The sequence below is a fragment of the Prunus dulcis genome, chromosome 1, assembly GCF_902201215.1.
Source record: "Prunus dulcis chromosome 1, ALMONDv2, whole genome shotgun sequence".
Taxonomy (NCBI): domain Eukaryota; kingdom Viridiplantae; phylum Streptophyta; class Magnoliopsida; order Rosales; family Rosaceae; genus Prunus; species Prunus dulcis.
Window position 1 is genome coordinate 16,559,888 of NC_047650.1, and position 71,701 is coordinate 16,631,588.

The 71,701-nt window shown below is 35.2% G+C and overlaps 5 protein-coding genes and 2 long non-coding RNA genes across 7 annotated transcripts; 2 read left to right on the forward strand and 5 right to left on the reverse strand.

Annotated features, from left to right (window-relative positions):
- Positions 1-1,244: 1,244 nt before the first annotated feature.
- On the reverse strand, positions 1,245-3,660 carry LOC117614434 (protein FAM136A-like). Its single transcript, XM_034343247.1, has 3 exons — positions 3,464-3,660; positions 2,818-2,955; positions 1,245-1,649 (listed from the first exon to the last, which is right to left on the reverse strand). Exons 1-3 carry the CDS (start codon positions 3,590-3,592, stop codon positions 1,455-1,457), a joined length of 462 nt encoding a protein of 153 aa, XP_034199138.1. The 5' UTR covers positions 3,593-3,660; the 3' UTR covers positions 1,245-1,454.
- A 2,967-nt stretch (positions 3,661-6,627) lies between these two features.
- Positions 6,628-14,159, forward strand: LOC117632368 (uncharacterized protein At3g49140). Its single transcript, XM_034365828.1, is given in 13 exon segments — positions 6,628-6,764; positions 7,411-7,534; positions 8,137-8,327; positions 8,330-8,367; positions 8,549-8,651; positions 8,750-8,814; positions 9,442-9,558; positions 10,204-10,299; positions 10,949-11,102; positions 11,443-11,552; positions 11,825-11,974; positions 13,223-13,318; positions 13,704-14,159. Coding segments are annotated over 13 exon segments (1,392 nt in total). The 5' UTR covers positions 6,628-6,730; the 3' UTR covers positions 13,818-14,159.
- Positions 14,160-15,182: 1,023 nt separating this feature from the next.
- Positions 15,183-17,964, reverse strand: LOC117632378. Its single transcript, XR_004586466.1, has 2 exons — positions 17,886-17,964; positions 15,183-15,924 (listed from the first exon to the last, which is right to left on the reverse strand). It is a non-coding gene; the product is annotated as an uncharacterized LOC117632378 (long non-coding RNA).
- A 1,033-nt stretch (positions 17,965-18,997) lies between these two features.
- LOC117614671 (solute carrier family 35 member F1-like) lies at positions 18,998-25,000 on the reverse strand. Its single transcript, XM_034343555.1, has 11 exons — positions 24,494-25,000; positions 24,050-24,144; positions 23,191-23,248; positions 22,418-22,612; positions 22,181-22,257; positions 21,894-21,976; positions 21,523-21,574; positions 20,447-20,515; positions 20,130-20,216; positions 19,942-20,003; positions 18,998-19,512 (listed from the first exon to the last, which is right to left on the reverse strand). The coding sequence occupies exons 1-11, from the start codon at positions 24,609-24,611 to the stop codon at positions 19,284-19,286; spliced, it is 1,125 nt and encodes a 374-aa protein (XP_034199446.1). The 5' UTR covers positions 24,612-25,000; the 3' UTR covers positions 18,998-19,283.
- A 7,955-nt stretch (positions 25,001-32,955) lies between these two features.
- On the forward strand, positions 32,956-34,378 carry LOC117615848. The gene is made up of 3 exons (XR_004584071.1): positions 32,956-33,665; positions 33,744-33,822; positions 34,278-34,378. It is a non-coding gene; the product is annotated as an uncharacterized LOC117615848 (long non-coding RNA).
- Positions 34,379-42,488: 8,110 nt separating this feature from the next.
- On the reverse strand, positions 42,489-46,981 carry LOC117616628 (COP9 signalosome complex subunit 8-like). The gene is made up of 5 exons (XM_034346040.1): positions 46,831-46,981; positions 46,654-46,733; positions 46,163-46,344; positions 43,770-43,877; positions 42,489-42,896 (listed from the first exon to the last, which is right to left on the reverse strand). The coding sequence occupies exons 1-5, from the start codon at positions 46,954-46,956 to the stop codon at positions 42,757-42,759; spliced, it is 636 nt and encodes a 211-aa protein (XP_034201931.1). The 5' UTR covers positions 46,957-46,981; the 3' UTR covers positions 42,489-42,756.
- Positions 46,982-58,375: 11,394 nt separating this feature from the next.
- On the reverse strand, positions 58,376-59,225 carry LOC117615305. The gene is made up of 3 exons (XM_034344374.1): positions 59,035-59,225; positions 58,856-58,943; positions 58,376-58,777 (listed from the first exon to the last, which is right to left on the reverse strand). Exons 1-3 carry the CDS (start codon positions 59,106-59,108, stop codon positions 58,376-58,378), a joined length of 564 nt encoding a protein of 187 aa, XP_034200265.1. The 5' UTR covers positions 59,109-59,225.
- Between the last annotated feature and the right edge of the window lie 12,476 nt (positions 59,226-71,701).

Here is a 71,701-nt window from a genome sequence, read left to right on the forward strand (position 1 = left end):
AGGTTTGAGCTGAAATTACTTGGATCCATATTTCTTTTCAACTCCAACACGTATTTCTTCCCTTGGACCTAATCTTATGCACAAAACTCATCAAAAACCCAAATGGTTCTTAAGAGCAACTCCACCATTGCGCTCAGGCTGGGGCAAGGGGAGGCCCAAGATGAAAAATGGCGTTCCAGCGGGCCACTTTTGCCCGGGCTGGGTGTGGGGGCCACAAGCCTGGGCTGGCTCTCAAGCACAACTAGCCTTTGCACAAGCCTGGGTTTGCTAACGTCAGCAACCAACAAAATTTTAAAAAAAATCTTTTTATTTTATTTTTAAAGTACTAAAATTTTCAGATTTTTTTAAAATAAATACTTAGTCATATTTTTCACTTCCCACACCAAAACTCTATACAAATCCTCTCATCATATCTCATGTGAATAGTGGTTGTCATGGTAATGAGTGGAAACACCACAAGCCTTTTGCAAAGGCTGCCATTATTAACGTGAATAGTAATAGCCTTTTGCCATGACAAATAGGTGGAAGTGCTCTAACGGGCTCATTTTCTACTCTTGGTCCCAACAATAACATTGTTGCCTCTCTTGCCGTCATTGCTATTTGGCCTGCTTCTTGGTAATTCGAGAGTAAAATAGTAAAATTGGGGCATTACAAGATGAGTCTAATCCTCCACTGGCCCAGAAGTTTTTCTTTAAGCTTAGTGACCAGGAAGATGATATGTTCTTGAGAGTGTTTTTTTTTTTTTTTTAAGGAACTTAATTGTATTGTCTTGCTTATTTGTATGGTTTATTGTTTGCAAGAACCCTCCTCTGGGGCAATGTTCTTCATGTATATTTTGTATTTGCCTCTATAGTGTTTGGATCTGAATGAATCTGTTTATTTCTCTAATATATATATATACCACATGATGTATCGGATACACAATTGTCCATGTGTTACAATGAACGAATTCAACAAACCACGTCAGCATACCACGTGGATACATAATTTTTTTTGGTTTAGGCCCCTTGTAAATAAAGAAATATAAAACAGAGCATGCCATGTCCAGCTGGGAAATTGAACCACTAACGAATACTGTAGTTAGTGGGTGATCATATTATAGTACTTTACGGGAATTTCAATTGCTAGATTCTCATTTATGTTATAATGGTGACCTAGTCTTGCTTGCTTAGGAGAGTGCCAGCTTACTCTTGTTGCATAAATCAGCATGCAGGAAAACTAAATCAGTAATCTAGAGGTGCAAATGCGCTCTACCAAACCAATTTTGAGATGAACCAAATTTCTAGTTATTTGCACTTCCATTTATGCACACCGCATTTCATGATCGACAAGACGGGTCTCAGGGGTTGCCTCCCCATAACAAAAGATAAATTGCGAAAAAGTACATGACTGTTTCTTTGCCTTCAGGCATCAAAAAATTTGATATCCATTATCAATTCTCACGGGCTGATAGGTTAATTATTACTCACTGAACTGTTGATCGACAAGGAAGCCTTCAATGTTTCGGCAAGATGTGGCAGTGTCTTTATGCTCTCTTGGGTTGCCTCTTCAACACATGACTCCAAATTGTTCAGCGTATTTGTGGCCTTTTGTTGCTTAGCTACATCATGCTTGTCTTGACAGACCATCAGTGCCCTACTCAACCTCTCCTGCATCCAACATAAGAATTTTCATGAGCAAGAAGTAGCTTGCTAGAATGACAATCTGCAAACATACTTCAGTGTGCATAATTGTATCTGGTTTACGCGTCACCAAGTCTTAAGATTAAAAAAAATATATGAAGCACAAATATTCAGGAAAATAAAGTGAACACAAATATAGAAAGAAAACACTGCTTATGAGAGGATGTGAGATCATCATCATAATCACCTCTGAACTTTGAAATTAAAATTGATAATATTACATATGCTATGTAACAGATTATGTTCACCATACACTCAGCAGCAGTATTAAGGGTCACAAAACTAAGGGCATGATTGATAACTCAGTTCAGAGCTGAAAATGAAAAACTTCTGTAATTGATGAGGGCATTGACAACATTAAAATATTGCACTGAACTTTTTCATTGCACTTTCAATTAATTTGATGACACTAAGAAATTCAGCACTAAACTAAAAAATAACGAAAGAGTTCAATGACTGCACCATGCTGATTGATAAATATCAAAGCATGCCTTTGAAAACACTGCTTATCACTCTGAAGAGTTAGTTATAGGGGAGGAAAAGTAGCTCTTTAGCCAATAATTAGATTAAGGATCCTCCTACTGTTTGTATAAAGATTCTCACAATCCTGAAGTTGATTCATTGAAATACTTTCTTTACGATTTTCACCCATAAAGTTGAGCAAACTCTATGCTTTATAACTTTTACTTTTCTTACACATTTTGTTTGATTTCCTAATTAGCTTTGAGACACAGGTGAATGTAAGTAGCATTTGCAACCTAGTAGTCGATATTTAAAGGTTTTATAAAGAAAGAAATACAGTACACTGTTACTGGGACATCATTTCATAAAGTTTGTTTCTGCTTTTGCTTATATCAAGAGGATTGAGAAACAATAAGAGCATATAGATGGGGTTGCATAAATAAAAAACAAACAAGATAATATCTCATTGAATCAGAAATCAAATCATAATGGAACATACACACACACACACACACATAAATATACTCCTCTCCTTCAAATTCATTTATCTGTCAAGTATCATCCTAAGATCTTAGACAGAGACCTCCTATAGCATGCATTACTTCAAAACATAATAAGCTAGAAAATGGAAGGAGTTTCACCACTGAGAGATGCAGGAAAAAAATGTACTTACTTGAAACCTGGCCATCTCACCCTCAACTCTCTGTTGAGCAGTCACAACAGGAACACTGCAATTTTCGACACAATTGCTTATCTCTTGTTGACTTCTTCTCCTATCAAAACACTCATATGCACATTTGAAGTAGGCTCGCTGCAAAAATTCATCAACTAAAATGTGAGTGGAAAAATATTACCAGTGATCACAGAGGCAATGTATCACCAAGTTCGCATCCCAAGTCTTAGCAGAAAATCAGGAAACCATATTAATGCTTAGTATATTATAAACTAAGAATCAAATATTGGGTTTCTTTGATTCAGCTTTTTGATATTTGGATACAACAAAGACTGATAAAATCTAATAAAATTAAAAGAAGAAGAAAAAAAGGAAGCCCCAGACCGCAAATTTGAATGATTTTCAGTTTCCTCTAGCATCAGTAATCAAATTGCAAACTGAATCTATCAATTCTCCTACTACGTTTTCTCAGCAACCAAACGCAGCTCAATAACAAAACCATAACCATCTTTTTGGTGTTACCAGACAGCTAATAATGGAGTAGTAACGTCGAATCCATAACATACAAAGGACACTTTTATAATAAAATCCATCGAAAAACCAATAATAAAAAAATAACGATTACGTGCTCATCAAATATATATACCTGAAGGGTGAAATTGACATGGTCTTGGACGGGAGAGAGATGGGTTTGGGCAGCAAGATTTACTTGGTTTAGCTTTTGTTTTATTCTCTCTGATACCAATTGTTCTTCCATTGCTGCTATGTGATTCATCTTCTCTCTGAATTCGGGGCTTTGGTTGTGTGCTATGAGAGCGTTGTATTTAGGGTTTTGGGTTTTGGGTGGTTATATATGAATGTAAACAAAATTGGAGGGTTGTATATATTAATATTTTTTGGTGTCTGTAGTTTGACACCTCAAACACTTTTGACCCATCAATTTTGTCATTGTAATTTTGTATTTGTAGTAATTCAAGGATATATTAGTATTCTTGTCAATTTTTTTAACGATACAAGGGGCAATTCCGTAAACTCAAAATTTTTGAGTGTAAAAGCTTGTTTGAAATTCTCCCCAGTCCATATTAGGGCTCGAAATTCAACCACTAATCCCAATTTTTGAAGAATCTTAAATCTAAATGACCAATTTCAAACCCTAATATGAAATTAGGGGAGTTTCAGACAAGCTTCTATGCTCAAGGATTTTGGGTTGATGAAATTACTCATTGCACTGTGAAAGAAATTAACATGAATACTAACTTGTCTTAGAATTGCTACAAATACGAAACTACAATGTCAAAATTGACGGAATTGAAACTATAGGGTCAAAAGTAGTTGAAGTGCCAAACTACAGGGACCAAAAGTGACTTTTAGCCTTTTTATTTTTATTTTTTTTAATTTTATACTATGTAAAAACATAAGCGCATCTCTAGTTGAGCCGGTAAATCCACGGTGGAGAGCTAAATAGAATCCCTGAAACTATAGTCAAATCCTACATTGCCCCTAAAAGACAAAATGGCCCACATTGCTCCTTGACCAAGTTTTCCCATACCGTCATCTTCATCCATAATTCCATCAATTTTAATAATGTGGTATGGTTAATATAGTAATTTATAATAATTTCACAATAAAATTAATAATAATAAAATTTACAACATAAAATCAATTATACAACAAAATAAAATAACATAAAATTGATCTCAGGTCTGTAGATCTCCAAGTGGTGAGAAATCTTATCCTTCTCTTTCGTCGATTTAGTCTCGCTTTAATTTGTTGCTCTAATTGCTTGTGAGACTTGATCATGTGGTCAAGTTCATCCTTGCACCTCTATGCCCTAGACAACTCCACCAAACGAAGTTCAGCCATCAGCAAAACATTTTCATAAATTAGTAAACAAGTCAAACAATATTAAAACAAGTCAAACAATATTAAAACAAGCCTAGGTCTTTTGATCCGCTGGGTAATGGATGACCTTTGCCCTGGACATGGTCGAGAGGCGTGCTTCCATGGGTTTGTGAGTGGACCTGACATGTCTAATAGCTCAGATTCGTATGGAGAGGAACCTATGTTATCCTTTGACTCACCCGTCTTTCAACGTAACTCTTTTAAATACAATCCGATAAATCTTCATCAAATTGAAGAGAGTAACCTTAAGGATCATTAATTTAACAAAAAAAGCTTAAAAATAAAAGGTGATAATTTTGCGAATCTCTGGGATTATTTGAAATAAAAAAGCCTTTTTAAATTGTAGCTGAGATCCTTTGTTTTTAAAAAAAATATGCTATGGGTTTTCCTAGAACAAAAGAATAAATAATCCAAGTGTGTGCCAGATGGTGTTTTGGGTTCAATCACCACTCCACTAAGCTCACATTAGGGGTGGGTATCTCATCTGAAAAATTCGTGTATCATTGGTTAAATTATTATTATTTTATTTTTAATTCTTCTGATATGATCTGTACCGAAACGTTTAGTTCAAAGATTGAGTAAAAATACCCCTAATCCGATGAAAATCCATACCAAACCGATATTTATAATTAATTTATTATTTAAATACTAATATGTGTGTCAACTTATTAGTGGATGGATATGAAGGTTTTGTGTTTACAATACATAATATGGGTTTCCTTGTTTATGTGTTTATCTATGCTTTATTTAGAAAATTCATACTCGCATGGGTTTCTGTGATATGGAAATGATATTGAACATAATTACTCCAAATAATTGTTATAGACCATCATACTTTTTCTGTTTTAGATTTTGTTTAATTCGTTTAGTTTATGTTGTTGGTTTGAACCTAGGTGCATATGTCGTGAGCTAAATTATGAATGTGACTCTCATAATGACACTTGTGACTCTCATAATGACACTTTTTCCTTATAGTATCATTTAAATACTACATGTAAGACATCTCAATTTAAACTAATTTTATGTTATTTTGTAACATTATTTGTTATTTTTTTATGTATTTTTTTTTATTTTATGTGTCTTAGGTTATTTGATTTCATACTTGAATAAATTAGACTTTTTTTTAATAAATATTTTACATGGAGAATTGAAATATTTGTTCAGAAACTTATGTTTCCACATAATTAGTATGTTTTTTTGTTAAACGGTGCTATTTTCCTACCGAACCAACCCAAATAGAATATTTGGTCTCTCTTACTCTTTGTTAGGATGAGGGAAAATAACTCAGAATTTGGCTAAAAGTTGGGAATTTAAGAAGAGAAATTGACAATTCCTTTGTTTGGCAACTTAAGCGTGGAATTTATTAAATGACGCGAGGAAAAAACCGTGGAAATTAGGGCATCAAATTCCCGAGTTTAATTTCCACTAATATAGATGTTATTTTACAATTTCCATGATGCTATTTACAAAATTCCGTCATTTACAAAATTCGACATACATAAATCCAAACACTGAAATCTTCAATTGCCAGAAATTGAAATGATGGAAATCTAAATTTCGTCATTTTACAATTCTATGTAATTTTCAATTACTTCATCCAAACGGAGGATAAAGGTCCTAATATTCAGTTTACGAAAAGAGAAATTAGCTTATCAAAAACTCCAGTACGATTAATGGAAGAGCCCTCTACTATCCTGAATCGATTCATACCAGGCCTAGCTCACATGTATTTGATACCCGTGGCATTTTATGTAATTCATGAAGTTTTTAATGTCAAAATTTACGCGTCTTTTGCCTAATTTTGAAATATGGACCGGTTTGTCTCCCTTTGAATATGCTGGAATATATGATAAACTCCCCTTTATGTTTTCAAAAGAAAAAACCTATTGAGATGAGAGGCTAGCTTAGCAGAAACATGTGGAGGGCCTAATCACACTGTAAAGCACCCCAATGTACAACGACATCGATACTCATCATACGACATCCTCCATCACTCAGCTCTCCGTCTCTAATGGCAATTGCAGCTGCTACTTCTCTTCCCTTCGGTAAATCACGATCATATGACTTTCTTTCCATTTGGGTTTCTGTTTTTATTTTAATTTAGTGGGATCACGCTTTACTGGGAGCTGAGAGTCGATGAAACGGCAATATGGGAAATACCCAGTTTGATTTGCATGCCTTGGCAGAAACCCATTTGGATTTTTGTCACAATTTTCTTAGAAAAAGCTTGGCTTGAGTGGTTGTATCAGCTTTCTATTGAAGGATCATAGTTGTTGAAGAAATACCCACATGCAAAAAAATGATTGATTGCAAGTGCTAGTTACTGGGACTGAGAATTGATGAGAATATGAGTTGATTCTTGGTTTGGTTATCATATTTCACCCTTACTGTGAGCATATACAAGCAAAAACAAAAAGATAAAAGAAAAGAAGGATAATTGTAATATTCAGATTTTAATGAAGAATAAGTTTATATTATTGAAATTTCGATTTCTTGCTGATTTCCTCTAGTTTTCCTTTAAATTTCTTGGCAATTAGTTTTAATCTTATGTTGGACTATTGATTTATTTAATTTTTGTCTTTTAGCCTCTTGGGTTTTTGTTTCCATTAGCTCCTCCTGCTTGGAAGCTTCAATTTTGCCGCGCTCGTGACATTTTTTTTCTTTTGAAAATTTTTAAAATGGATTTTTCAGGTTCTTCTCATTGCCATTCGTGCCATTCAGAAAGGGTTTGTTGTTCTACAACAAATGGGATCTCAAACAGTTGGATGAAACCTCCTTCTGATGGTCGAAGAGCCCTTGATCTTCCAGGCGTAAGGTGTACTTTAGTTTAAAATTGATTGATCTTATCAATATATATGGTGGCATTATTATTTCTACAAAATATGTGGAATATTTGGGTTTAGTCTGTGCTGAGTATGATATGCCTTTAATAGGATAACTATTAGCGGTTGCCTGAGTAAGGGAGGGAAAGAAAAGAATACCTTCCTTCAGATGAAAATAGTTCTGCTTGAATGAACGTGAGTAACCTTTTGCACCGACTAAAAAATATGAGTGTATTTTGCTTAGAACTTTGGGTGCAGATACAATTCTTATTGGGGTGAATGTAGAGTTTCTCAGCTTTCTTTTCTTCTCCTTTCCTACATGTGATCACTGCACTCAGGTATGATGTTTACAGACTAGACATGAGGAATTTAATGTTCTACATAAAAATTATAGGAATTTTTATTTTCGTCGAAAAAAATTTATGGAATTATGAGTAAGATGTGTGGGCGGTAACTTGACTTGGGATTTTTTTTTCTTTTCCAACCATTACCTTCACTTTTCACCTTTTTTTAGCTATTAATTTTAGATTGAATTCAAAGTTTATTTTACAAAATTTATGTTCTGTTAAGTCAAAAGTTTATTTTTCTATTATAGTTTTAATTGCAGGAATCCTTTACTTGGATCAACCCAATTCCACTGGCTGTCTATTGGACATGACCTTTGCCTTTCCAAAGTTTTGGTTGCTGCAGATTACTCAGATTCTGTTCCTGATTCCTCTAGTTATATTACTAACCAAGGTTATCATCCTCTTGAAGAAGTGAAAGTCTGCAAAATGGTCCGGGACACCAACTTACTTCTGCTGAAATAGCACGAACAACAGTTGAGGTGTCTGTTTTTGATACAGCTGTTCTATTAATTTTAAAATTTGAGTACCAAAAAAGTCAGTCAGTTGGCATATGGATGATGACCTGCAAGTATCTTTTTGTGGGACTAATTAGCTAGCATCCACAATTGATGTACTTGGTGTTATTACCATGCATGGTTAAAAGTTTCCTTTATGCCTTAGGCGAACTGCAGTGCTTTGCTGGTGTTCCCGGGGAAGATACACTGTGAACCACATGAACAAATTTCCTGGGCTGATTTTGAATATGTTATCGACGACTATGGAGGTCTTTTGATGTTTATCCTGAAGTGTATAAGTCAATGTTTTTATGTATACTTTATTCTTGATTCTGATTCCATCTTGTTAATCTAATTATTTCTGTAGATTTATATTTTGAAATTTTTGATGATGCAAACTTGTTAGAGGATCCTGCAGCAAGTAACCCTGTGGTGAGGATTTGGTTGCTTTAATACTTTTTCTTTCCATTCATTTTAATTCCAGATGTTTAAGTTTAGAAGCAATGCCCTCAATTACATTTGAAAGGGGAAAAAGGATTAAGTGATTTTGTGAACTTTTCATGGGTGCCCATTTTTGGTGTCATATCCTCCAACCTCTCTCTGTCTCTCTCTCTTGCTCTTTCTTGCTTTCTGTTGTGGTACTTGTTAATAAGTTTCCAACAATTTAATATTTACTCTCTCTCTCTCTCTGTGTAGCTCATTTGCTCGTTTCGGTTTTCAAATAACATAGTTTGCATGCAATCAGAGTAATTTTTTTTAATTTTCTATTGACTGCCATAGGCATTTGCATGAAAATGAGCTAATCCTATGACATTATGAGTTTGGATTTCAATATTTATATTTTAATGTGTTCATGGATGTATTTAGCACTTTAGACTGCAGCAAAGCGGTACCGTAGTGTGGGAACATTTGTATGTTGACATCTATATCAGCTTAGACAGTTAAGACTTTAGTGTAATTGATATTGTTTACTTATTTTTTCATTTTATCTCCTTTTTCTTTTATTATGCTTTTGTGCTAATTGTTAAATTGATTTCTAATATGAGTGTTTGCCCTCAGAATGCTTTGTTTGGGATGGATATCCCTACATATGATGATGGAAGAATAGCTGGTGAGTTCAACATTCTAGGTGGTGGAAATAGTGATGAAAGCCCTTTTGATGATGATTATCTCGAGGTCAGTAAAAGCAATCTTGTTTTCTAGAAGAATATGACAGTCTCTCTTTTATTTGAGATTGGATTTGGAGGTTCAACAAACATAGATGGAATAACAGTGATTAGGTTAAAGAAAAGATATTAAATTTTATTACTTTGTTGGTCTGCAGACCAGAAATAGGCAAAGATGGTAAAAAATATGAAAAATATGCAAAAGAAATTCCTAGCCTCATCTTGATGCTTTTGAGAGGCCTTGGGCTCGAAATTATTAGCAAGGAAATCCTTTCCCGCTAGGAGAAAATAAACGCTAAGTAAACTTTTAAATACTTTAGAGTTTCTATTTCACAATCAATTCGATGTTTATATAGATAAGAGGGAAGCGGGTAGACATTGTATCCTGCCAAAGACCATATAAATTTTAATAAGACTGGATGGGTAACCTTTCCCCACTTATAAACCACATATTTCGTTTGATGACTTAGAAGTTTTATTTTCTGGATTACTATCTCTTGGTCACATATTCTGACATTGAACATTATAGATTTCTTCTCTTTTCTTTTTCCTATTTAATGTCCTCTCCCGTCCCACCATCTTTCATCCTAGACTTTTCTCATTACCTTCGTAATTATCCATGTTCAAGTTGACGTGCCTCTTTTGGTTAAAATAGGTTGTAGAATCTGAAGTTTCTGATGTTCTAGACTGGGGGTTGCCAGATACTTCTAGCTCGATTCATCCTATTTATTTCGCGAAGTGCTTGACAAAGGTGATTATTTGATGTATGTAACTTTTATTTTTGAAACGTTTTTTTAATCATGAGTGTGAGTACCCAGCTATCTCTGAGGGAGGGGTTAGAATAAATTTATATTGCATGATATTGATCACTGCTTTTAATAGCCAGTTGTATGTAATTAACTCAATCATCTTTTACAGTGTGGAGGCATTACCTCAAACTCAGCCTTCACCTTTAATCTTAAGTTGGAGGTGCCACTAGGCCCAAAGGGCATTGGCATACTGTTCTAAAGTTATTAATGTTGGTAATGCTATGTATCTCGGGTGGTCACTTGTGTATAAATTTAGGAAGCGGTTTTCTGATAATAAAATTAGTAATTTCTATATCTTGCTTTAAGATCCATATGCTGTAGCTCATTTATTTTTTTATTTTTTTAAAGAATGACTGCATAAATGTTACTGTGGTGGGGGAAGCTTTTTCAGAAGCTGGGCCAAGTTGGCTATTTGGAACTAAAGTTAAAAATTTTGATGTTGGAAACATATGTCCATATATGGTATAGGGTTTTCTGATCAAAAGCAAAAATATAGGATATAGGAATGGGAACAAAAATTCTAATATGTGGATCTTTTAGATATTAATCTTATATTATGGAAAGATTTATTTTAGGCATGTTCTGTTGCAGGTCATCAACATCGAATACCATAAAAAAATGGATCATCCATTAAATGGCGTCTCTATTTTAGGATGCCTCAGACCTGCTTTTGCTGATGAAGAATTCTATGTAAGAAGACTATTTCATTATGAAGATAGCGATGGATACAACTCGGACTGGAAAGGTATTTTGTGTTCCATCCTGGGATGCTTAACTAATTGAGATTGAAAAACTGGATCATGCTGGCAAGCAACTTGGTTGGTGGTAATGTTACCCCCCTTTTTTAACCGTGCAAGTTTGTATGTTCCTTTCGATTTCTGACATATATTGGATATGTATGCTCATTAATTTCTATATTATTAGTCAAGTCTATTTTCATTTATAATAGTCAATCAGTCAGCTGTTGAAATCCAATGAGGGGAAGATCTTGTTACTGTCCTAACCTAGTTATTTTTGTAATTGACATTGCTGGTTATATGCATATTGGCTATTTCTAGTTGACCTAAAATTAACATTTTGTTTAGATGGAAAAAGTTTGAGCCTTAGTTCCAAAAGTGATCGAAGCAAGACCTGCTCTACTCTCTACAGGTTGGAGATAATGAGAATAGAGTTGTTCTCTGTATATGGTGTTCAGGCATGTTCTTTCTACTGCCATCTATTTAACTTTTACCCTTTTTTTTTCCTTAAGTGCTTTTAAATGGAACAGTTGTGTTAAGAGTATTGCCTATATTAAAGTCTTTAAAAGTAAAGATCCAGAAAATGTTTCTTATGTTTTATGCAGGCAATTCTGCACAAATACATGCCTTTTCCTTACAAAATTTCTACTTCAATTTTTTTTAATAAGAAATAAAATGTCGCAATTCTTTAATTTTTATATAATCTTTTCTTTTTTTCTGATATTTGCAGTCTACAATTAGTTTGGAAGATTTTCAAGATGCAGAACCTGATGTTCTTGTAAACGCCACCTCGGAAATTGTAGATCGCTTCAATGAAAGAGGTATTAGGTGTGATGTTGCTCTTAAAGCTTTATGCAAAAGGAAAGGACTTCATGTTGAGGTAACTAATTGATTATTTATTTTGTATGCTTAAAGTTATATGCAGCTCCTTTATCTCCATACTCATTTCTAAAGTTTAGGATGTCTCTCTTTTGTGTTGTGAAGTCATGTGTCTTACTGTGTACGGTTTAAGTATGTAGGGAATTAAGTCCTTATATCATAAGCCTACAACATCATGAGTTTGGACTTTGATGAATCTTTTGGATCAAGTATACCATAATAGGTCAGCTGAGTTGCCTAAGAGTGATAGGAATGAGTTAACTGGCTGGAAACAGTTTTTGCTTGCTAGCAAGCAGATATGTGACATGTCGAAGGCAGTACCTCTTTCGTAGCCTGTGGCTTGAAAAGAATCCTTGAGCATTTGACAGCATAGAACTTTCTTTGAGCTCAGTGCCGATATTTTTTAATAATCCGAAGCACATATATTTAATAGAAGCCGAGGTCCAGCTGAAGAGAATGTAGCAGTGGTTGATGTTGAAGTTCTCTCTTTGGTTATGGATCTTGCAACTGCTCCCGGTGAAGCAGAATCTATAACCTTGGTCGTTAATCTGACCGATACTCAGAAAATTATGGCTGAGACCATTCATAGTGGACGTCATGTCAGATAGTTCATTTCCTCAGGATTTTGACTTTGCTTCCATTGTCCTCGTCATGTAGGGAAGTAAACTGAGATGTCAGTTGACATATGCTAGGATGACTAATGACGTATAATCCATCTTTACCAGACTGGATCTACCTTACGCGAAGGCGAATGAAAAGTGGATGCTTCCGTTCTTCTATTATTCCTTCAACAATCTATCTTCTTGCCATAAATTTCTTTGTTCAAGGCTCTAGTAAGGGATTCTAAGTCTTTTGGCCTCTAAACTAATGCGTCTGAGTTTTCCTTCTGAATTGCAGTAGCTGCAAGCAGCCACAACGGTAGACATTTTGTCTATTGCTGTTATTTTACAGGCGAACCAGAGGATGATCTAAGAATTCCTTGACAACATAACATGTCATAAGGCCATATATCTGTTAAGAAGACGTTACCCTATATAAATAGTTATTCTCTAATACAGTATTTATAATAGGAATGAACGATCGAATTGTCCTATTAGTGTAGTGAAATTCGATTCACCTGCATTTGAAATATTAAGTCTTTTTTCTTTCTTTCTAGTTCTGTTGATTTATCATGTATATATATCAGCCCTCTAAAGAAATTAAAAGAATTGAATTGAATTGAGCTGGTCTTGTAATATCTCTCTCATAGGGAGCTCATTTGATTGGGGTTGACAGTCTTGGAATGGATGTTAGAGTCTTCTCAGGGTTGGAAGTACAAACTCATCGTTTTCCCTTCAAAGTCCGGGTAAGCAGTTTAAAAAGCATTTATTTTCTGTGAATTTAAAAAGCATGCCAAGTTGGGCTATTTTTCTAAATATGGACTAATGCAGTAGACTTTAACAGTTGTGATTTCATACATCCACTTGATCATAGCTGTGTGGGATGAGAGAATGCTGTTTTGTCCTTACTTTGTGTGCGATGTTTTGTCACTACTTTCCTGACCCTTTTTATTATTCTCGAGGGAGGCATGCGCATTCATATACATTATCTGAATTTTTTTTTTTAAAGAGATACAGACAGAAGTCCATAGAATTAGTCGTGTGCATCAAGCAGTGGGTTGTAGTCCTGGTTGATGTCGAAACTAGCCAACTTAGGTTTACAGATAACTAAAGAATTTTGTGTACATGTAGGCTACATCTGAAGTTGCAGCTGAAAAACAGATTCAGCAACTTTTGTTCCCACGTTCTCGCCGTAAAAAGTTGAAAAGTCAGGGGCATAATTTTAGGGGCGTCGAGTTATACTAATTCTCTCACTGTGCTACTGGGAAGGAATATTTTCAGAATAAACATCAGGCTTGAATGAGGGGGCATTTACTTATTTGTACGTTAGCCTTGATCCTGTACAGATGATCATTTTTCATTTTTCGTTGTTGTTTTAAACAGTTTTGGAAAGAAACAATAAGCTTGCAAGCTTGATAGGAGAGAATCTTCTTTCTGCTAGAATGTGTTTGGTGATAGAAAATAAGAACATGATAATCTGTAGCTCCTTTGACCTGGAAATGTACTTCTAATTTCACAATTTTAGTGATGCTGTATTAACAAGCTGCCTTGTATTGTTTCGTTTTGAGAAAAGAAATTGTTTGCTTATTTGTTTGTTTTAGGGAAAATTGCACAAATACCGCCAATGAAAATAATTGGCAATTTGACACCCATACTTTACTTTGGGTGTTAATGTGCCCCTCTGTCAACTTCTGTTAACTGGTTAATGCTATTGTAAATATACGAACCGAAATTCATTTTTGTGTCATGTTTCACTGGTTTTGCACGTTTTTCCCTTTACAACATAATATAAACTATCCCTCTCTTTCAAAGAAGCAGCTAGAAGAGCAGGTTTTAATCTTGATTGTGGATCCATATAAAACAATATGCAAAGCTTTAAACTTTGTTTGATTTTGATCAGATTGGGGGTGTTGATTTTCGATATGATGAAGAATGAGGGCAGTATAGGTTCGTATTTGGGATTTCACTCTCTAATTGGCCCAAGCGACTTCTATAATCATTTTGAAATAGAGAGGTGGATCGGGAGGGAATGAAATAGATCTGGATCTAGAATCAAGGGGGAGAACGATATAGATAGAAAAAGAGAAGGGAAACGGAGAGAAGAGGCTTGCCGAAGACGAGGAGGAGAGGGGTTGCGTTGCACCGGGGGTGGGACCAGGGAGGTGGGATGTGATTTGTACCACTTTGCAAAACCCAAGCGAAGGTCATATAGCAGTGTAGCTCGGAAATCCAAGTGTCGTATCCACAGAGAGCGGTGGAAAGAGAATAACAGAAGAACAATTAAGATAGAGAAGTAGATTTAAATAGGATTTGATTTAAAGAAAATTTCGTTGATTAAAACACTAAGGCATTGGGGTTCCACTTTTAACATAAGCATGCAACTCTTATTAATTTGATCCACAAAATATTTTCAATTGTAGTTGTCCAAAATAATTAAAGCTCTTTTTAATTTCCTTTAGAAGTATTCTAAGCATAACTTGTACCATTGGCAACAAACTATCAAAAATTAATCTTCATCGAAATTCTATTAATCTTTAGTAATTCTCTTCTCCTTTAAAAGCATGAAAGTTTTTACTACACAATGGGAAAAACATGATTGGACCCATGAAATAGAATATCAAACATTCATCAATTAATTAAAAAGAAAAACTACAAATTCCATTTGAACAAAACTACAAATTCACATACTTCGCTTGGGTTTTGGATCAGACTAATAAAAATTACACACTCATATTAAAAGCTTTCTCCCTAGCCTTACCTAGGGAGTTAGTTTCCCATAAAATAAAACTAAAGAAATTAAAACTAGAAGAGTTGGAGGAAGGAGAGAGAGCTCAAGAGAAGATTGTGAGCTTGGTGTGTTTTGAAGCTTGAAGACTTCTCTATTTATAGGGCTAAGAAGGAGAAACATCATGATGGATTCCAACACCATCATTCCTATTTTAATGTAATACCTAACTCCCACTTCATCTTGCCTATGTTAGTGTGGTTGGAATCAATTCCATTGTTGAATTGTTTTCTCTTTTTCTTCCTTTACTTGTGGCTTTCATCCTCTTTTTAGATAATATGCATTGAATTTGAGCTTCTTTTGAGTGGATGACACCTTACAAGCATGTGAATTCAATTTCTTCTTGTTTGCTTCCATCCCATACTTCTTTTCCTTTCTTCTTTTGGCATGGGTGTGGCACTTCATGCATTCTTTTCAATTCTTTTGTTCTTGTGCTAGTTGCACTTCTTCCTTCATCATCATTGCTTCATGGATATGTTGAAGTTCTTTAATTGGCCAATAACATATTATCTTTGGGTGGCACACTTCTTGGCATGCAAATTGAGTTGGCTTTCACAACACACAAGCCTACATAGGAAGTGATTTTATTAACTTTGATCAATGAAGTGTGCATGCAATGTGAAAACAAACTCAATTTGCATGCCAAGAAGTGTGCCACCCAAAGATAATATGGTAGTGGCCAATTAAAGAACTTCAACATATCCATGAAGCAATGATGATGAAGGAAGAAGTGCAACTTGCACAAGAAGAAAAGAATTGAAAAGAATGCATGAAGTGCCACACCCATGCCAAAAGAAGAAAGGAAAAGAAGTATGGGATGGAAGCAAACAAGAAAAATTGAATTCACATGCTTGTAAGGTGTCATCCACTCCAAAGAAGCTCAAATTCAATGCATATTATCTAAAAATAGGATGAAAGCCACAAGAAAAAGAGAAAACAATTCAACAATGGAATTGATTTCAACCACACTAACATAGGCAAGATGAAGTGGTAGTTAGGTATTGCATTAAAATAGGAATGATGGTGTTGGAATCCATCATGATGTTTCTCCGTCTTAGCCCTATGTCTTCAAGCTTCAAAACATACACGAAGCTCACAATCTTCTCTTGAGCTCTCTCTCCTTCCTCCAATTCTTCTAGTTTTATTTTATGGGAAACTAACTCCCTAGCTAAGGCTAGGGAGAAAGCTTTTAATATGAGTGTAATTTTTATTTCGTCTGATCCAAAACCCAAGCGAAGGTGTTGTATAGCAGTGTAGCTTGGAAGTCCAAGTGTCATATCTACAGAGAGCGGTGTAAAGAGAATAACAGAGTTGAAACAGAACAACTAAGATAGAGAAGTAGATTTAAATAGGATTTGATTTAAAGAAAATTTAATTCACTTTTAACATAAGCATGCAACTCTTATTAATTTGATCCACAAAATATTTTCCATTGTAGTTGTTCAAAATAATTAAAGCTCTTTTTAATTTCCTTTAGAAGTATTCTAAGCATAACTTGTACCATTGACAACAAACTATCAAAAAATAATCTTCAACGAAATTCTATTAATCTTTAATAATTCTTTTCTCTTTTAAAAGCATGAAAGTTTTATTACACAATGGGAAAAACATGATTGAACCCGTGAAATAGAATATCAAACATTCATCAATTAATTAAAAAGAAAAACTACAAATTCCATTTGAACAAAACTACAAATTCATATTAAAGCTTAGGCTTATTATCACAAAACGTCCCTAAAGTTTACGAAACTATCAGATTGCATCCTTAATGTTTTTTTTTGTCATTCGTGGTCCTCAAAGTTAGCATGTATGATCACAAATGGTCCCTGCCGTTAGGTACCGTCAAAAATTCCGTTAGTTTGCTGACGTGGCATATATGTATATCACAAAACATCCTTAAGGTTCACACACCTATCACAAATGGTCCTTACGAAATTTTTTTAATTTAAAATTCATAAATTTTTTTTTTCTTTTTAAAATTTATGAATTATAATTATTTTAAAATATATATTAAATTTTAAATACATGTGACACTATATTATTGTAGATGTGGGCTCCATATATATGCCATCAACAAACTAATGAAGTTTTTAAAAAATAATTTAAAATTCATAAAATTTAAAAATGAAAAAAAAAAAAACTAAAGGTTTAGGGTTCATAAATGGTCCTCAAGATTAAAATCCTTCTATAAATTGTTTTTTCATTTATAAATAATTTTAAAAAGAAAACCAAAATTTTATGAATTTTAAATTTTTTTTTAAAAAAATTCGTAAGGACCATTTGTGATAAGTGTGTAAACCTCAGGGATGTTTTGTGATATATATGTATCCCACGATAGCAAACTAACAGAGTTTTTGACAGACCCTAACGTCAGGGACCATTTGTGATTGCACATACTAACTTTGAGGACCATAAGTGACACAAAAAAACATTAAGGATGCAATCTGATAGTTTCGTAAACCTCAGGGATGTTTTGTGATAATAAGCCTAAAGCTTAAGTTTGGATCAGACTAATAAAAATTACATACTCATATTAAAAGCTTTCTTCGTAGCCTTAGCTAGGGAGTTAGTTTCCCATAAAATAAAACTAAAAAAATTAAAATTGGAGGAAGGAGAGAGAGCTCAAGATAAAATTGTGAGCTTGGTGTATGTTTTGAAGCTTGAAGACTTCTCTATTTATAGGGCTAAGAAGGAGAAACATCATGATGGATTCCAACACCATCATTCCTATTTTAATGCAATACCTAACTCCCACTTCATCTTGCCTATGTTAGTGTAGTTGGAATCAATTCCGTTGTTGAATTGTTTTCTCTTTTTCTTCCTTTCCTTGTGGCTTTCATCCTCTTTTTAGATAATATGCATTGAATTTGAGCTTCTTTGGAGTGGATGACTTCTTACAAGTATGTGAATTCAATTTCTTCTTGTTTGCTTCCATCCCATACTTCTTTTCCTTTTTTCTTTTGGCATGGGTGTGGTACTTCATGCATTCTTTTCAATTCTTTTCTTTTTGTGCTAGTTGCACTTTTTCCTTCATCATCATTGCTTCATGAATATGTTGAAGTTCTTTAATTGGCCACTAGCATATTATCTTTGGGTGGAACACTTCTTGGCACGCAAATTGAGTTAGTTTTCACAACACACAAGCCTACATAGGAAGTCATTGATCAAAGTTAATAAAATGACATTAAACCAATTTGACCAAGTGAAAATATAAATGCATAAGATTATTTAATTACTCATTGTAATTGCTTTGAAAGATAAATGTTAAGGGAAATAAACATGTATTATTGTAATATTATCAGGGTGGTTGACGGAATTGGGTGGGCGTGAGTTCTGATGGCTGTTAGGTATTTTTCTTTTTCTTCAATTGTTAGTTTTTGCATACAGGAGAATTGAACTCAGAACTCAGATGGAATGGGCTTGCACAAATAAGCTTTTGAGGCTGCTCCATTTTAATTTCAATGATCTAAACTGTCTAATTAAATTCTAGATCATCTTTCAGAAAATTAGGTAAACTGTAAACTATTAAGACATTTAGTTATGATGAAATAAATAGACAATTTTTCAAGGAACACTTAAATGACTACCTTCTAATCAAATAGTTCAAACATTTTTGGATTTGCGTGATTTTTTGCAAAGATTAAGACATGAAAATTGACACTCATATTATTAAAATGCAAAACCAACCTACCTACCTACCTACCAAATAATAATTATATTCCCAAAACCTTAAAAATAACAACATTCTGCGGGAAAAATAAATTGTGCATTTACAATTTTCATGCCTCAAACAGCCATCATTCAAATTTTTGTTCAAATAACAATGCCATGAAGCCAACATTACTTCCTTTACCGCAGTGAACATCATCTTCTCTAGTCAGGAACGTAGATAAAGGCCATCGAATTTTCAACAAGCAAATTCTTAATCATGATTTCCTCCCTTGAACATCTTTTCCTATGCTCTTGTTGTCAGAGACTTCTCCTTCTGTACTGCTAGCAGGAACAATCTCATGCTTGCTGCTATCCCCTGTTTTTGAGCTCCCGGTCACTGTTGTTCCTCGACTTACTGAAGCAGCTTCCTCGTCAAAATGTTTACTTCGCTCTGCACCTTCATCCGCAACATCAGCACACTGTTGATCCTCTTCTTTGTCACCCCTGTACCCAATGTAAAGGACCATGCATAATGAAGCAAACATTAGCGTCTGCTAGCATAAGAGGGAGATTAAAAAAAAAATACTCATGTTCAACAAAAACTATGAATCACAGCACCAAACAAGTGGCAAGCAGCAATCTTTTTTTTATTTTTTTATTTTCAAGCTGAGGTCTAGTGTAATTACTAGGCTTCTACCTAAGTTAGTCAACATAAATCCCATAATACAACATCCTTTCACAAATCTCATTCCGCCTAGTTACTTCCTAGATCAATTATGCAAGCAGTTGTAATTATGTCAAGTGTGAGGTTGTTTGTGCAAGTCGACATGCTCGAAAGTACAAAAACAAGCTTTGAGCTATTCGCATTTAGGAGGTTCATTCACAAGCCACGAGAAAGAAAAAGAAACTCCAAAGAGAATAAAAGCTACGTACCCTGAATAAATAATAAGCCCAACACAAACACCAGCGAAGGCCACAAAGTACATCCAATCAACCTGAGACGATTCTTGGCTTAGAAAGGCAATTGCACATTTTATATAAAGAACTTACAGATGACTGAATTTTTCATGATGGATTTTCATGATGAAAAATAATGATGCCAATACAATTAGCTTACAGACCTTCTCATGGTAAGCAAAAATGCGAATTAAGACTGCCCACATGTCTGAGGTCAGCAAGGAGAGGTTTAACATTGTGGACCCATTAGTCTGCAAGGACAAACAAAATTCAGTACATAAAGTTCTATAACAATAGTACATAACAGAATATTCATTTTCTTTGCAATGAATTATCATTATTTTTTCTTCTAAAAAACTTATAAATGAATTTTCGTAAGACTCGAAAAGCAAATACAGATTAATGTTCACATACACCAAGCTTCTGACAACTCATCCCTGTTAGAAATAGGGGCACACATCAACTGTTAGAAACCTCGTACCTTTAGTAAGACTGGGACAAATGAGTAAAACAGGAACATGGCCACTGAAAATCCAACAAAAGGAAGTGCCTGGCATTAACATGGACAAAATAATGTCAAAAGGCAAGCATAACTATCTGTAAGTCGTCATCATCAATGTTCAAATTTCTTATTTATACAAAAAATTTGTTCTTTATTATTTTAAAAAAAAAAAAAACCACTGCTTTATGTAATCCAAGGTGAAGGAAACTATTAGTATTTGTCCTCTGGAATAAATTCCGTCATACATGGTTTCATTAATCTAGTATTAGAGTATATTTAGACTGGATTGTAGAGATATGATATCAGAACCTATCATATGTGTTATTGGTAGTCTGAGCAACCCACAAATCCCTCAACAAGCCCAGGAACAGCCCACACCAAATTCTAAGGTTTGACCAATGGGTTCTACTCTGCTAGGTCAGATCAGTGCAATCTAACCAGTGGAGGGAAATGCAGAATGCCTATCGGCTATCGAGAAACAGCTTGTGACAATTCGAGATGACTGTACTGGTCCAGATCAGCTGATTGACCCCTACTTCATGGTTGGGGCCATGTGCCTCCTCATAAAAAAGTGAATGTACATCGCAGAGTTGTGTAGACGACAGCAGTGTACTCCTGGTCCCCATACCGACAATGGCCTCCCACATGGTCAACTCTATATAAATCAGTTTGCCTATCATATATACTCTGCAAAAACTACTCCGTACACCAGCTAGACTAACTTAGCCATCAGTGCCAATTTGGCAGGCACCACACTGGTATCCCCTCCGGTAACCTTCTCCCCTTATGTTCTTGCAGGTAGTCCATAGTGTTCCTGTTGACGAAGACCTTCAACCAAGTGAAGTTCTTCCATCAACAATGAGTTTCTCAGGATCTATCACATTAAGTGAGAGAGAGACAACTTCAATTGAAAATTGTCTCTGTCAAAGGGATAGACATTGAACCATTTGTAGAAAATCAACCACAGAGATTAGCAACCTACAATTTGTAGAAAAGCAACCAGAGAGAGAGAGAGAGAGAGAGAGAGAGAGAGAGAGAGAGAGAGAAAGACATACTGCCCCGGCTGACCAGTGAATGGATTTGAGCTCATTGCGCTCCAGTATGCTTCTATAGAAATCATTAAGGGCTACAACTTGAAAACAGAATCGCATATATAAAACACTCAATACCACTTTGCAATTGATAACTTATTTGTATTATGACATTCAAAGCACAATTTACGGAAATCAAGGTGTAAAGTAATTCATTAAAAGCTGCAAATATAAATGATCAAATAAAACCCGACATAAGCAATTTCTCCAGCCACAGAATCACCTTGAAAACAATCAACATAATCAACTAAAAAAAATCCCAGATGTCCACAAGTTCACCAAGAAGTCATAGTTCTTGTAAATATTAGATGCCTAGGTCCAAAACCAAAGGATACATTTGGATAGCACTGACAATGGCACCAAAAAAGCCCAGCATGGCCATGAGTTCAACTCTGTCGGCATTCTTTACTAGAAACTCCTGCATAAGAAATGGGAATCAAGAATTAACTATGCAAAAGCGAAGTAGCATCTGTATGAAGACTTTCCCCATGTTAACCCTTTGCTTAGTAGATATCACATCATGATCTATGATAATGGAAATAGGCACAAGCTTCAACCTCATTGTCATATTAAGAAATTTTTTGTCATTCCTGGAAACCAGAAAGATTGTATGTTTACTTACCTCACTGACATTACTAACAGCATAGAGCGTAGAACCAGCAATTACTAGCACATCTCCTAAACGGGGGTTGCTCCCTCCTACAAGCCATAATGGTGCATATAACATCAGAAAACCACTCAACAAAGACATACATATGATACTCTACCAACAACTTAGTTATCTACTGTTAGAAGTTTTAAACCAACCAAACCAAGATAAATATAAAAAGCTACATTGGACTAGACATATGTTGTTTACCTGCTCGGTCACCTGCATGAACATCTGAAAAAACAACCATGACAAGGCCAGCAACACAAACCACCACCCCGGTTATCTTTCTAAATCTATATTTTGTTTTTAAGAAAACCCACGTAAGAAGCATAACGGATGGGATAGACCAACAATCCAGCAGCATTACACTTGTTATAGGTGTATATTGATAAGCCTTCACCACTGCAGAACAAATGATATCAATTATTAAAAATGAAATTGTTGTAGCAAACAAATTTATCTTCAAATTAGCACCAAGAAAAAGCGAACAGAAACTCTTCTTATAGGTCAAGATTAAAGAAATGGCAGTTATCCAGTTTCTTAATTCAATAAGCAGAACGCATGTTAGGATTGACTACACTATCACTGTACTTCTAATTCAGTGGTTGCATTGGAAATTTCTGTTTATATGATGTTGTTTTGTTTTCCAGATCTTTCACTACTGAATTTCTTCATTTTCAAGTAATCCGTCCAATGGCAGTCATAATAAAGTGCAGTGACGAGAGCCAGGAATTTATCTTCTTTTTTTATGTTTTTAATCTGGGGGGTGGGGGTGAGATTACTGATAATATAAATATCATTTTAAAAAAGGGTGTTGCATAGAACAAAAGACCAATGCAATTTTCCAAAGTAGGGAATGCATCCTCAGGATTCCACAAGTTGCAAAATACCAGTCCAATTTAAAATGATAAAACAAAAAGATATAAGTTCACTCAAAATAATACGATACATTTCCGAAATATGAGTAGTTAAATATATACCTAGAAAATTGGCCTCCACATCTACCATTCCCAGAAGCACATAGTAATACCATTTAGCCTGCACATATTCCAAAATGAGATAAAGAACAAGCCTTTATACATTTTTTTATGTTTATGATTTAAGAACATTTTGGTTGGTTACATTCATAATTCTGCCGTAAAATAATACTTTAAGGTTCATTTTTTAGACTTTTGAGCCAGCTGAATTAGCTCTTTCTTAAATTAAACCAATAACATCAGTGTTCAGATCAAAACCCAAAACCATTTGACAGACATCATAATCATAACGTCCACCAACTAAAATCAGTCAAGTTTCTCATGTGTCACTGGAAGGCACCCCTTACCAGGAAACAAACAAGTTTTATATGCTTGTGATGCATCATTTTGGACAATCATCGATGCATGGAAAATCATCCCAATGGGCAGGTTATATCACTTATTTTTGGTAATTTCATTTCTACTACCAAGAATCATCATTTGGTTAATTATACCTGCACTATCCACAATCACTAATTCTGACAAATCCCCTTCAAAGGAGTCACAGTTACAGGGTCTAACAAATCCCCTTGGCCAAAAAGCATATGCTTTTTGTGTAAACTGCTAAAAAAATGTGCCTTGGGGCAAAAACTCAAAGCTTAGGGAGTGAGGTGCGTTTTTTATAACACTGATCTTTACTACATTCATTTTCTGAGTCTGCTGCTTAACAAACTACAATACAATAAAATTTAAGAATACTAAAACTTGGTCAGATATAGGTCTCTCGAATCAAATTGTATCCATTTGGCTAGATAAAGAGAAAAGGAAATCATATCAACTATATAAAGAGAAAAGGCAATCATATAGAGGCACAAAAGACAACCTTAAGTGGTTTCCTTCGGTAAAGCATTATAGCTCCATAGACAATTGCCAAGAGCACATAGTTCAGAAAAGACTGCGAAGTAGGTGCATTAATTCCTACAAAAACCACCAAATGAATTATCAAATCAGAGTCCTCTTCAAAAGACCTTATATTTTAAATGAACAAGGAACACAACAAACAATTTAGTGAAAAGAAGAGTACATGATTCGACAACCTTATACGCATCACAATAAGAAGAGTTTCACTAGAATTTAAAATATAGAAACAAGATAATTCCACAACAAGAACCTTCACTCATTAGCAATCATACACTGATCATATTGTTACACTCATTGCACACACAACTACTTATTCGCATTTACAGAAGTTTAAAATTACATACTGCAATCATCCATAAATATAAAAGTCTATACAGCACAAAAACAAATAATAAGACAATCAAACCTTTTTTGGCTAGCTCAGAGGATGAAAAGCCAGTGGAAGTGATCAAAAGCGAGAGAAATTGGCCCAACCCGAGACCTAACAATGTCTTCTTTACCCAAAACTCTTTGAACATCATCATATTCGTTAAATAAATAAACAAAAATCCAAGAACAACCTAAAGTTCAAAGGTTTTGCAAGAACCCAACAGTGTGAAAGGCTAGATACACCGAACAAAACGGTGAAAAGCCAAAAACTCAAAGACCCATTTATAGGAAATACACTCTCGAGTGTTGGTGAGGTCCAAAGGGATAGAATTTGCTCAAATTTCAAACACCCAATAGCAGTTTTGATGTTTGCGTATGACCCAAGAACTCAAAGGGCCTTAGGAAGATGGTGGGATGAATGAAAGGGACTGTGAAATCGAGGTTTAGCTGCAATCCATATTGAACCAACGGCTCAGCTGAGTTCCTAAATTCTACATTGCACTTGTGACTGTGTTTCCAGCCGTCGAATTTTGGGGAATGCCTAGCAATTTTGATTCGTAAATAATATTCATTTCAAACCAAAAAAAAAAAAGAAAAAAAAAAAAGGCATTTTTTTAAGTCTTTCATTATGTCCTTTTGTTTCCAACTATTTATCGTTTAGCTTTTGCTACACAATCATATGCACAGAATATAGTGGCAAGTTGGCAACTGATAAGAGGATTTATAATTTAATAATTTTTAAAGATTGAACAAATTATATTACGAGATAATATTATGTGTTGTAGAAGTTTATTTATTGTATTTATTTTTATTAAAAAGTACATGATTGAAAACTCAGAATCTTTAATGACTAGAATTGAGGAAGGACTCATAGGTATTATAAAAAGAAAACTGAGCAAGAGTCTTGTAGCTCAAGCATTCCATGTACCTCATTTATTTTTACTTTGACATAATGAACCAATGGATTCTCACCAAAGTGGTGGTGGATTCCTCCTCCTCATGGCACCCAAGTTTGAAACTCATTATGAAATCAAAAGAATTAATGATATTGTATTAAATTACTAAATATTTTAATAATTTTTTAAAACATTCTTATATTAAAAGGCAAGTTTTGTCAAAACAATAGAGAGCAAAACATTGTGCTTGCTTTTTATGTTTGACTATCTCCACCAAGCTGACGAACAGTTACAGTGTCTTGTATAAATAAATATCAATAAAGTAGTTTGATGTGGTGATGTCGACTAAAAAGCATGCATTATCGTGTATGTAAACTGTGGGGCCCCTATAAACCAGAGGACGACCAGAGGGGAGGATTGGAGCAAAAGATTGATGTAGACAATTCCCTTTTTGACCCTGAAGATGCGCTGGTCCGTGGCCGTGGTCCATAGTGGGGCATAAAGGAAAAGTTGCATTCCCCCAAAATTGAAAAATCATGACAAAAGAATGGACACAAAGCCTCTTTTTGGAGTTGGTTGTTGGGGGTTGACGTTGAGTGTGCAATTGAATCATAGTTGTTTTTTTTTTTCAAAAGAAAAAACATAGTTGGGTGCTGGGAATAGGGTTGTAAATGTTATAAAATTAAGAAGATTTTGGAGAGAAATTTGGAAGAAGAGAAAACAATGGAAGAACAATTTCAAGAGGTCAACTATGAGTTCCTACTTATCCAATCTCGTGTTTTTCATTCATTTTTTGTGCCTATCTATAGGCATAGGAAATACATAGTTGACTACATAAGTGGTAAGTTTCAATCACATCACAAAGGTATAGTGGGAGAAGTAAGTATGGTGGGTATATGGTGGACATCCATCTTAACATGGATTTACAATACTCCCTCTTGGATGTCCACCATGCATGGAATTGTTAGAAATATGCCCTTAAAGCCAACTGATTATGTAATAGTTAGAGTTAAAGGCATCTTTGATAAAAGACATATTATGTTATCAATGGGCAAGAAATATTGTTTTATACATTAAATCATCCTATATTATCTTTCAATATGTAGAACAACTATAATCCAAGGAATACACAAGTAGATATGAGAGCTATATAATGTGATTGTACATGGAGACTTCTCATTATCCCTAAATCCTGAATATCTTCCTGGTCATAGGAATATTGATTGAGTCTCAATATTGACCAGTACACACAGTATCATCTCTATATGTAGGGAATGACAAGGTCTCAAGTCATTAAGTGTGGAAACACATTGATATGTGTATAGGTGCTTGTAGAAGAACAAGTAGACTGAACGCGATCCAACACATGAGTTACAACATGGAAGTCTTTACTCACATGTCAAGCTAGAACTCATAAATTGCAATGGTGCAAACTAATCCTTAGACCTGAGGCATCATAGTTGTTTTGTGGCTATGTTGTTAATCTTTGAGGGCACTATACGGTCATGCTAAATTAGACATAGCTTAAATGTGCTCATCAGGATTCTCAATAGAGTCATGCAAGCAAAATGAATGTACAACAAGGAATCTCTACTCTCAGTAAAGGAGAGAGAATACTCTAAGATATGATTGGTAAAATCTCTGCGCAGAATAGTGGATAAGACTTGAAAGAAGAAGTCTTTAAATCTTACTAGGATAATCATATAAAAGGAATGATTCACATTAAGATATTGACAGTCGGATTCCATGATCTAATAATATGAATAAGGAGCATTGACATAAGAGAATGATTCAATTGCACGGTCATTCCAATTTGAATAGGTTCTGTCACAACGTCTCATTTAGCTTGGATAATCATGACTTGCTGTTAGGCGACAACCATGGTTTGTGGATGTCCTAAAAGGTTTCAATTAACCTTTATTAATAGGAAGAATTAAATTGTGGAATTTAATTCGTATATCATCTCTAAGGAGTTGAGTCAACCCATTACCTTGCTAAAGGGAACCTACGGATCTGCACACTTAAAGAATGTGATTAGAGGCACAAATGAGGAGACACAAGTCAATGGTTGATAATCAAATGTCAAAGTCAACGGTCAAAAGTCAACATGTTGATCGGAGCAATTGACCAAAGTCAAATAATTTGATCGGGTCAATTAAATAAGACTATAACTATAATTTAATAGTTAAATTATAACTAAAAGAATAATTGTGGAATTAATATTGACATATAGAAATATTGGATTGTGCTTTTAAATATGATTTAAAAAGGAAATAGACAAAATAGCCCAAAAGGCTACCCAAGGGATAAATGGCATAAGATGACATGACCCATGGACCAAATGGAGCCCCAATACCCACCAAAAATTTGGCAACTAAAGGAGAGCTCTCCCCTTTCCTTTTTGTGTTGTCCTATATAAGCTAAGTATTGGAGAAAACCTAGCTAGGGTTTTTAGTTTCCTACTTTGGTTGATGAGTGATTATCTTTGTATCTCATCTTCCATTAACCAAAAATTGGTCCAATCAAAAAGTAGACTAGCATCCATACTTCTTGATTGCCTTCTCTTCATCTCTAGGAGCATTTGGTGTGGTAAGGTAGAGGACTCCATTTTTGGAGCCTTAAGGTGAAGGACTCAAAATCAAAAGAAATAAAAGGTCTTTCCAACAAAGGTGTTCATTTTTTAGAAATCAAGGAAATGTCATCAAGGGTAAATATCTATTCCCTTTGTCTCTTTTCTATTTGTGTTCAAAGAGACTAGGCTAAGATACTTGGTTTAAAACGAAAAAGGTTTAGCTCAACAACTATAAACAAAATCAATCCGCCATTTAGAATGTTTTTGTTGTATAGGTTGTGGCTAAAGTTCATTTCCTAAGCATTAGATGCATGTTTCCTTCAAAATGTTGAGAAATAAGGCCCTTTCACTTTTAGTGCTTCTGGTTCACTGTTCACGCAAAATATTTTGTTCTTATGATCTCTCTGAAGCACTAGTTCTGTTGTAGGGGTTTTTTTTTTTTTTTTGTTCCAGCAGCTACAGATGGGCCTGGGCTGCTGTAAAGAGCAAATGGATGAAGTTGCCCTTGTGCCTGAGTTTAGAATCAGGCCCCAAGAGTGCTTCGAAAAGTTCGTGGAGTCTTAGGAAGCACTTTGGTTTCTTTCACCAATAAGACAGACAGCTGCTTACAAATCAATATTATGGCTTGGACTAATAAGCTTATGGCATAGGAGCTGAGCGTTCATGAGTTTAGCATTAGAGAGAGAAAGCTTGGATTTTTTATGAGAAACAAAGGTTCAAAGCTAGGGGAGAGGGAAATTTGGAAAAAAATTGTTGAGGGAAGATAGGAGGATGAAAGGATGGTTGGCTTGAGAAGATTTTCTAGCAGCTTGACGATTACTTGGTCGTGCTCTAGATGATTTGCCAGAAGAGAAGAGAATAAGATAGGAGAACAGGGCCTGAAATTGAAGGTTCTAGCAGTGAGTGAGGATGCTTGCTCCCTCTGGATGTGTTGTTCTGCTGGGTAGGAAATGCCCTATTTTATAGGCGCTGGAAGCACCTTCCCAAGAAACCTTAGTTGGTTCTCCCAATTTTGCCAAGTCTTCTTCTCCATTTCCCTTCACTTCCTTTGATTCAACCCATTTTTTAGGAAATTTCCTTAATCCAAACACACTGTGACAATATTTTTTGGAGCTCCAGAGTCTTCCTACAACTGGTCTCTACGGCACCTTCCATCTCTGGCAACGCTTTCTCTTCATTTCCTTTCTTATTTTCTAGAACGAGTTGGTAGAGGAAAGAAATTGGTAAAGGTGCTAGTCTGAAGGGTGTTTTACTCCCACTTGCCTGCACACGTGAATTTCCTTTGGTTTTAACAATGGTTTGTCTTGGATTTGGCTCTAGTAATGTGCTGGAGATTTTCAAGATGCTGGGCCACTTCCTAAGGTGATGGGCCACTTTTTCTCTCTCATGCTTACCCATATGTTTGGGCTCAAGAAATGGGCTCGAGTTTTGGTGCTCCCAAGCAGCCCAAAACTTCTACTTCTTGGACCATCAATTGGCCCCGTGAATACTCGTAACCATCCATACCACAACCCGTTTAGCAAGCCTCAGGCATTCGCGTGGCTTGGACCCACTTGATCTTGTAGTGTGGCTTGGTATCAAAGTAAAGGTTTTTCGCTTGGCGTTGAGTATTATTTGGAGTGCTTGTGCTCGAGTTTTGCCGTATTGTAATGGGCTATGTGACAGGACCCGAACTAAATTCCGCTTTGGAATTCGAGTCGGACCTTGTGCGTGTCCGACACTTGGTGAATGTCGGGCACAATTGGCCTATTTGCCCTTCGAACTATATTTTGACCTTGACTCCTGCAATTTGCTCAATCCCAAAATTTTCACCTGTCAAAACGAGCAAAAATATCCACACAACCAACTGCCAGCATACTTAAGATACAAAACCCAGTCCAGTTCTCAATCTAGGGCAAATATCAGAGCAGTTCTAATAGTATACAGATAAGTTAGTCTTTTTACAAACCAACACTTTCGTAACAAGAAGGCGCAGAAGGCAAGATGGCCCGGTGGTGGATTTCCTGTGCACACTACAGCCTGGGGGCGCAAAACATTTGAAAATGTGAGTGGACAAAAATAAAGGTTCATAAAATATCCTAAGAAAATACTAACCCCCATTGTAAAAACAGTTATGTAAAAACTGAATACGTACTCTGCATTTGAAGCATACTAAACTCAAGGCATTCACAAATTTATATATTTATATGTAAATCATATTCAAGCTCGATAAATCTCGCATAAAAGCACTGAAATTAAATCTTGCATAAAAACACTGTAATCAAACTTGTATAAAAGCAATGTACTCAAACCTTGCATAAAAGCACGGCAATCAATTAAAATTACCACTCGGATGTACCCCTGTAATTCCGTCAATTCCCCTGGCAGGTCTCGGTGACACAAAGTCTATCCGAGCCGCAAACTGGTAGGATTCAGGGGACTATAGTCAGCCTGATCCGCTGGCAGGTCTCGGTGACACAAAGTCAACCCGAGTTGCAAACTGGCAGGATTCAAGGGACCGTAGTCAGCCTGATCTGCAATCCTGGCAGACATCGGCGACACCAAGTCAAACCGAGCTGCAAATCCTGGCAGACCTCGGGGACACCAAGTCAAACCGAGCTGCAAATCCTGGTACTCACGGTCCGGGCGTCCCCAAAACTCGTGAGGCAAATGTCAAGTGCACTGACAAAACTGAAAGTAAACTGGATGTTTGTAGACATCGGCATAACTGAGGGTAATAACTGTAGCTGGGTACTCACGGTGGTTTAAAATAAAATAAAATATCTTTGAAAAGTCTGACAAATAACTGTATTTTGGCAAATCTGAACGATGCTGCTATTTTATCTGATATAAATCTCAAACTCTTTAGCATAATCAACTAAGCAGCATATAAGTAAGATATTTAACTTCATAAAGCATGCTAGGAAAAATCACAATTAATAAAACTTATTCAAGATCAAATAATGAAATTCATTTCTATAAAATCATTTATAAAAAGAAAAGTCCACTCACTCCTGGTCCGAGCTAGCTAGACCTTCTGAAGGTCCTTCCTGCGGGTCTGCCTGGTCCCGGGTGCCTGGGTCGACGGAATTGGTGGCCGGAGGAGGGAGATCGGCGGCTTTGAAGTTTGGACGACGTCGGCCGTTTCTTCTCCAAATTTCGGTAAATCCGCGGAGGCTGACGACGGGAGGTGGCTGGAGTCGGAAGAGGACGTCGTACCGGTCGTTTTGGTACCGGCCCCGTCCACAGCCGTGGCCGGTGGCCGGAGTTACAAGGTGAAGAAGGAGGAGGGGCGGAGAGAGAGAGAGAGAGAGAGAAAGCTGGTTTTTATAAAAACCAACTTCGAAAAATTTACGATTTTGCCACTGAGACTCTTTTGACCATAACTCTCTCGTTACAACTCCGATTCAGGTCCACTACGTGTCTATGAACTCATTTCACCGTGCTCTACGCAATGGTGTCTGTAGAATTGTCAAATTCCTTCTCGATAAAAAAGTAAATTTTTTCTTAATAAAATATTCCAAGGGCAAAATTGTCTTTTCTCAAAATAAATTATTCATTAGTTATGAATTTTAGGTTTGGGTCATTACAACCTACCCCCCTTATAAAAATTTCGTCCTCGAAATTTACACGCCTGTCACTCGAAGAGGGGAAGGGACTGCTCCCGCATCTATTACTTGGGTTACCATATAGCCTTTGAACTGATTGCTCCCCGTAAATGAAATCAGCCTTAAATTCTACTGGTTATCCTTCTAACACATGAGATGGATCGAATTTATCTCTTCGGAGCATGGGGATATGAAAAACATCAAGTCACGTGATAAATCTGCAGGCAAAGTAAGCCTGTAAGTTCCTTGGCCCCCATACACTCTATAACTCATTGGGTCCGACATAGCGGGGACTTAGTTTCCCTCGCTTCTCCAAATCTCACTATACCTTTCTAAGGTGACAATTTGAAAAATACCCAACTGAAGATCTTTATTCTATTATCTGCATAACTCCTTGTCAATCTTGGGCAAGAACCTCCATTTGGGATGTATTCTTCTTGTACATCTCTTGTATATATTTGCCCATATATTAATGAACTTATGCTTGTTCTATTAAAAACCATAAAAGAAAATTCCCCATTATTGTCTATTCCAAGGAAGAAGAAAAGAAAAGAAAAAAGCATTTTGTTGTTGGGGTGGTAAGTGGCACACATAACAAGGCATTGGTCCAGTAAGCTCTTATGGGTCGTAATAAATGAGGGTCAAAATGGTCATTACACCTTGAGGACCAACCGGGTCCCACCTTCCAACATATTTCCTTATCCAAGTAGGAAAAGTAAAGAACTCCTAATCCAAGCAGGAAAAGAAATTCAAACACATAAATAAATAAATAAATAACTAACAAATATCTGTCATTGATTGTTAAAAATGGCCAAATCAAAAACAACAATAGCAGGAGCAGGAGCAAGCTGCAGCAGAAGCAGCAGCAAGAGAAGAGAGAAGCCATTGACGATCCCAAATTCAGTTAATTTATTCTCGGAGTTGGAAGTAAATGCAATAGAGCTTCTTGTACAACTCACCAGATCATCGTGCTGCAACACCAGCAGCACTAAAGAAGAAAGCAAAAGCAAAAGCAGAGCAACTCCTCCTTCTCATCATGATGATTAGGTGCGGTCGTCATTCTGTAAATACAAAACATTAAGGCCTATTTGATATTCTACTTGGATCCAATTTTATAAACTCAAAAATAGATTTTAAGTCCAAAACCACAAAAACCTGTTTGGTAAGCCTATTTTTAAAAACTCAGATCCAAGAAAAAATTAAAAACACCCCATTATTAAAAACAAAAAAAAGTGAGATTTTATATATATTTTTCTCTCTCCTCCCTCTCTCCACACGCTCTCTCTCTCTCTCTCTCTCTCTCTCTCTCTCTCTCTCGCCTCTATCTCATCCTCCTTCCTCTCCCGGCTCCCACTCTCCTTTTCTTTTGTTAATTAATTTCAATTTGGGAATCTAGGATTATGATTTTCTGAATTTAATTTCAATTTTTTTAGATCTTAAAATAGTTTGGAGTTCAATACCAAACAAGTTTTTAGATCTTAAATTCACTATTTGAAAACTCATGTTTTTAAACAGAATCATAGTTTTTTAATTTACTCTTTTGAATAGGATACCAAACAAGGCCTTAGTGTCTGAAGATGAAGGAAAGGAAATGGAAGATGATGATGAAGCGAGTTTCGGATTGAAGAAGAAAAGATTTCGGTCGATTTCGGATCTGTCCAAGTTGATAGAGCCTCTTAATCTTGTTATTGTTGCGAAGGAAACAAAAAGGAAGAGGAGGATGATTATGTCAAATTAATTAGACTTCCAAGTGGTTGTTGTTCTTGTAATTAGCCTCACCCTTTAAGTGAATGATATCTATTTATTATTATTCATATCAAACTTTTCTTGAGGATGAACATTCTCTCTTCGCTTCACTCTTCAATTGGTTTCTTTATTTTCTATTTTGGTTCGAAAAATTGGTCAATTAATATCACAATTATCTCTATTATTATAAAGCAAGGCCAAAAACAGTGGAGGTCACAGACTTCACCAAAAAAATTTGGACGAAAACTCCCCCAAAACAAAAAAAAAAATTCATAACTATCCTCCAACTTAATCAATCCCATAACCTCCTTTATAACTCAAATATCCTCTCTGAGTAGTTTTCTTTTGCCTCATCCTCTCTCTATATTACAAGATTATATGGTGGTGTTCCTTTTCTTCAAATTAAAGGTAAGGATTATAATATCTCTCAATTTTATTTAGGCCTTTGATTATAGTTTGTTTGTTTCTAATCGCCTTTGATTTTAGTTTGTTGCAGGAAATTGTAGATGCAAATCTCTGTTTGGCTTCTGAGAAGATGAAGGAAAAGAATCCAAATAGTTGAAAGGTTCAATCCGATTGCATTGTTGTTCTTTTTTCAGAAATTATAACATGTGAAAGGGCTTATATGTTGTGATTCAAAGCCTAGCTTGCTTATTTTGTTTGTTTTCTTGTATTGTTTCATTGAATTTTGGAAGAGATTGAAGGCCATCATCATGCATGTTGTTCAGGAGCATATGAAGTCCTACTGCATGCCTACTGCATATAATTGATTTACAAACATTTATGCCATTGCCAGTAGCAAGAAAAAGGAACATTGATGTAGCTTTTCTTTCTTTAATTTAAGAATTCACATATTTGTTTTTGTTCATTAAGAATTGACTGATTTATTTTTTCTTTCCACTTTTATGTTCAGTTTTTTTGTTCATTTAATTTTTTACTTCTGCAAAGGCAGCAATTAATGTGTAGTTTAACCATAACTTTGCCATACTACATAACATTAGAACCTCAACCCTTTTGCAGATGATGCACAATCTTTAAGTGGTGCATAGCACAAATGAAGGACTCTCACGGGTGTAGGAGCGCTTGTAGAGAGGCTAATATTATAATATATCAACAGTCACTATTTCAATAGGCAACTTCCTTTCTTGGGAAGCAATTAAACCTTTTATTAAAAAAATAATTACTGAAAATGCCCCAAGAGAGGTCACCATGATTCCAACCAACTACCAAAAAAAAAAAAACTCGCTATATTTCTATTAAGCTTCGGGCTGTTGTGTGCAAATAGATTTGAATTCTACTTGGGATGCTAAAAATCCTATCGGGACTCAAACCCCAAACGAGGAGATTTCAGGGGAAAATCAAGGACGGATGTGGAGATCATCGAATTTTAAAAGTTGATGATCGGCAATAGACCAAAGATGGTATTTTTATTCCCGTCTTCGGATTCACTATTTCCTACACACATGTTACGTAGAGTCGCTCTTCATTGCTACATGACTACACCATAACTCCTTCGACACTCTTCGGCCCTGTTTGAGATTGCTATCACTTTTAAAGAAGTTGCTTCTATTGTCCTTTGAAAATAATTAGCTGTAAAGTAAAGCAGCTCCATGTTTGGTAAATAATATTTTTAAACTGCTGTTAGTACAAAAAGCAGTGTCAAAACCGTTTGGTAAATTTTAATATAAAATTGTTGTAACTGTGAATAATGACTAAAATAGACATGATGTTAAAAGTGTTACGTACTAATCGTGTGGTGGTAGTGGTAGTGTAATAACCCAAACCAAAATATCTAAAAAGAAAGAAAATATCTAAAAAGTAAGGAAAATATCTTCTAGCAAAAAGACTATTTTGCCCTCGCATTATTTAATAGGGGAAAAATTGACTTTTTGATTGAGAAAGAATTTGGGAATGCCGCTTGCGCTATTGCGTAGAGCGCGGCGAAACGAGTTCGTAGACACGGAGTAGACCCGAATCGGGGCTGTAACGAAGAAGATATGGTCTAAAAATCGCGAAGGGCAAAACGGTAATTTGGGCAAAAAGTCAGATTTTTATCCCCCTCTCTCTCCTCTCCCCCGTCACTTTCTCTCTCTTCCTCTCTCTCCTCCCGCGCGAACTGGGCCGTGCGACCCTTCGCCTTCTCGGCGACGGCCTGGCCACCACAGGCCGAGCTGATCTCCGCCGTGGGTACCATCGGGTCCGACTCCGTCTCGCCGTCAAGACCTGACCGACCTCCACCCCGGGGCTGCCCTGAACTGACCGGAAAACCATGTTTTCCGACGGAGGTTCGTCCGAAGCCATCCGAACTTCCAGCTCGAAATTCTCCTTCGTTTCTCCACCAAATCAATCGAGTAAGGTATGGTTTCTCAGCTATTTTTCGTGTTCTAACTGATGGGTATATGGGTTTCGATCTATTTTAGCTCTAAGGGGTTCGATTTTCGACTTGAAGTTTGGCCAAAACTTCGGCCGCTCGGAACTACTGTTTCGGGTCACTTTTTGGGGTATGTCCAAGAACAAAAGTGACTCCAAATGGGGTGTTTTACCTAGAGTAGGAGTTTGGAGTCTTGGTTCTGAGATTTTTCGGCCACCCGAAATCGCTTAAGACACCCAAATCTGACCTCGCATGCTGGGACGTGTGGGTGAGGGTGGTGAAGTAATTCTGTATAGTTTTGTGATCCTCGTATCGTCACGAGCGCATGGAATTTCGCGGATCTCGATTCGGAGTCCGTTTGAGCCCTGAACGGATTTTCCATATCGCGCGATCCGTGGGTGCAGTGTCGTCAAATAATCGGATCGAGCTGGATTTCGGATATGTCGGTCTACATGATGTCAGGATCGTGTAGGATTTGACGGATTGCGAATCGGAGTCCCGGATACTCCGGAATCGCGAACCCTGGGGCTAGGGTTTGGATTTTAAGCGATAACGCGATTTTGGCTTCTCCGTAAGGAACCTTCAGAGGAGCCCAGATTGGCCATCGGAGACCGTGGACCCACGAGGTCCCGGATCGGCCGATCTGGCAGCTTACCGCTTATTGAGGTTTCGGGTCTCTTAAGGCCGGTCTAACTATCCGAAAAGCTAAGGTGGGCATAGGAGTAACCTGAAACGAGTGCACGTATTTCTAGGAGCCGGAGGCAGGGTGTTCAGTTGAAATTCTTTTTATTCAGCAGTTTATTAATTAAATCTTTATGGGTAATCAGGCACCAGGAGCCCGACAGGATTGCAAAAGAGACCTTCGAAGGGTCAAAGTAGCTCGGACCATCTGTGAGTGGACTTTCTTTCATGAATTATTTTATATAAATGAGTTATATAGAGGTTTTCCATAAATAAGATTTTATAAGTGATTTTATATTGATTTTATATAAAAGAGTTTTTATAAGCGAGTTTATTTGACTAAATTCCTTATTTGATCTTGAGTAAGCTTTATTGTGTTTTCGAGCATGATTAATACAGAAATATTTCTATAAGTTGTGTGCTGCTTACTTTTACATGCTTAAGAGTTATAGAAAACAGATTTTGAGGCTTATGAAGAAATAGCAGCACAACTTGAGATTTCAGTTGTTATTCAGATTTTTCTAAAGGATTTTATTTTAAAACCACCTCGTACCCATTAATTTTTGGTGATTACCCAGAGTTGGACCGATGTCTACGGACATCCAGTCCGATTTCAGTTTATGTCAGTGCACTTGACTTTGCCTCACGAGTTTCGGGGACGCTCGGACCGTGAGTGCCAGGATTTGCGGCTCGGCAGACTTGGTGTCCCGAGACCTGCCAGGATTGCGGCTCGGCTGACTCTGTGTCCCCGAGACCTGCCAGGATTGCGGATCAGGCTGACTACGGTCCCCTGCATCCTGCCAGAGCGACTCGAGTTGACTTGGTGTCATCGAGGAATCTGCCGGTGGGACAGGCTGATCATAGTCCCCTGATTTCGCCAGTTTGCGGCTCGGGTAGCCTGCGTGACGCCCGAGACCTGCCAGGGAATTGACGGATAAAACAGGGGTACAATTAGGTGGAAATTTTTAAAGAATTTTAAGCTCTTTTATACAGTTATGACTTTCAGCTATTTTATACTAGCTTCTCTGATTTTTCAGGCATTGATACATTTATATAGTTTCTGTTCAGTTATACAAGGTTTGAGTACAGTACTTTTATACAAGTTTGGTTTCAGTGTTTTATACAAGCTTTGATTTCAGTGCTTTTGAATAAAATTTATCGAGCTTGAATATGATTTACATAGAATGCTTTGAGTTTAGTATGCTTTAAATGAAGAGTACGTATTCAGCTTATTTAACGATTTTTATAGTGGGGGTTATTATGATTGTTAAACTGTTTTCAAGAATTCTCATGTTTGGTCCACTCACATCTTCAAACTGTTTTCACCCCCAAGCCGTAGAAGTACGCGGGATCCACCACCGGGCCAATCATAGCTTCCGCGCCAAGGTAGAGTTTTGTAGAAAATCCTTGAAACCTTGAAAACTTTAGAGTATGCTCTGATATTTAGTATTAGTGGAAAAATGGAGTTGAGATCTGTTATTTGAGATATTCTGGCTGTTGGGATGGATGTACTGATTGTTTAACAGGTGGAAAATTTTAGGATTGGTCAAAATACAGGGGAGACTCTGCCGAAATTTCGGCAGAAGTCTAAGGGAATTTTTAAAGAAAATTTGAAGCAAGAAGGGTAAAAAGGTCTTTTGTGTCCGACATTCGCCAGGTGTCGAACACGCACCGGACTTGGCTCGAATTCCAAAGCGGAAATTGGGTCGGGTCCTGTCAGGTAGTGATGGAGTGGAGGTAGTGGTGGTGATGCAAGTGGAGTTGGTGGTTATGGTAGTGGTGGTGGGGGATGGCGGTTGTGGAGGTGGTGGTGGATGTGGAGGTTTTGGAGGACGAGGTGGAGGAGGTGGTGATGGTTGAGTTGGAGGATGTGGTGGTGGAGGAGGTGGTGGTTATGGCGGTGGTGGTGGCGGTGGTGGTGGTGGCGGAGCCGGTGGTTGTGGAGGTAGTGAATGTGATGGTGCAAGTGGTGGAGTTGGATGTGGAAGTGGAAGTTGTGTCATTTTTTAAAATGAATGATGGTATTTTGGGCATTAAAAAAATTCATTAAATGTTCATCTTTGCTTCTTTTGAAAGTAGCTTTGAAAAGCACCCCAGAGCCTGCTTTTAAAAGCTGTTGTTAAAAGGCTACTGCTTTTAAAATAATTGGGATATTTTATTTTTACCAAACACCTTAACTACTTAACTTTAAAGTGAAGCAGGTTATTGGAGAAAAAAAGCAATTCCAAATGGAGCCTTCATTCCTCCTCATTCGTAGTCGTCTTCCTTCTTTGATTCTCTCTTGTTTCTCGGCGAGTCGGTGACTAAAAGGAAAAAGTTATCTTCTCTCTTGCTTCTCTTATATGTTAATTTTTTTATGCCGTTAGCTTCAAGCTCTAATAATAATGAAGTTAGAAGAATCACCGTTCAAGATGAGGAGGTTGATAATAATGAGGAATATGTAACATTCTCATATTTAATGACTCTCTTTAAATAAAAAAAATAAAAAAGGGTTTTCTCTTATAGTTAGGTTCCCATTCTATTTGAAATAATTGTAATGTCTTTCTTTTATACATGGTTAGGTTCCTGTTCAAGAATATATCAATGAAATAGAGAACATCTATTTGTATTTTGATTGAAGCTATGAATGAGGAAGCATAAGAGCTCATTGAAGTTGTGGGATTTTATTTTATGAATGTGTAGTTTGTTGTTAATATTTCTTTGTGGTTGGTTTTATAATGGTTGACTTGGATTTACTTGTGCTTACATTTTATTAAGTTGTGGACTTATTTGGTTTTGTGAGATCATGATGAACTTTTTGGTTTCTCTTTTGTTGATGAATGTGTACGATTATGAACTTTGTAAGATGTTGATGGAGGTTTGGACTTTTTTATTATATGATTTTTATTAGTTTTTTCAAATGAACTTATAATTTTGAGTAGTTGAATTGAATTTTATAGTTCAATTGAATGTGATTGTTCCCTCTTTTCAATCGATGGGAGGAGTTTTGTTCCTTCTTTGGTCGAGTGCGTACGCATGTCACCACCAAGTCACAAATTTAGTGTGAATAGAATATGCGTAAACGATGTGTACAAGATTTGATTCTAATCAAATAAATTTTCGGGTCGTGCAAAGAACCTCCTCATGGCCTAGTTTTTTCACTACATCGTGGTCAAGTTTTATGTAAACAATCAAGTAATGTGAAGTGGGTGTAAATGATTATTTTATTATTTAGTTTATTTATGTTAAGATTCAAAGCCATGGTGTAAGTGTAGCAGGTGAGAATATGGCAGAAGAAGCACATGTTGTGAAAGCAGAGGTTAAAATTAAGCTGGAGCAAACTAATGCCAAACACAAAGCAGCTACAAACAAACATAGGTCGGTGAAGGTATTTAAGGAATGAGACTTTGTGATGGTGTTCCTGAGGGAGGAGCAGTTTTCAATTGGTACCTACAATATATTGAAGCCAAGGAAGTATGGTCCATACTGGGTGCTTAAGCGCATCAATGATAATGCTTATGTGGTGGATCTTCCATATTCCATGGGGATTTCTAGTACCTGCATGTTGCTGACTCATATGAGTTCCATGGTGATAATGAGGCTTTGTACCATGAACATAGGTCGAGTTCTTGTGAAGTGGAGGGGACTGATATAGAACATATGGAAGAAAGAATTCAAGAGCAGCTTGATAGGCATAAACCAATAGATAGTAAAATACAAAGTCTGTACATTTGGGATCCGAGTTCTCTCATCTTTCCTGGTGGACTCTAGAATGTTCTCTTAAGGTTATCGTTTGATTTTCTTTCATCATTAGTTGGATTTAGTTTGTACTTTTTGTTTTTGTTTTTTTTTTTTTGGTGTGAAATTTTTCCTAATGGACTCAACCCAATCTGAGAACACTGTCTTATCTCATTCACGTGTATTATTCTAGTGGTTATAAGTTATAACCAATGAATCCAGGGTAGAAATTTCTATGAACATGCAAGTTGCCAATGAGTCAAGGTTCCATGATTGTAATTATCAAGCCATGTTAACAATTCCAATATCCAAGCAAGCGCGCATGTTGATTGGGTGGACATGAGTTGAGTTGGGTCGATTTTAGTTTCAACTTGTAACCCAACTCGATATATAGCAGTTTATATATGATTACTTGGATCCAAGACCCACTTATTATTAGACCAACCTAACTCAACTCAAATTTTTTGTGATCGAGTTGGGCAGTTCGATCGGGTTAACTCAAAATTAAGCATACTTTTAAGTTTTGGTTCCAACCCATTCATAGCGATTTTGATTTTCTGAACCCAAGACCCGCTCATTTTTAGGCCAACCCAACCCACTATGATCGGGTTGGACAGTTTGATCCAGTTAACCCGAAATTGTGCCCACCCCTACATGTTGAGTTAGAAGGCAAAAACAATTGTAGGATATAATACTTGGCTTACTCTCTTGAAAGTACTCATTCCAAACTTACATGAAAATCATATTTGAGTGAGTTATCTCAATTGGTGCATTTTGTTGAATTTTACATACTTAACATAAATGGTAGTGCAAACATCACAATTTCCTCCTCAAAAAGTTACAAATTCATTCATAGTAGAATACCATACAAGTTAGCTCTTTCAATCCAATATTACAAGTATGTGATATTTACACTTCAGAAATATTTTGGTTGAGAAATTGGGAGAACTAACCATTTCTCTAACACCTTCATGACTTTTAACCAACTTTTTTCAAGATTTAGAAATATAGTTACTTGAGGCAGGCTTCCTCGAACCTTCTCGAGGGCTTTCAATTGCTCGAATCCCTAAAAAAAGGTGTAAAGTCCCCTCAAATTGCAAAAAATCTAAAAAATCTAACTCTTTTAGCATTAATTTGGGTACTTTCCAAAATTTCCCCATTATGTTGTGTATCTCCCAAAAAACAGAAACATTTTGTTGTCCCTCAGCCGCTGGTAAGAATTGACCTAACATAACCCTATAAACATTTTCTTGTCCCTTAACCGACGGACCAGGCCTTGAGACAAACCGCCACCTTTGATTTGATTGAACAAGGCATCTCATTGGTCCGGTAAGTGTTATGGACCGCAAATAGCCCAGGGCCAAAATGGTCATTTCGCATTTTTCCTTGTGCAACTAGGAAATCCTAATTGAAACGCTACAAACAAACGCCGACTTACTGTGCCTATGCGTGTAAGTGTCTATATAAAGCAAACAGCACCTGCAACTTCTTCTCATCGCTCATCATCGATCGTCGATTATCAACTAATTTATTATTATTAAGAACATAAATTATAAAAACACAAATTAATGTTAAAAATGGGAGCAGCAGCAGCAAGCAGAGAGAAGCCATTGATGATCCCAAATTCAAATAATATCTTCTCAGAGTTGGAAGTAAACGCAATAGAGCTTCTCGTACAACTCAGCGGATCGTCGTGCTGCAATGGCGGCAGCACTGAAGAAGGAAGCGATGTCAAAAGCAGAGCAGCTCCGCCTACATTATTCGCTGAAGACGAAGACGAAGACGAAGTGAGTTTCGGACCGAGGAAGAAAAGGTTCCGGTCAATTTCGGAACTGTACAAGTTGATAGAGCCTCTTAATCTTGTCATTGTCGCAGCAAAGGAAAATAAGAGAAAGAGGAAGAGGAGCATCTGATCAATTTAACTTCCTTTTTGTTGTTAGACTAATTAATTATTATTGTAATTAACCTCAGCTGTTAAGTTAATGATATGTGATTAGTAATCGTATCATAAAGGGTTTCTTGGGAAGCAATTAAACCTTTTAAAGCTCCGGGACGTTGCAACGTGGCATCCCGAGTTATATGTCATCCAGTTAAAACATGCCACGTGGGAGGCTCGTAATTACCAAACCGTGTTAGAAAGAATTGTAAATCTCCCCAAGCAAGCAGGCAGGCGTGTTGAATTTGGATCAAAAGGCAATATAATAGCGTAAACGATGAACCAATCCATTCTACGACCAAGCTGTGAATTCTGCCAATTGCTGCAAATTTTTTAAAAGATTACATAACAATGGTAATGCATACATCGCAATTTCCTCCTCAAAGAGTTAGCCATCCGGTACCAATCCCAGGTATCCGAGTAATCGGTGAGCTCAGTCTCCGTCGTGCAAAATAAAAGATAACATGTCTAAAAAGTAGTAAATTTGAGGGCAGGTGTGAAAGCATACTACATGAAAACAAGGCAATTAGAAGAACAAATCTTTACTTGCTAAAACAGGTTTCCTCCCCTCTAGACTACAAAAGACTTGACCTTGTAAGAGATGCATGCAATCAGGGTTTGGCTACACAAAGATAACATCATGATGTTCTCAACTTGTTTGTGCAATTTACTTTTTCGGAACCCTTAGTGTTGCATAAATACAAAATCTGAGATCCTGTTTACTCTTCTAAACATGATCTAAGTATGCAGCTGATTGAAAAGACAATTCACAGCTCAGGTTCTTAAAAGCTACTTCAATGCTCTAGATGGAATACATATTCTGTCAAGTTCTGCAATTTACTGGCATCCAGTTTCTGCTCTGTAACAATGGGCTGCTTCTTCACGGTAACCATTTGAGAAGCAGGGTCCACAGCCCAACCTTGCTGTTGTACAACTGCATATGACAACCAAATCTCAAGAATTTGCAACATAAATGATAACAGGCCTAAAAGCATAAGTATGCAATTAATGGAAAAAATAATAAAATATTATTTTCTTTTTTATTAAGGAAATAAGTCATTATTGATGACAAGCAGCGTCGTCATCAAGTCCAGTCATCGAAGACTTGGTAACCTTCAAAGCGAAAAAAACTGTTTTATAAAGGGAATATAAGAAAAGGCAATGAAAAAATGTAGTTAATCAAGGTTCCTGAAGTTCTCCCAGATTTTACATCCAAATTCTCCGAAATGTAGGCAGGTACACCTTTCTTCTTATATTTTAATTGGACCAACAGTATGAACAGAACACCCAAATCCACCGTAACATAGACATTTACTTGCCACTCTAATATGACAGCTAGGGCTCATTCAAGACAATATGATTAGGTAGGAACAAAATTACACCAAAGCTGCCTTTAATCTTTTTCCAATCATCCATTGACGCTTCTTAGTGACTTTTCAACTGGTTTATCATACTGGATAATAAATTCCTATGTTTGTAAATCTAAAAAATTACCCCTCCTAAAGCAGCGGAGCCTTTTTACAGAGAATCTACTTATTCAGGACGAATATACTTCAAAAAGGCCATACCTCCAACTGTAACATGGTTAATTTCCCAATGATACATCTACTATCTTTTCTCATAGACAAAAAAGATTTTGGTTTTTTGATTTTTTTGGGCAATTCCCTATCTTCTTAATGTGCAGAGCAACAAAATAGGGTTACTATCGGGGGAAAGCATTAAGATTTTTGTTTTTCATTTTTTCAGAAAAGAAACTTAACCCCCAGAGCAATTTGGAACATATACAATAGTGAAAACAGAAGCTTACAAGTTGTGGCATCATCCTCGCTCATTCCAAGGAAGAGAGCTGTGTCTTGGATGCTTATTGTAGAATAGGCAGACTGCAGGAGCTGAAACATATTCTTTGTGTAAAGATCTGCAAGAAGTTCAGAAGACAATTAATGATGGCAAAAAGTGCATAAAACATAAGAATTAGTACTCTACAAGCTCCCTTAAACACCAGAAAAAGAAGGAAACAGAGTTATTTGAGTGTTGATCCCCTAATCAACAATTATCACAAAACTATAGAGATGTTTATATTTTCAATTCAGCTAAAGTTTCAAGTGTAGATTATGTTATGCAAATCATCCACATAGAACTTATAAGCATGACATGATATATTGAACTGGACAATTGGGTCCAGATTGGAAAGTGCTTAGACATATTTCTCCACTGAAACAAGAGTAAATACTGTCACTTCCCACTCCTAGATCAATAAAGGAACTGTATAAAGACACAATGAAATAAACCTCATCCTGACTGTCCGATGGCTTGAACAGCTAAATCATCATCCCAGAGACATAATTTTAAAAAAAAAAAAATACTAAAGACAGCATGAAGGTCTTCATCTTGAAAGATAGCACTTTATTAAGCATCAACAACGTTGTGCTTTGGAAAGAACCTTACAGAAGGAACTAGAACAGGCAACAATGATATCACCTAATTAATTCTAGTAACATTGAAGACATGAAAGGCTTGGCATATGACAATTCAATTAACGAAGTGCTAGATAATGGATAAAAGGAACTCTTAGTGAGTTGAAAAATATAGAGAGAAGTTTGTAAATAAACACCTCTCAGTAGACAATCATAACATACTTATACTTTTTATGTGCAATCAGGAGACCATCCCCTTAATTGTGCAAGGTTAGCAAAACAGAAGATAATCCAATCTTGGCCACACCAGCTTTCAATATGTATAAAAGTTGAAAGATAAGACAGACAACCAATGATATTTGAAGTCAGACTATGGGCTTGGGTGGTACAATTTACTAAACTATGATTCCTACCAAAGAACCACACGACAGGATACCAAAAAAGTAAGACTAAAGCAGTGAAGCCCTTACACAAACCAACAGAAACGCACCATTCAGTAGACTTTTCTATCTCCGGTTAAGTAGCACAATCAAACACTAATTATTGTCTTTTGAAATCTTTAATTTGACAACTTGTGTCTTAAGTCAGATTGCGCTTGTTCTTTAGTATTTCCTTCTTAGAATCATTATATGCAACGACCAATACGTTCACAACAACTGAAGGGTTCAGTTCGCTGAGAAATCGGCTCGGTTCGGTTGGTTTTGTGGTGAAACCGGGACGAATAAAAGGAAAAAAAGCAGAAAAGAGGGGGGTGGGGGAGAGAGGTGGTGGCGGCAGAGAGAGAGAGAGAGAGAGAGAAAGAGTAACAAAGAATACAGAGAGTGACAGAGAAAAGAGAGCGACGGAGAGGAGAGAGACAGCAGGGAAAAGATAGGGAAAGAAGTTACCGCCTTGTTCTTGAATGATTTTTGATTGGGGGACTGGGAATAAATCATTAAAACTAAATGGCCATCCAATCAAAATCAAATTCCTGTATTTGAGAGCATGACAGCCAGATATGTTAAGTCCTTGGATAGGATTAAAGTATCTCCCCAACCCCCCACAAAGCAGAGAGGCACAGTACCACTAAATTTCCAGTATTATAACTGGCACATAGACACGACAGTATTATGACTGGCATGGTCCTCAACTGTGTGCACCTAAAATTTCAAGATTTCCCTTCTAATCTAGCTTTAAAGTTTCCTACTACTTATCCTCAAGCTTTCTTCAACAGGGCACACATTGTAAAAAGATTAAAGAAAAAGTGACCCTCTTCTAATGGAGGTGAACCTAATGCTCATAACTCATATATCAATTTACAGTATGATAGACTTTTAGGAGCTCTTGACCTTAATGAATAAATGTTGAGCCTTGCTCCTTCTCAACAAATCCTTGGACCGCCTACAAATACTCGGGCATGATAGGTATTGACATATTCCAACTTTGTAAAGCTTGCAAAAACATGCTAGCTATAAATCGGCTTATTAAACCCACTTTAGCGGCCTAGCCCTACGCTTTTTTTTTAGTACTTCCAAGATAAATGAAATAAATAAACAAATTTAGAAGATTGTGAATTGCATAGGCGTAAAAGGCTGATGTTTAATGTTACTGATGTTTAATGTTAAGTAATGTTTACCAATGATCTACGGTGTACTTTCTATAACAATCAATTCTTCAGCATTCTTTGACTATTGAACAACATCACTCTTTTGACTGGAGTGGATATATTTTTCATAAATCTAAAAACCATATTATCATACATGTACAAAACATAGACAATACTGTTTTGTGATCTAGAAAAACTTGCCTGAAAAGGCTGCAACAAGACCTTGAGCTTCCTGACTCCAATCATACCCACAAATAGCTTCATACACACCCCCATAGTCTCGCATCCACAACTTCTGGCCAATTTTCCAAGCAGCAATGACTTCTGGATTGCCCTCTTTGAGAGTGGCAGGCATTGATTTCCAAAGAAACCGCATACTATTACTGCATATTTACCACCCGACAGATCAAATTCTAAATAAATGTAGAACAAAAATAACGAAATCAGATTTAACACGGAATGCCCCAAATAGCAAAACAACATTAACAATAAAATGCAAAATTGCAACAGAAAATCTCATCAAAACCCGGAATGGCAAAGCAATATTTTACTCTTCAAACCATCATCAGGAAAAAAGATATGGCAGATTAAGCTAAAATAGAGGTATAGGGTTGGGGAGCAAGAATAATTAAAAAAGAGTAAATCATAATATTTAAAATGAAACAAAAATAGAGAGGAAAAAAAAAACACACATATCACCAGCGTAAATGTGACCGAGAAGATGAATGGCGTAAGGCCAGTCGTCCTGAAAAGCAACGCCCTCGGCTGCGACCTGTACGATCAGAGAGAGAGACAAAGACAGAGAAGCGAGTGAGAATATAAACAGAAATTTTGAACTTTTTCTTTATGGAGTGAAACCCAAATCAAACCTGAAGCATGTGCTCGTCACAGATATCGGCGACCTTTTCATACGATTTGGAGGTCAAGGCCTCTGATAGGAGAGAGAAATCCATGGCTGCTTTGTTTGCTCTCTGTATTTTGTTGCTGTGTAGCATAAAGTTCAAAATTTATGAATGACAAATTTAGAGATTTTCTATTTAATCCTGTACTTCTTCACCTCAATACTTAAATTTAGAGATTTTATTTTTTATTTTTTTTTACATGTCAACTTTTTATTTATTTGTAGTGATATTACATTTCAAGTTTAAGTAATCAAGATAACATCTTATCTTTATTTTGATTACTATTTATACAAATATATCTCCCATTCATTTACAATTTTATGTGCATAAAGTATAAAAATATAAATATAAACGTTATTTCAACAAATAATTTACAATCAAAGAACATGGATTTTATCAAGTTAATTTTTAGTTTAAAATATTATATATACAAGTTGATTTTACCAAAAGAAACATTTGAATTGATTAAAGGTAAAATAAATACAAGTTATAACAAATATAAAGTATTAGGTCATATGGATTGACATAAATAAAATTACAAAGTATTAGATTTTCACAAGTTAGCACTTGCCTTTGATACAAAAAAGAATGCTTTACCATCAATTGCCGAATCGATACTTATCGACTATCAAATCGATACCCATCAATTGCCTATTTTTCTTTTGCTCAGCGTCGTCAAGTTGGCAATCAACAAGCATATAATACGTAATTACCATTCCAATTTGCGAAAAATCGACTACCTGATTGGCAATTTCAAAACTCATGGTTTTACAAGATTATGGATAAACTTTACAATGTTTGGGAACACTCATGTCCCAAACGATGTAACATGGGTCTATAAGGTTGTAAACTCTTGTTTTTACAAGAAGAAGAAGCAATTTTACTTATTCAAGGTCCAACAATTCTTGAATATTGTAATTGAGATCCTTTTTATTGTAAATTAGGCTATTACAATATTATCGACCAAAGTGGACCTTAACGTTGTAATAACAATGTCAAAGCTTGCAAATTCAACCCTGATTCTTCTAATCTACAAGATTATGGATAAACGTTACAATGTTATGAAATGCTGATGTGCCCAACACTATAATATGAGTCCTTTATATTGTAAACTCATGTTTTTACAATATTAGGGATACACTTTACAAGTTTATGGAATTCTCGTGTCCAACACTGTGTAACATGAGTCCTTACATAGTAAACCTTGATTTTTACAAGAATAAGAACTCAATTTTACTTCTTCAAGGACCACCCTTACCTTAATATTGTAATTGAGATATTTTTCATTGTAAATTAAGCTATTACAATATTGTGGCTTAACTGAACCTTAATGTTGTAATCACGATGTAAAATTTAGTAAATTTGAACCCAAATATTGTATTCTACAAGATTAAGGATCTACTTTACAATGGTACGGAACTTTCATGTGCCAAACATTGTAACATAAGTCATTAATGTTATACACCCATGTTATTACAAGATTACGGATGCAATTTATAATGTTATGGATGTCTCATGTCCCAAACACTATAATATGATTGCTTAATGGTGTAAACCCTTGTTTTTACAAGATTAGAGATAACATTTACAATGTTATGGAACTCTCAAGTCCCAAATACTGTAGCATGAGTGTTTAATATTGTAAATTCTAGTTTTTACAAGAATAAGGAATAATTTTACTTGTTTAAGGTCCACCAAACAAAAATATTGTAATTGAGATCATTTTAATTGTAAATTAGGCTATTACAATATTATAGATTTAAGTAAATCTTAATGTTGTAATCAATGTGCAAAATTCGAACCCAAGTATTGTAATCTATAAGATTAAGGATAGCCATTATAATGTTATGGAATAGTTATGTGCAAACACTGTAATATGAATCCTTAATGTTGTAAACTCCTCCTATTACAAGATTATAGATACAATTTACAATCTTTTGGACATCAATGTTCCATAAATTGATATAGTGTATCCATATACTTGTAATATCGTAATTTACATCCGAAAAGGATCTCAATTACAAAGTTATGGCAAGAGTGGACCTTGGAGATGAATTTGGTCTTTATTTTGGTAAATGCATCACAACATTAAGGATTCGTATTAAAATAATTTGGATGTAATAAACTTGTAAAATGGATTCTTAAGTTTGTAAATTACAACATTTGGGTACACATTTACGAGACTTTGCACCTGTGTTACAGCATTAAGGTCCACCATAATCCTTAATATTTTAGTACCCTAATTTACAAAGAAAAGGACCCTTAGTACAATGCTAAAGTAAGTAGACATTGAAGGAGTATAAATGGATCCTTAGGCTTGTAAACACAAGGGTTTACAAAATTAAGGATCATTGTTATACTATTATGGAAAAAGGTGCTCCATAATATTATAAACCGTATCCTTAAGTTTATAAATTACAACATTTGGGTTAGCATTTACAAGAGTGTGTACCTCTGTTACAACTTTAAGGTCCACCCTAATCCTTAATATTGCAATACGCTAATTTACAAAGGAAAGGACCCCTAGTACAATGTGAAGGTAAGTGGACCTTGAAGAAATAAAATTGGGCATTTATCCTTGTAAACACAAAGATTTATAACATTAAGGACTACTATTACACTATTATGGACAAATGCGTTCCATAATTTTGCATTCCGAGATTTGGCAATGATATGTGTATATATATTAATAATATTTCCCTTAGGTTTTGTGTGATTATAATGGTTAAGTACAATAAAATTCATTGTTTTACTTTTAGGTACTTAAATAATGGAAAAAGAGAAATATCAAATGGGAGAGGTCGTTTGGAAATTACCAATGAGGCATTCGATTTTTGCAAATTGGAATCGCAATTAACGAGTGTTTGTTTTTCAATTACCAACTTGATATGATTGTGCTGTAGCAAAATTAGGGCATTCAATATAAAATCTCCAAGATACACCCTTACCTTAACATGTAAATAAAAAAATTCCTTAAATAACAATAAAAAATTAATTATGGTGGGTAATTTTACAAGGATAAAATAAAAAATAAACATGCTCGGATCGTCTCCAATATGAATACGAATGAAGTATGTACAAAATTTAACTTCTATTAGGGGATGCTACAATCCAAAACAATGTATAATTACTAAATACCAAAGCCTTCATGTTCTAGGTAATATGCAATTGACAAACCGGGTGACAATTTAGCATATCGAATTGCAATTGTAGTTTTGCATTTTCCAATTACCATCACTTTGTTCGATAATTGTAATTTACTCAAAATGTCCCACTAACCTTGAATGATAAAAACACAAGAGTTCGAAAATAGTGTTACAAGGTTTTAAATACAAGGGTACTATAATGTCTTAAACAAGATTTCTAAACTTGTAAATTACAAACTTTGGGTGCCCATTTATGAAATTTTGCACATGAATTTACGTTACTGTTCACCCCAACACATAATATTGCAGTCCCGTAGTGACAGTGATTGGAATCACAATACAAGAAAATGGTAAGTATGGACCTTGTGGAAGTAAAATTGGGTCATTATTCTAGTGAACACAAAGGTTTTTTTTTCCAATTTCCTCCTTGGAAACATGCCGACGTTTTACCGTAAAATGTATCCATTTGATGATATTTTATCCTTTTAATGACTTCAAATGCCTAGTTTCTTAGTTAACTAGTGGCATATCAACGCCTTCATGAAAGTTGCTCATATTCTAAATAATGTGCAAACAAATATTAATAATTCCCGTCTATATTAGTGAGACTAAGCATAGCTTGCAGGCCCTTATTTAGGTATTTGGCATCCATGACTTAGGCCAACAAAATAATCTCCATGTGGATGAGTTATATGCATTATCCTAATTAGGCCGGTCCACATGTCTTGGGGATCGGGGATCTGATGGTATGCAATGGACCACCTCAGCAATTTGATTTACATATGGTGGATCCACCTGGGCTACCTTCTTAGTTAGTCAACGTTAGGCAGCCTATAAATATGGGCGAGCTGTTTAATACTTTGGGCTTAAAACGTGGTGCAAGTGTTGAGCGCAAGTCTACCTCCTTTGGAACTTAAGTCAAACATAACAAATTCACATACTCATTTGTAAACGGAGACCCTATGTCGTCTTCCTAATGGAGACTAAAATAAAAAGTGGCAAAATTAGTGGAATAAGAAGAAGGTTGGGTTTTGTTAATGGGTTTAATGTGGATCCTATATGTACGGCTGTCGACTTAAGTTTATGATGGGATGCTAGTCTTGGGGTGGAGATTCAATTTTCATAACAAAATGTCATAGATGCTTTATTTATTATGTTGGGAATAGATAATGTTGTTCTCACTACCTAGGCCTATGACACACAATATAGGGAAGAAAAGAACTTGCCTTCACTAACTCAGCAACAGTGGTTTTGTGGCGGCAATTTTAACGAATATCCATGGAGCCATGAAAAAGAATGAGGGAATGGTTCTACCCACAACAGGCCTCAGTTTCTACAGAACTTTATTTCAAGAATGCAACTTTTGGATCTGGGGTTTGTGGGGCATGTTTACACTTAGAGAGGTATGACATGGCATGGCGGTTGGGTGGAGGAGCGTCGTGATAGAGGTAGGACCATGAAGTTGACTAGGTGCATTAATTAAGTTTCACTAGGTCATTATGCTCCCAGTACCGAAATTTGCAAATAGTGCGATACAATACGGGATTGACATTTCGATACTACGATTGTTCAATATGATACAGTACCATTTCGATACTACGATTGTTGTTTGCAAATAATAGCAAAATTTGCATCAATTCATCAACTTCAATCTACATATTCTATCAATCAAGCATTATGATCAATAGAACTTATGTAATTATAATCAATACAACTTATGAAATTCATAAAATATGAATGAAGTGATAAACTAGTGCAATTCCATGCCTTATGACTTACAAACACACATAAATAATGACAGAAATCAATATCAAAGCAACCGTAAAGGTGTGGTCCGATAGCTTAAGTTGGGAGAGACCTTTGAAATATGCCAAGATAGTGCGTAATATGGAGGCAAAAGTGAACGACATATGAAAATGGTGCCAAAAGTTGCCGGGATTTCAGGTACTAGAGAAATCCGAGGAATAAGATAAGAAGGGCCACAGTTAGGTGTTGATTGGCAATTGTCTTTCCTCAGGTTACACATGAAGCTGTTGTGGGGTCGACTATTGTCCTTTTCTCGTTGAGTATCGCCCAAGGTTCAAGAGGAACAAATATGCTTTTAAGTTCGAGGAGAAGTGGGTGAAGGAGGAAGACTCCCTAGGCATTGTTTAGAGATGTTGGAGTGAACCTATGGCTGGTGCTTAGGATGGAGGAAAAAACTTAACAAATGTAGGGACTAGCTGAGGGGTTGGTGCAAAATGAAGCCTCAAAATAGTTGTAATGAAATTTAATGTCTAAACTTAATATTTTACAGGATGATTGGAAAGCGAAACATGATGTTATGTAACCTACAATTCACAAGTTGAATGCTTTATAGGAGAATGGGTGTTATTAGAAGCAAAGATCTCACATCAATTGGCTTACTGGGACCCTAACACCTCATTTTTCGATCCGCTGATCGATGACTCCACCAACCCAAGATTGGCAAAGGTTCATGGGTGGAAACAACAATTGTTGTTTTGGGAAGGCCACATATGAGTAACAAGAAATGCCGCAACCTTTTCTATAAATGATCAAGTAAATTGGTGACTGACTTTGCAAAACCATGAGAAACACTTACCATCTAACATATAAGTTTAAACTCCACACCTAATATAGAGAACCCAATCATAAACAAAGCAGCAATTTGTATGGCTCGCATGCTTCCGTGCCAAATCAATCATCATAGCCCGACATTTTCCCTAAAAAAATTATATTGAAATATATATTCAAAAATTGCCATTACATATGTAAATATATATTCACATTGACAACCATGATAAAAACAAACAAAATTAGAGTGCCCTACATGGCCTACACCTAAATAAGATTACACTTGTAATAAAGATTTGAGATATCAAGACTATAAAAGTTAAATGATTACATTAATGTCATAAGGTCTAGTCACTGTGCCAACAACTCCATCTAGTAAGGTGTTTATAACCTGGAAGCATTAGAGTATTTTCATTGCAAGAGGTGTCAATTGGAGGTGTAAAGCCACATGTACATCTAATTTACACCTCTAGAATATGTAAATGTGGTTTTTCATCCAATGGGATATATGTTAAATTTACATATCTTCTATAAAATTGATGTGGATGTAAAATTGATTTTGTGAATGAAATAGACCTTGCACTGCAACGTTTGTGCAACGAGTAACCTAACAGATGCACGTTTAGGAGTGTGACTTTCTCTTTTTCCTCATTTTCTACCCTACTAGCTTTCATATCTCATGATTTTCTTTTGTGGAGTCTGTTGCTTTGGGTTGTAAAATTTGATGTAAATATAGATCAATTTTCCCATCTTCGGCCATTTGTATATATATATATATACATCCATATACACCTCTGGGTTGGAGTATTTTCCGATTACTGGGGATGTAAAAATAAGATACACTTTCTTTTACATCCCAACAATATAGATGCTCTAACAAACTAAGTTAGTATTTGAGCAACTTCCACATGAAGCCTTCGCTTGTTATATTAAAAAATTTGAAATGGAATACAATGATTACTTGGAAAAATCCAAAACTAGTAATTAATAAAGGGATAAAACAGAGTTAAGTTTCAAAAGTTGAGTTAAATACAACGGTAAAATGCAACAAGTTTTCCTATTCAAACACTTCAATTTCAAAACATAACATGTCGATTCTCCTTTAACTGTGCTTATCTTGTTATGTCAAAATCCTTACACTTTTTCAAACATTGAGTCCCTTAACTGCACTACTATGTTTCTAGCCAATATATTTGATAGTGAAGCTGCAAATCCATTGAAAAAGAATCTAGGTTTTTGCTTGCATCTTTAAAAAACCTAAAAAGTAAAGCCCCTCAGTTATTATTTTATTTTATTTTAAGAAAAATTTTATAAGGCTGATCTAATCGAAAATACTCTGGCGATGTGGAGGATCTTCTTAGTTACCTTAGGAATCTGAAGCATCATGGCTGCTGGTTCTATGGTAGATATGGATTGTGGTGTTAGCAAACATTTTGGTGGGTTTTTGGAGTTGCTTTACAAGAATTTAGAAGTATAGTAGAAGTAACATTAATGCTTGTTTTAAACTACTTTTTTATTTGAACTTTGATCCGAATACATTGCACGAGACAAGAATAATGAAGGCATACAAGTATTTGATGCCTACCTAACATATACGTCCCCATAAATTGTAGTTCAAAATGACAAGGAGAAAACTAAATCAATGCAACTGAAATACTACTCTTAAAAAAGGATGTCTGATCTTAAATTACATTAGCATAGGATTATCTTACCTCAACCATGGAAACCAAAACAGCCACTAACATCGCAATTGCATCTCGAACATCAAAAGTGGGAGAAGTTAAACAGATTTGGTATCCACAACCTATATTTAGTGATACACAATTGTTAATGTCATACTAGAAAAAGTATAGAAGCTCAAGTTAGAGTTTACTCATGAGCACTGCTGAAATGTCCAGACGATTGAACGCACAATTGCTATGAGTATGACCATATGCACGGGACATACCTACAGCAAATGACACTGCAAAGGGTACTAAAAATATATGTGCAAATTGTTGAATTTCATTTGGCTTTCCCTCAAATGGCATAAAAACCTAAATATATTAAATAACCTACATACAATATAAGGGAGGAACTACAACACAATCTATAGTTGCATTAGTCATTTAAAGTTTAATGCAAGAAAAAGATGGTTAAACAGTGTTACATACATGTGCTATGAAAATAGAATTGCCATTGTAGGCAGTCTGACTACGGCACACATATCTAGCTTCACCATTTAATTAGCAAAAAAGATGTTACCCATTAAAAACAAAGAAAAGGTAGGTATTATACATAATTAACTTTACTAATTAGTATTTGAGACATTAGGTATTTTGGTTTGGGTCTTAATACATATAAAAGAATTGTTATTTTGGATTAGGCCAAAGAAGAGGCCCAGATTCGTTGGCCCAGCTTAAAAATAAAAACTGAAAAGACAGTTCTACCATTCTTCTTAAAAAGCCTGGCCCATCTTTATACCTAACAAACTAAATGACTTGTTTACCACAGGCTGTTTAAACTACACGCGATTTGGTCTTGGTTTCTCTTTCGTTTTCCTTCGATTTTGAGGTTTTGGAGCTCTGATTCTCGTTCTGCCATTGGAGCTTCAATATGCTGGTAGGTTTTCGTTCATTTTTTTCTTTTTTCTTTTTTTTTTTTTTTTTTTTTTTTTTTTTTTTTTTTTTTTTTTTTTGCTACGTTTTCGTTTGATTTGCATGTGGAATGAGGGTCAATTTTGGGTGATTTCTGTTCTCCTTAGTTCGGGTATTTCAAGCTCGATTTTGTTGCACGATTTTGTGGTGCGATCTTGTGGCCTTCAGTGCTAAACTCTATCTTCTTCATTTTGTGATCAGATTTGATTTTGAGTTATTGTTTGAGTACTTTAAAAAATGAAGCCAAAACTGTAAAGCAACTTGAATTAAACCAAACATAATGGAGGTTGAAAAATGAACAAAACATAAACTACAATCAAAACCAAAATCAAAACTCAAAACATAAACTACAATCAAAACCAAAATCAAAACCCAAAACATAAACTACAATGCTTGAAATGCCCAACCAAAATTATTGTTCCTTCTCTGTGTTTGTTGAAATGTCTAACTAAAATTAGTTCTTAACACAAAAAACTTAAACATGCAAGCATAAACCCATTCAGATGCAGAAGGTAAAATACCTAAAACTGTTATGTAGGGTGCAGAATATGCAATGTAGTTTCTGAAATAAATGAAGAAGAAGAAGAGAGTTTCTTACATTTTTGTTGATACTGGTGGTCTATCAGAGAGTTGAAGAATGAACAATAGTTTTTGGGTATGTTGATGTCGTTTTGACAGCTGTAGGTTTTGGTTTAAAATTAAATATTGAAATTTGATAATAATGATAAATGACATATATTGTAATTTTAATGTTCTTTGATATGATTTTGGTAAAAGTATGTATTACTTTTTTATCTTTGGCCTTATGTTAATAAGGTAAAATTGTATCCCTATCTTCCAAATTAGTAAACTATATAGTGTCTTAAAATGAAAGCTCCCAAAGAAGAAGTTGCATAACACCTATGACTACAGGGAATAGACTGTTGACCACGGGTAGAGATGATCTTTTAATACGAGTGCGAGTGACTGGTTAAGTCATGAAACTTAGTCATTTTGATCAACATGACTGCAAGTGGATTGCGTTTGTGTGTTTGAACTAACTACGCCAAAAGTAAATAAACGGCTCCTTACCCCCATCCAAAGGTGATATTTGGATGTTGTCGTGGCACTTTGGTTACGAAGATTGTCGAGGTTTAGGTTTATGGATGGATTCAGTCAACGAAAGTCCCTAAAACTTAATTAATATCAACAACATGTCGTGACCAGTTAAGTTTGGTAAATTTTGCCAAAAAAGAAAGTAGGTTTCAGGGGTTCATTGATTAGTACACCGAAGCAAAAAGGGTTCAACATAATTACATGAGGGAACCCGTAAAATAACATGCCAAGTCCAACTAGGTATAGTAGTCAGCTGGCTCAATAGTATGCATCAAATCAACAGTAATACCAAGTTAATTTTAAAAAAATAAATAACGTCTAATTTGACCAATATGCAGGTCATGGAAGGTGTGTTAGTACTCGTGTGACACATAATTAGATTTATTGTCATAACCTACTCCCCAAAGTCGGCATGATAAAAGCTCCAATAAAAACATAGAAAATTGACACAAGTAGAATAGCTCTTTCTATAACTCTAATATTTTATGTAAACCTTCAAAAAGCCCCTCGCACAATAGAAAAACAGTTGTCATAATAGAATCTTATGTAAAAATGCAATTTAGAAATAGTGCATGTAATAGATCAAGTGAAAAGGTTAATACATTAAGATTAGTTCCATAGTGAACTATCAACCTACAATTTTAAAATGAGTACCTACACATTATATAAGAAGAAAAAGAAAATAATGAAAAAGGTCTCATGTTTTTTTTGCAAACACATATTTTCTAATGGGTTATGACATAAAATACAAATAACGAATATGAACTTATTAGATATGGTTCCTTTGTCCGGAACCTGAAGGAAGTAAATACTGCAGGGAGAATAAAGGCATACCAACTCTGCAATAAGGTGTTGAGGCCATAAACAAAAAGAATGGTATGAATCATTATAGCCTTCTTCTCTTTTTCACATAAAGATAAAGCAACTTCTATTAGAATTACTAGACACATACGACCGAAATGTGGATTTTGAACATATAGTGGATTGTACTAGTGAATTTATAATGAATGAGGTTAGTGTAAACACGATAATTCCAATTTTTGTGTATATAGTCAGGTTTAATTGGAATAACTAATTGTTTTGCTTACACTCTTGTAAGTTTATGTATAATATGAAATTGGTAATACACATATATTTAACCATAGATAAGAATTAATAAGATGGGCTCGTGAAGTTGGAAGGGCGATTGGTTTTGTTATTGTGACATTAAGATTTGATCAAGATGGAAAAATAACTAAGAAGACTAGAGTTCCTTTCGGTTGGGAGAGATATGGAGAATATAGAGAGCGAATTCCCAAAAAGGATATAAAGGATGAGGATAGAAGATACGCATGTTTAAAAAAGTATGGATGCTCTTTTCAATTAAAAGGTAAGAAGCTAGAAATAGATGATTATTGCATGTTGATAATAGTTACTGGAGTGTAGAATCATATAGCAGCAACACATTTGGAGCTTCATTTATTTGATGGTAGATTATTGTCTAAGGAGACATTATTGTTACTTAATATATTAAAAAGTTTGGTGCGATCAAAGGAAATTTTGACTACGCTAAAACGAAGAGATGAGCATAATGCATCCATACTATATATAATGCACGTTAACATTGAAATATCTCAAATGCAACAATGGATGAATAAGTTATTTGAGCATAATTATATTAAGTGGCATAGGAGTTTTCCAAATAAAAATATTATTTTGGACTTGTTTTGGATTCATCATACTTGTTTGGACTTGTTAAGTTCATTTCCACGTATTTTAATAATTGATTGTACCTATAAGACCAATAGGTACCGCATGCCATTGTTAGAAATTGTTGGAGTTACATCAACCAATATGACATTTTGTGTTGGTTTTATCTAACTTTATTCGGAACAAGAAGATAATTATGTCTGGTCCTTAAGTATACTGCAGAGAGTGATAGAGAAAATAGCTATGCCTGAAGTTATTGTGACATATATAAAATTGGCTTTGATGAAAGCCATTAATGCTGTGTTTGATACATCTAAGTATCTATTATGTAAAAGTAAGGATGACTGTGATAGGTTTTTGGTTTAATGGAATTTAATGGGAGGCAAGAGAACTATTTAATGGGAATGGCTCTTGAGTATTTAGCTTGCGTGTTGTATTAACAGTGATTATTCCATAACGATCTATCTTGTAACCTGTTCCTTTTCGTGCTGTGTCATACCAATCACAATTGAACAATACAACTCTATTTCCTTCTGTGTAACGAAGCTCCACAATATCTACTAAGGTTCCATACCAAGGCACATCGTCAACCTGATTCTCCCCCTTAACCATAATTCCACTATTTTGTGTTTGTTTATTCTCATCACGCTGCAATGTATGAAATCTAAAACCACTAATATAATAACCAGGATAATAAGTTACTCGCCTTTCAGGACCTCGAGCCAAAGAAAGCATTTGTTTACTAACTTTACCATCGTTGTATAGTTCTGTGACCTGCATAGAAAGGAAAAAATGTTTTTAAAGAAACATCTATGACAGTCAATAATTTTTCCAATACAATATTATCCATACCCTTTTAGAAATCCAGTTTGAAAATTGAAGCCTATGTGACTCCTCCACATTATCAACACTAGACTGGATTAGAATGTTCTTATGTTCTCTGCATACATAACAAATGATTATATTAGATCTAAATAACTAGTAACATATATTAAATACACAAAGAATTTATAGTGTTGAAGAATTCTTACTGGACAAATGGCAAAGCTTCATCACAATTTTGCAGGACATAATGAGTGGCAGCCTTATGAAGTTCAATGCTCATCTCTCTAAGTACACCTTTCCCAAAAGCTCGACCAGGTGTTGAGAAAATAGATAACGGAGATGTATCATATGACGGTTGACCTCCATCGTCGTTTCTATCTCTTTTATTAAACTTAGTTTCAACTCGATGCAAATAGCAAGAGCAAAATATTAAACACTCGTCTCCCAAGACACCTTCGGCAATAGACCCTTATGGATGAGCCTTATTACGAACATAAGTCTTTAGTTTATGCAAATACCTAATTGTGTCATAAATACCGAAATTAGAGAATCATACATCAGCAGTTAAACAAATCGTGAATAAAATTAATATATAAACATTGAGATTACCTTTCCACCGGATACATCCACCTGAATTGTACTGGACCGGCCACCTTTGCCTCCCATGCCAAGTGGCAAGTTAGGTGAATCATGATGTCAAAAAAGGCATGAGGGAATATTTTTTCCAACTTGCATAGAGTTAGCACAATTTGATTGTCAAGAAGATTCAAGTCATCTTGTCTTAAAACTTTAGCACACAATTCCTTGAAAAAGTACGATAATTCAATTAAAGGCTCACTTACATCTTTGGGCAATAAAAGTCTTTCATACTATAAGACCATCAATTTTAGCTTGATCCTTCCTTTTGTTTTATCATTGAATACGAAGCATAATGGAGTTGAAACATACAACCGGACATAATGGAGTTGAAACATACAACCTGGTATAGATAATGTGATCAGCACTAAAAAATATAGATGTAGATCTATCTCAAATAATTTAAGGAATTCAACTATTGAAGTAAAAATATAGATGTGTAAATCATTTTTGTCATAAGTTGGAGATTACATAAAAAAGAAATCAGTTGGAGATTACATAAATAAGTTGGAAATTAATTTATTTATTTAACAAAATATATTTAGAAAACCAGCAATTAACTCCCGCTTGCCCAAAAAAAGTGGGGGAAAGCCCAAATTAATTATTTGTTTGCCGCTCAAGCCTCTTTTTTAATTTAGGTTTTTTGCTAACCCTAATTGTTATTAGTTTTCAACAGCAGCCACATAAGAGGAAAAAAAACTTCCATACGTCTTCTCCCTAAACCCTCTTCTCCTCAGCAATATCAAGGAAGCCATTGATTGAGCCATATAGGTAACCTACTATATTTTTGCTAATATCCATGTATTGTTATAGATATAGAAAACGTGTGCTGGAATTCTACCTTGGGTTGGGTTGAACCTATAGAGAACTAAGAGTAATTTTGGGTTGAAGTGGAAGTTGGGTAAGTTTCTACTTTCAAGTTTGTGGCCTTGGTAGTCGGGTGTGTTGGATGATTCTGAGTTTGAAGAGGATAATAGTCATTTTATCTCGAATTTGGGACTGTTTTGGTGTTTAAAGCTTATTAGAACTGAATGTCATTTATGCAGAAATCTGAGTATGTGTTCTGTTCCAGACAAAATGGCCTAGTTCATTTTTACGTTTTAAACTGGGGTTTTGATGTGTGAAAAATAGACATTTCGATGAGTATTTCAAAACTGATTTCATTCAAATTGGAGTTAAATTATATTTTTGACAAATTTTCGAATTTGGAATTATTCTGCAGAAAACAGAAAACTCTGCAGCCTAGTCTATTTTGGATTTCTGTCTTTGACTTGCTTCCTCTTCTCCTCAGCAATATCAAGGAAGCCATTGATTGAGCCATTCACACCTTTTCTTTATCAAATGACATGGGTTCTTTTGATTTATGTTTGTTTTTAATTATGACAAATCAAACAAGCCATGACATGGGTTCTTTATGTTTGATTTATGTTGCTTTATCAAAGTACTATTTTGTATTTATGTTTGTTTTTAATTATGACATGGGTTCTTTTGTGATTATAAATGGCAGCCATGGCAAAAAAGAAAAAGAGCAATGATAGAGCATCACATGATCGCGAAATGCAAGAGACAAATCAAACATGTATGAGTTATTTGTGTTTATATTATGTGAGTTTTTAATTTTTCAATTATGTTTTGTGTTTATATTTCTCTTACAAATGATAGCCGTGGCAAGAAAGGGAAAGAGTCAAGATCGAGCATCAGGCACTGTACATCCTCAGTCATCTAGACTCTCCTTAGATCGCCATATTTCCAATGAGTCATCACATGATAACGAAATGCAAGAAACATGTATTATTTATTTTGAATATTTATTTTGAATATTATTTTGTATATATGTATTTCAATTATATGATTAGTTCTCAATTAATTTCTAATTTTTTTTCTCTATTATAAATTGTAGCCAGGGCAAGAAAGAGAAAGAATCAGAATAGAGCATCCGACATTACACATCCTCAGTCATCTAGACCTTCCTTAGACCAACGTGATGACCTCATTGAGCCATCACATGATAATGAAATGGAAGACATGCCTCTTGAAACTGAACCATCAAATGGAGAAGGTAATGCTTTTATACATATATCATTGATTCGCACTGAAAAATTGGTTGTAGTAGAAGTTCCCCAGTACTTCAAATATTTGTATTTTTTTTTATTAGGTTCAACTATTGGAATAAAAAAAGGTAGAGGGAAGGCTAAGGGTAAAGATGGAAACGGCACTCCAATTCTAATACGTAGAGGAAGGTAATGTATAAGGCTTGCAAAGTTAGTCATTTCTTATGTAGATTCATTTTTATTTATTTATTTAAATTTGGTTTAAATTTTCAGGATTATAACCACTGGAGCTGTGCGAACTATAGGAGTACTTTTTTATCAGGCTATCGATGGAGCATGGCCAACATTTAGAACATTTCCATCAACTCAAATGGATTTACTGTATGATCGCTTTAACGCAACAGGATACACACACACATGCTCAGAGGAAGAGATGAGGGAGGCATTCGAACAACATATTAAATTGCGACATTCCGATTGGATGTCCGCATTGAGAAATAGCGTTTTTAAGAAATACAAGACTACTGGTGATAGATACACTCATTGCCCATTAGGGATATCTCAAGATGTTTGGTCTAAACTGGTTGATCATTGGTTGCAGCCTACATGGCAGGTAAAAACTCAATTTAAAATAATATTGTTATGACTCGCTAGTGTATGCTTTGGTTTATTTATAAATGCCTTATATGGGTTCACTAAATTGATATTCGATTATGATTTACTTTTTTCGTGCAGGATAAAAGTAAAAGAAACAAGTCTAATAGGTCGAAATCCACAATTGTGCATACCACAGGTTCTGTTCCAATGGAAAAGTACAGAAAAGATGAGGTAAAAATATCCATTTGGTTGTTGCTTTTTGTTGACTGTTCCTTTTGTGGTTATTTCCAAATTTGGTCCTAACAAATTTCATTGTTTAAATCTTAATAGCTTGATCGAACTGGAATTGAACCGAGTCCAATTGATTGTTTCAAAAAGTTCCATGTAAGTAAGCCTAAGAATGGAGGAGAAGAAAGTTGGCCAAGTGAAAAGGCTAAAGAACTTTTTGTACGTTGCCCTTACTTTGTTTCTCTTTTTTTAAAATTTTTTTAAATTATTCATGACATATTTTTATATCCATGTTTATATTTCTACTATTTCATTGAAGGAAAAAATGGAGAATAAAAAGGTTGCTGCAACGGAAGACGAGAATGAAGTAGATGATTGGGATATATACAAGGAGGTTATTGGTGGGCCAAGTCACGGTCGTATCCTTGGCTTAGGTGGTGGCTATAGTACAAAAGATGTGTATCCCTCAGATGACCAAGATTGTAATAAACGTATATGCTTAGAACGTGAAGAAGAGCATGAGAAATTAAAGGAGGAAGTGAAGGACTTGAAAAGTGTGCTGTATGAATTGAAAGATCTAGTTCAAAGTATGAGGGAAAACAACTCAAATACTTATGCACGCTCAAGACAATCTGCTCCAATGGTGGACTCTTTTATTCTCATTTCAATATTTTGCTCACTGTTAAATATTGTATTTGTTATTTTTATTCTTAAACGATTTATGTCTTATTAATTATTACCTTTTATTTGACAGGACAATGTAGAAAGTTGTTCAGATGCTCACCTTGAAGACGAGTAGTGCAACATCAATTGTATTTTGCTACAATATGTATTTTGAATTTCAAGGTTCTGATATATTTGCGGATTGCTTATATGTTTTAAGGATGATGGGGATTGTTTATGTTTTAACTATTTAGAATAATTTTAATTGAACGCTTAAAATTTTAGTACAGTATGGTGTCGTAAGATTTTTTTTTTATATTACCAATTAAATATGGATGATTAGAAAACTATTTATAGCAAATATTATTATTCAAATTTCTTTTTATTAATTTTTTTATAAAATAATTACATTTTTCGACCACATTTCCCTCTCGGTAATGCATATTTCCAACAAACGAACGAATAATTGCCTATTTCCAACAACATTCCCCACGACATAATCGGGTCGAAACAATTATATTTCCAACCACTTTTTCGTCGAAAATATTTTCCGACAGGATTAATCTATTTGCGACAAACTTTGCGACGACTAAATGTGGTTGGAAATATATATTTCCGACGTAACTTGCTCATCGAAAATATTTTGTTATACTCTTTTCCGACGAGCTATTATATATTTTCCACAAACTCGTTTGGTCGGTAATGATAATTGCGACGAAATCTAGCCCTCACAAATAATATATCATTGTCAAAAACAGTATTTCTGACGACACTCATTGGTTGAAAATATGATTTCGCAAAAACAAGAAATCACGATAAAAGAACTATTTTCAACAATCAAATAAGTAATTGGGTTCCAAAAGTGATATATAATCTTTGAGTTTTACTTTATTTGACTTATAAGTTCCAATTATATTTTTTTAAACTTTATTAGAATCATATTACTATATGCAAATTGTTTTAATGCGACTATACTTTTACTTCAACAAGGCTGAAATTTCACATGAAAAATTAAAAAAGACAACTTGGAACAAGCCAAGGAGCATTGCCACAACATACGAAAATATACATGCTTTGCTTGATTTGCAACACACTAAAATTAAGGCTTCATTCGAAAAAAGTATGTTGCAAATGAAGCCTTAATGCTGTTGATTTTAGAAGTTCAGATTTTGAGGAACTTCATGGTTTGGTCTCAATTAGTGCACTGTATATGGTGTTGACTCAGAGGCGTGTTGATGTGTCTTACAACAAACTCATGGGTTGCCATGTGCCTATGAGATTGTAAAATATAAGAAAGATGGTAAATAATATTCCACTTGAGTGCATTAATCCTCATTGGAGGAACCCTTGACATGTCCACTTAAAAGAAAAACTTCGAAGTGTTCCTATAATGTAGAGATGGAGTTATGTTATAAGCGTTGGATGGAATCTGATGTAACTTCATAGATGATTCTTAAAAGGAAACTTATGGAGTTAGTAGCACCACAAACTACATGACTTGTGGAACCATTTGTGAATATCAAGACTTGAGGTAGGCCAAATGAGACGATGGATAAATGATTCTTAAAAGAAAACTGAAAGTGTGCTCAAGAAGCTGAACTTGCAAACCAACTTGTAGATGGAGAACTTGAATATGATTGTAGGCTTAATCAAATATGTACATTACAATGAGCTGGAGCTACTCATTGGAGTTCTCATTTTGGTTCTTTTAGATGATTAATTGTCTTGTTTAAGCAATGCTGATATAGTTTCACAAAACATGTGAATGAATGGACTCAACAACAAAATACATGGGGAAGCTAAGAGTGCTTATAAAGCTTTGATGTCTTTTAAATTTGTGTTTAACTTGCATTTGATGGATGAGGTTATGAGAATCACTAATGTTCTTTGTAAACAATTCCAACTTCAATCTCATCGTAAATGCTATGAACTTGGTTTTAAGCACAAAGTTTCTTTTTTCAATGTTGAGGGAAAGTGGTTAGGAAGCTTTCATTGGGGGTGTGGTATCATTTTGTGAAAAGAAATGGATTGATATTCTAAACTTGAGTGTTCCTCATCTAAAGGGTACATGTTGTTCTTGCCAACAAAAAAATTTTATTATGGTTGAGCATTCTGTTTAAGGGTGGTAGAAATCCACCTAACCTGGGCACGAGAATTGGTTGAGCACGAAAGGAATAGCGGTCGGGCAGTTCGAGTGGAGTTGGAAATCTCGGCCAGGATTGGAGAAATTCGCAGGCTGGGGTGTTGGAGATCTCGGCCAGGCGTGTTGAGTGATGGTGCGGCTGGGCAGATTTGGAAAAGTACGACTGGGCAGATTTGGAAAATTATGGCTGGGCTTGAAATGGATGAATGTGGCCGACTCTCAGGATACTGCGGCCGACTATGTTGAGTTATGGTGGCTGTTGTGTTTGTTAAATGGAGGCTGGGATATTTGGTTTCGTGGCAAGTTGGGCTGAAACTGATTGACCTAATATATATATATATATATATATGCATATATGGGTGAATGGGGCTTGGTGGTGGCACGCCCCGCATCCAAAAGAAGAAGGACCAAAAGTTCCTTCCGTCGGCCGCCCCGGCCAAAAAGAGGGAAACATATTTGTATTGATATATTTAATGTTGTAATATATTTTCAGTTGATAGTGTTAGAAAACAGATTTGGAAAGAGCACAATCGAACTTCTTACTCCTAGCTGAACATTGGATTAGGGGTGGGCATCTCATTCAAATTATCCGCGTACCGACCGTACCGTACCAACGGTTTGCTTTAGTTTGGTTAAATAATTTTTTTTTAATTTTAATTATTCGGATTCTATCCGTATAGAAATATTTGTTTAGTTAACGGTTAACAATATCCAAACCCGATGAAACCAGTACCGATCCAATATTTATACTTATTTTATTATTTGAATACTAATATATGTATCTATTTATTAGTGGTTGGATATTAACTTATTGTAGACTGCGAAACACTGGAACACAACATACATTAACCCTAAAATTAACTTTCCCTCTTTTAGTTTTTCATCCGGCCTTCTCTAACCCCAAAAAATCTTATCAATCTCATCTGCACCACCACTGTTTCTAACCCACAACCAGCCGCACAAGCATGGTCGCCCACAAGTATGGTCGTTGTCTCTAACCTAGGAACTCGCAGTCTCATCTCTCCATCACAGAAATCTGATACAAAATCAAAGTTATTCATTATTATTATCAGATGATGCAATGGGTAGTTGGCAACATCATTGCTGTTACCAAAGTGTGAGATGCCTATTCCTTTCTTCCATTTTTACAAATTTGATTGGAATTGGTTTAATTCCTTTATGCATACATATAAAAATTGATACTTTTTCCTTTTAGGTTCTGAAAGTTCGCTCAACTTCACCTTCACTTTTAGCATTTTAGGATCTGCTATCTCTTTAATTTCAATTGAGCAAGTATGTTGACTCTTCACTCTCTGTATATTGCTCTCATCTTTTATCGCATTATTGAACATAACTACTTTAGAGAATTGTTATAGAGCATAATACTTTTTTTGTTTAATTTAATTAATTTGTGTTGTTGGTTAGACTGAATTATTTTATTTTAATTCAATTAACTCCAGAGAATTGTTATAAAGCATAATACTTTTTTCTATTTAATTTAATTAATTTGTGTTGTTGGTTGGGCTGAATTATTTTATTTTAATTCAATTAGGCTTGTTGTACGTACAAATGACTACGAGATCAAAAAACTTCAGTTCATCTACTAGTCCTATGTCAAACCCAAGTTCTACTCCTACACCAACCTCTACACCAACTGTGGATAGTTCATTGAATGTCATTTCCCCACTTCCACCAATGAATAACTTAAAAAGAAAAGCTACAGCTCGGTCTAATGTGTGGGAACATTTTGATAAGATAAAAAAGGAAGAAGGAACGGATGATGATGAACCTAGATACATAGGTAAGTATTGTAAGCAAGATTATGGATGTGACTCCCGTAATGGTACTTCTTCCTTATGGTATCATTTAAAGAGTACATGTAAGGTATCTCCACTTAAAGATAACAAATGTCAAAAAGCTCTTATTGTTTGACATGAAGGAGGATGGGGGTAGTATAGTGAGTTGGTCATTTAATAAGGAGAGATATAGACTTGCATGTGCACGGATGATTATTGGTGATGAACTTCCATTTAGCCATGTAGAGAATGTGGGGTTTAGAGATTTAATGCGAGAAGTCCAACCAAAGTTTGATCCAGCATCTCGTAGGACAATTGCTAGAGATGTGTGGAACCTCTTTCAATTAGAGAATGGTAAAATCAAGAGTGTGTTAAGTCACCCATCACATAAAGTTTCTATTACCACCGACACATGGACATCTCTTCAAAAGAAAAATTATATGGTTGTCACGGCTCACTTTATTGATGTTGATTAGCACTTGCACAAGAGGATTATAAGCTTTTGTGTCATTCCAAACCATAAGGGTGAAACTATTAGAAAACTTTTGGATTATTGTTTGAATGATTGGGGTATAGAAAAGGTATTTACTATTACGGTTGATAATGCTACTCCTAGTGATAAAATGATAAGTTATATGAAGGGTAGGTTGACCAAGAGCAAGACACTTATGTTTGGTGGTGATTGTTTGCATGTGCAATGTTGTGCACATATTCTCAATTTAATTGTGTTTAAAGGGATGAAAGAATTGGATAACTCCATTGTGGCTATTAGTAATTCGGTGAGGTACATCCACTCTTCCGCCGCAAGGTTGGAAAGTTAGAGAAGATGTGTTGCTTTGGAAAAACTTGATATCAAAGAGCTTGTGACCTTAGATGTGTGTACAAGGTGGAATTCCACCTATTTATTGTTAGAAGGGGCATTGAAGTATCAAAAGGCTTTTGAAAGAATGTTGGAGGATGATGGAGACCCACACTTTGTGGCTTATTTTACGGATGATGATGTTGAGCATAGGAAAAAAAGAGTGAGGCCTCCTACCTCAAATGATTGGGATTGTGCTAGAGTCATGATCAAGTTCTTGAAGTTGTACTACGAAGCCACTTTGAAATTTAGTGGGTCAAAGGAAGTGACTTCCCACCAAGCTTTCCATCAAATGTGTGCTATTTTTGTTCAATTGCAAAAGTTTTGTAGAAGTGAAGATTCTCTCATGAAAAGCATAGCAACATCAATGAAAAGAAAGTTTGACAAGTACTGGGGGAAGGTTGAGGACATTAACAAATTGTTGCTTATTACAATTGTTCTTGACCCCTGATACAAAATGGAGTATATATTATTTAGCCTTTCCGATATAGAATCCAATCCTTCCAAGGTTAATGAGTTACACAAAGGAGTCAAGGACTTTTTAATCCACATGTATGATGTGTATAAAGTGGCTGACCCCTTGGTTGCCCAAAGTTATAATGATAGCAATTTGGAGAGAATTGGAGATACTGTTATGGTAAATGATGAAGATGATGTTGAGGCGGAAAGATTATCTAAATTTATGAAGTTGAGACAAGTGATGGATGTTGTTGAGATAAGAAATGAAGTGGATAAGTATTTGTTAGAGCCACCTGAAAATCTTAGAAATTCCAACTTTGACTTGTTATCTTGGTAGCGAGAGAATAGTTCAAGGCTTCCGCTTCTATCCCAAATTGCTAAGGATGTATTTAGCATTCCAATATCTACCGTGGCTTCAGAATCCGCCTTTAGTTTGGGTGGTAGAATTGTAGATCCTTTTCGTGCTTCTTTGACTCCAAAAATAGTGGAGGCCTTGGTTTGCACAAGTGATTGGTTGAAAGCCGAGGAGTTCTCCTTTTATAAGGATCTTACTAAGGAAGAACTTGAGTTCTATGATGCTTTGGAGAAAATTGAGACTGGTCAATAATTTTAATTTTTAATATTTCTTTTATTTTTCAATTGCATTCATATGACATATGCTTATTTTCTCACTTTCATTATTTGTTTAATGATGTAGAAGTATATTCTAGTTCTCAAATGAAAAAGCAAGTGATTGCCAGTACATCTTGAGTACATATTGAATGGTATAGTGACTAATAACCTTCCTTTATCTCAAATAACATGCCCATGTACTTGATATTTATTCTTAACTTTGTTTTTCTTTGGCTGTAGTACATGAATCAGATTTGGATTGAAGATTACTAGGCCTTTTTGCTGCAGTTTTTGGTTTTTTGAAACGTTTAAACTAATTTCCTTTTGTTTTGTAACATTATTTGCTATTTTATTATGTAATTTTCATGTTCGTTTGTAACTATAAAACTAAGTTCTTTGATTTTGTACTTGGATGAATTAGACTATTGGAATTTTGTATTTTACAAGGATAATTTGGTGTATTTGTTCAAGAACTTATGTTATGTGAAATTATTATAAATTGTATTTTTTTTAGTATATTTTTATTACGGTACTACCGGCGTATCGAACCAATCCGAACCGAACATTAGGTTAACCGATCCAAAGTCTACCGAAGTCTTTGGTTTGGTTAACGGAAGAGCCCTCTACCGTTCCGAACCGATCCTCGCCCAGGCCTACGTTGGACCCTTGTGATGCATTCAAATCATTTCATATTGACAAAATATTTGGGTTGGCAGAGAAATTCTATCATGAAAATTTCAAAGACGATGAGACTCGTCTTTTAAGAGAAGAGCTTCTACATTATGAGTTTGAGCTCTCTCATCTTTTATAATTTAAATATCTGTATTTTTCTCAATTATTCCAAGAACTTGTTTAAACAAGAAAGACATTTCATTTGATTGAGAGACTAATTCGTCTAACTCTTTCAGTTTCAACAGCAACGATAGAGCGAGCTTTTTCATCTATGAAACTCATTAAAACTGTCTTCGAAACAAGATGGAGGCTGAGTTTCTTGGAGATGATTCTCTATATAGAAAGAGAACTTGTTGATTATATATATATATATATATTTGATAATCGAGCAGTTTAATGCTTTGAAGACTCGTAGGGTACCACTTAAGTAGTTTAAGATTGTATTTGCATTGCATGTTTATTTAATGTATTGTTGTTTTTGTATCTAAGTGTTTACTTATGTGTAAGTATGCATTTTGATGGGTAAGGTTCATTATGTCCCCCCTGACCATGTGTATATTTTCTTGCTTATCAATAAAATTCACTTGTACCGTCAAGTTTTGATTTATATATAATTAAGATTTTTTATTTATAATATAGTTGAAGATATATAAGTAAATAATAGAAGTGTTTAAATCGAGAACGGTTGACCTCAAATCAACTTGATCTATATATATAAAGCAAAATGCAGAGAATGGTAAAACATTCAAAATATCAAAAAATGGCCCTGGTTAATGCAAACATTAAGAATTGAAATTATTAATTAAATGAGGATAATATGGTAAATTCATACTTTTTCATATTTCAAAAAATTAAAATTAAAAGAAAAATTAGATAATGGATCCTATTTTTATGGAATACAACTACCCATTATCTTTTCTAATTCTAAAATAAAATAAAATATTTATAAAAAAGCCTCTCATAGGTATGGAAGCACGTGCGAAGAAGTTAGCATATATAAGAAATGTATGTCAACTTTCTGATTCCACTCATACTCAGAAGAAACATTTATATGTTTCAATTCCTATAATAAAAATGAGTTTTTATCAAATTTAGCTAAAATTTAGCCCCCAAATTCATAAATGTCAGTTTTTAAAAAAACTTTCAAATATAACCTAAAATTCACTTAAATTGTCCCAAATGCCCTCTAAATTAAAACCTAACAAAAAGAGCTAATTGTCATGCTCTTCCAAGCCGTCAGCAAAGTACTGAGCACAAGGGCACTGCCCTTAAGTGGGCTAAGCCTCACTCTCCCCCACCTTACCCTCAAACACAAGGACACTGCCCCTCATCAATCGCCCTTAATGGATTTTCTTTGCAGCAGTTTTTAAGGGTTTGGATACATACATATTTCATGGAAAACAATTATCGACAATATCATGTTTTACATGCACCCACCCACACTAGATGTATTTTTGTCTTTTTACTTTCTTTTTTTTCATTTCATTTTATTATTATTTTTGTTTGATAAAGGTAGAAGGGAAAGCAAAGTTAATATAGGCAAGTTTGTGTTGTGGGAAGATTGTTTGCCTTGCAATTTTTCTGGAGTTCTTGTGCTGAGGGAAGGAGAAGCACATATGCTGGTTTGCAAGAAAGTTTAATCCCCACATCAAATCCGGAGCAAACAAATCATATATGATACGAATTTTGCAAGAAAGTTCCACTCTATTTTTTTCAATTAAAAATTATTATGTCAAGAAACTGCCTTTTTAACTTTTTATTTTATTTTTAAAATTATAAATTTATGATAGGATTTATAGGCATATGACTGAGTTAACGAAGCCAATTTTGTTTTAGCGCTCATGCTATTTTGGGTTTTAGGTGTAATTGATATTTAAATTAAAGGGCATTTTGGTTAATTTAAGTGAGTTTTTGACTATATTTGAAATTTTTTTTAAAAATTGACATTTATGAATTTGGGGGTAAATTTTAGCTCTATTTGATAAAAACTCAATAAAAATATCAACCAAACTGGTGGAACAACAGACTTCATCAAAAAAGAAACTAATTTGGGGTGTTCGAGTTTGATTATTTGTTGTGAAGAAGAAGAAAAGAAAGAAAAAAACAATACAAAAAGTGGGCATTCACGTTCGGGTCTTCATCCCAGCCGTTGATTTC

Coding starts and splice junctions, on each gene's coding strand:
- LOC117614434 (XM_034343247.1), bottom strand. CDS start 3,592: ATGAATCACATAGCAGCAATGGAAGAACAATTGGTATCAGAGAGAATA. Junction 2,956..3,463: donor ATGTCAATTTCACCCTTCAG/GTATATATATTT, acceptor GAATTTTTGCAG/CGAGCCTACTTCAAATGTGC. Junction 1,650..2,817: donor GTGAGATGGCCAGGTTTCAA/GTAAGTACATTT, acceptor TGTTGGATGCAG/GAGAGGTTGAGTAGGGCACT.
- LOC117614671 (XM_034343555.1), bottom strand. CDS start 24,611: ATGATGATGTTCAAAGAGTTTTGGGTAAAGAAGACATTGTTAGGTCTC. Junction 23,249..24,049: donor ACCGAAGGAAACCACTTAAG/GTTGTCTTTTGT, acceptor GAATATGTGCAG/GCTAAATGGTATTACTATGT. Junction 20,217..20,446: donor TTGTCCCAGTCTTACTAAAG/GTACGAGGTTTC, acceptor TTGTCCTTGCAG/ACTAATGGGTCCACAATGTT.
- LOC117616628 (XM_034346040.1), bottom strand. CDS start 46,956: ATGCTACACAGCAACAAAATACAGAGAGCAAACAAAGCAGCCATGGAT. Junction 46,734..46,830: donor GTGACGAGCACATGCTTCAG/GTTTGATTTGGG, acceptor CTGATCGTACAG/GTCGCAGCCGAGGGCGTTGC. Junction 43,878..46,162: donor TCTTGTTGCAGCCTTTTCAG/GCAAGTTTTTCT, acceptor AACTTCTTGCAG/ATCTTTACACAAAGAATATG.
- LOC117615305 (XM_034344374.1), bottom strand. CDS start 59,108: ATGAGCATTGAACTTCATAAGGCTGCCACTCATTATGTCCTGCAAAAT. Junction 58,944..59,034: donor GAAGCTTTGCCATTTGTCCA/GTAAGAATTCTT, acceptor TTATGTATGCAG/AGAACATAAGAACATTCTAA. Junction 58,778..58,855: donor CAAACTGGATTTCTAAAAGG/GTATGGATAATA, acceptor CTTTCTATGCAG/GTCACAGAACTATACAACGA.